Source organism: Cavia porcellus, unplaced genomic scaffold, assembly GCF_034190915.1.
Source record: "Cavia porcellus strain 051 isolate PalLab524CR breed Dunkin Hartley unplaced genomic scaffold, mCavPor4.1 scaffold_24, whole genome shotgun sequence".
Taxonomy (NCBI): Eukaryota; Metazoa; Chordata; class Mammalia; order Rodentia; family Caviidae; genus Cavia; species Cavia porcellus.
In genome coordinates, this window is record NW_026947507.1 from 54,369,424 (window position 1) to 54,441,512 (window position 72,089).

The window sequence follows — 72,089 nt, forward strand, 5'->3', positions numbered from 1 at the left end:
CTTCTGACAAGCATAGTCAGCTACATGCCAGGAAGCCTGCGTGAGGAGTTCATCCTGGAGACCAAGTGGCACATGTCTTCCTTTCCAGAGCCAGGAAGCAATGCTCGATGTGAGGACCAAAGCTTCTCCAGGAGAACCAGTGGCTCAAACCTAGGAGAACCCACAATGCCTCAATGCAACAACGCATTAATGCCTGCCTTCTCCTCCTGGCAACTTTCCTCAGGTGGAGCATCTATGCTCAGTGCCATGCTGATGTAATCCAGCTGGTATTAAGCTGACCACCAGTTCTTAATCCATAACAGATGCAGAAAAAGCTGCTGATAAAGTCCAACATTTATTCATGATAAAAACCCTACAGAAAATTGGAACAGTTGGTCTTTAGCAGGGGAGAAACAGACATTAGAATCACTAATAAAAGAGTGATAGCTGAAATCCTGCCAGAAATAAATGAATTCTTTTAGGGACAAAAAAGCTGAACGTTCATTTGAATGTTCACAGTCTTCCAATTTTGTTTAGAATACATATCTCCCTCAGTCTCTTGCTTTCTAATTTTTAATGACAACATAAATATTAAGAGGTATTTCTGTGCTCTAAGAAAGACAAACCAAGTATGTCCAGGAATAACTGAAGCTTAGCCCCAGGATACAAAGGAAACCAAAGTGAGTGGCTGGTATCCAGGAGAGGGCAGGTCCTGCTAAAGAGACACGGCACATAGCTCCGGCTACTACAGCTGCCTCTCACAAGGGGCAGACACCAGCCAGTGCAGCATGGCAAGGGAGGATGAGGGCAGACATGATATCTAGCAGAAATTCTTAAATATTGTTGATTTATTAAAAATATTATAAGGGCCCTGTCTTAGTTACTTTATACTCGTCGCTGAGACAAAATACCTGAAGCCCAAAGTTGGGAAAGGAAAGGTTTATTTCTTACAGTTTTTGGAGATTTCAGTCCACACTCAGTTGGCTCCAAGACAGGCAGGCATGGCTGGACCGCAGTTCATGGCAGCCGCAGACAGCAAGCTCGAACCAGCAAAGAGCAAGACACACCTTCTTCCTGCCATTACATCACATCCTGGCTCCACCCCTATGCGGGTGGAGCACTGACACCATCAATCCAAGCACTCTACAATGAACCATCACAAATGAACAATGCAAACTCATGAGGCCTGGGGGCCACAGACATAAACCATGACAGGCCCAAAATGATTAATATTTTCTATTACAGTTTTACATGGGTGGCCAGAGTTGGTCTGTGCAATTTCTGGTTTTCAATGTTTTTCTGCTATAGAGTAAGAACAGTAAAGAGAGAACTCTGAAAACATTTAAGGAAAGGATGAGCAGTTGAAGAGGAGAGAGTGGCTAGAGAAATCTAGGGAGGCAGGAGCCATAAATCCCAAGAGGAAGGAATATTTCACAAAGCATCTCAATGGCTATTTTAAGGCAATGATGCCTTCCCTTTCTGTTTCTCAAGAGTGAATAAAATGTTCACAAACTCACTCTGTGTGACCTGAATTAAAAACATATTCTGCTAAAGTACTGGTGTGTAAATATACCATTACAGCTTTTAAGGGTTAAGGACGTAATCTGCAAATGTTTGCATTACAAATTTCATTGGTTTCTATACCAGTGTATTTTATTTACTACAGTTATGCAAAACATTTGTCCTTTAGTGGTAAATACTAATATAATGACATCTTTAACAAAGTACAAAATAAATGAGGAAGTTTGTCCATAAAATAGTAAGTTTTATATATATATATATATGTATTTTTTTTGTCTTTTTCCTTTTTATCAGTACCGGGGATCGAACTCACAACTGTTTGCTTTCAAGGCAGGCGCTTATGCCGCTGAGCTAAATTCCCAGCCCCTTATGTTTTATATTTTTGAACAGTAGTTTAAACCCATACAGCACAACTTATCTAAGTCATTATTTAAGCAAAATCCCTACCAAAGATGCTAAAATTATGCTTTCAGAAAATTATTCAGAGAGACTGACAGCAACTTTCAAGGAATCTTAAATAAGAGAAAGGTTTTGATCTTTCCATAGCATTTCCCTCTTCTCCATATTTGTCAGTGTCAGAGTCCCCACTTCCTGTGGGAAACTGTCCATGCCCTCACGACAGCCTGCAGCTCTCAGGGCTCAAAGCCCCTCATTCCCCTGACCTAAGACGGCAGCCACCAGGATCTGTGTGGTCACAGGACACGGCTGAAGAAAGTGACCTGGACTGACACAGGACCTTGCTGGAGGAAGCTCCGTCAGCAGGAGCGGATGAATGAAAGAGAGTGAAAGTGATAGAAAAAGAAAAACTCCTGTTTTTCTTGTTATTTAATTCCCTAAATAGAAAATAAATGTCTTTCTTTATAGTCCGTGGAATAGAAATATTTAAATTAATTAATAACATCAAATATCAGTTAGCCCTGATAATGGTCCTATTTGGATAGATTTGCACATGTCCCATGAGCCTTTTCTCAGAAACAAATTTGATCTGTTCTGTGAGTTTTCGATCTTTCCAAGTATTCTGCATGAAAATGTAAACACCTCTGCCTCTTGCAGACTTGTGTCTCCCCAGAATTCACATGTTGCCCCTCACGTCTAGTGTGGTACCATGAGTGGTGCAGTCTTTGGGATCAGGGGATTAGGTGGACCCTTATTAGAGTCCTAAGAAAGACTGCTGCTGCTTTTTGCTACAGGAAGACACAGCAAGAAACCTGCTGTCTAGGAAAGAGGAAGCCAGCCGTCTCTTACCAGGCCCTCACTCTGCTGGTGCCTTGATTTTTGACTTCTCTATGCTCCAGAACTGCGAGAATAAATGTTATTTAAGTTATTTGATTTATAGTATTTGCTTAAAGCAGCCTGAGAAGACTAAGACATGACCTTTGCCCAACATCTTCAAAGAAATTACATAATTAGTGATGCAAAATTACTGAAAAGCTATCTCCAAGAAAACCAGAATCTACATAACTCATGAGCTGCCGAATTCATTTCCAAGAAATCTAAAATTTACTATACATTTCTTTTTTCTTTTTATTATAGTAATAGCAAATTAATTTATTTAGTATTTTTTCCATTCCGTATCATCAGGAGAATTGACTTCAATCCGACATCGCACCAGTTGGTACTTGAAACTTCCACCAGATCCCATAAATGACTTTTGCTCATGGCTCGTGTGACTTCATCAGGGCCATCTGGCTAGATCAGCTGAAGTGACTTGTTGAAAGCTGCATTTCCCTACAACTTGTCCTTCTTTGCTTCTTGGCTCTCACCATCCAATTTACCCCGCTTTCTTAGATAATGAGATGATGGTGGATCTAGATTCTTTACATCTGCTGTGAACTGTCTGGATGTCAGCACATTCCCTTGCCCCTCTAGTTTTTCCCATCTCACAGCCTCTGACTTTTTCATTTTAATTCTGGTATTATAGGATGAATCAGTCTCAGTTTCAAATTGTAATCCCCTTCCGAAGGAAATTTCACCACAGCAAATGACTCCTCTTCCAAAAATTCCACATTTCCCTCATTCTTCTGAACATTCTCGGTCACGAGTGTTATAATCACTTGTGATTCTGTTTGATACCTAATTCATGACCGAGTCTTCACCTGAGAGTCTCATCCATTCTGTGCTTCTTGACCTCTTTTAATCCAGACAATAAAATTAACATCTACACGATCTAATTCCTGTTCTTCTGTGAAAGTTTCCAGAGGAGCAGCGTAGTTTGTTTCCTGGTATTCACACGTCCCCTTTCTCAACACAGTAGTGGTATTAGTGGGGCTGAGTTTAACAGAAGTTTTGGCATCAGCATCCATCACAGTCCCAAGGAGAACGGGACAGTACACCCTCCAACAGTAATATCTGCATCATCTGGTTTCGTTCCAAACTTGGTCAGCTCCTCTAACACCGCCACCCAGGGGTCCTCATCAATCTGACTGTGAGAAGCTCTGGAGAAATCACAGGCTGTTGCAGATCCTGCTGCAGCCGCTGCTGTCCCTAAATTACCGTTGCAGCAGCTGAGACACCACCACCGAGATTACCAGCTCCACTGCCACCCCCAGACATTTCTTAAATAACAACCGATTTTGTTCCTAGACTAGGTCATTAAATAAACTAACTGGTCACTAAATGTGGAGTTGCATATAATATATGCATTATGGTATTCAGAACAAATGGTCAAAGGAAACCAATTTGATGAGTTGGCTTTTTTATTTTTGCACAACTCTAACATGCAGTATTGTAATGTATAACAGAACATAAAACTATAGGACTGCACTATACAGTATAATCAGCAAAAATTACAGTAATATATAAACAAGATATACTGTACAGAAAAAGGCACTGAGGCTCTATAAACAAGATGTACACACTGCACAAAAATAAAGATGTGTCTAAGTCCAAGCAGTTGTTAAAGAGGTAAGTTGTTAAATGAGGAATATCCGTACTCAATACATAAAGAAAATGTTTGGCAGATACCTCATATCAAAATGAATCTCTCCGTATCCAAGAACGTGTGTTACCTAATTATTTTACAGAAACAGGCCATATCCACCATCCTAAGTATCTCTTCCAGCCAGGAAGTCAAAGGCTATTGAGGATTTTTTTTTTATCATTCATGATATCTCACTGGATTGCCAGTGACTTCACACTGAACATCAGCAAACCGAGAATATTTTCTAGTGGGCCAATACGGGGATCATCATAATATATTTGAAGTAAAACTGATTCATTGTGGGAACACAGTTGAAGGACTTCCTGTGAGTGGTCTTGTTTCATCAGCACAAACCCATGCCTCTCTTACCCCACACAATTCACTCACTTCCATCACCATCACTCTGATGAAAATATTCAATCAATTTTGGAAATTGAGTTCAGAAGATACATGAATTCTCTGTACTTTTTGAAACTTTACTGTAAATCTAAAAGTACTCTAAGTGTTCTAAGAATTTTGTTTGTTGATCAACGCAGAGACATTGAATTTTTAGATGTGCATTTTCAAAAGATTTTGTTAGCAATTATCAACCAACCTTAAAAGAATCTAAGGACACAAAAAAGCATCAGAAAAGGCTAATAGTTATTTTCGATATTGCAGATTTCCCTCAGACATAAATAGAATGGAGATTTTTCTTAGAGGCAATTTTCTCCCCATTCTTTTTCCATACATGTTCCTGAACAACAGGAACCAAAATATTTTAAAGAAGCCCAGTACACTTAGCCATCATCTGCCAGCTTCCCAAGGGGGCACCAATGGCATTTCGGGTAACTCAGCTCTCTTGTGGTACAACCCAATGCATGTAGCCCATGCATTACACAATAACTGATACTTGGTGTCCTCCAATTTTTGTAACAAAGAGAGGACTCCCACATATTCCCAAACATCTGCTGGGAAGAAATACCACCTGCTACCAATGACCCAATTCTTTTTTTGAGGAAGGGCTGAATATTATCCCAAAGAAATTAAATAGCTTCTCTTTATCAGTATTTCAAATGTACATGAATTCATTTTAACACTACAGAATTTTTGGTGTTCAGGTTAACTGTGATTAACAAACCAATTTCTCTAACAAGAAAGTTCAAATCTTATGTGGATTTGATCAAATATAATGTTGAAATTTAGTAATTAATTTCACACTACTAATAGAATTTTAAAATTCCAGTCTCCATTAATATGAGCAGATATATCATGAATTTTAAGGTCAATTTAAGGAAATGATTAAAACTTTAAAGCCAGCAGTAAACCAAGCAGTGGGAATGGAAAAAGTTCCAAGTTCTTTCCAGCAGAACAACAGTAGGTAAATAAAGGCTGCGAGAATAAGTGTAGAGGGAATAGTGGTACTGGATCCAAAAAAAGGAGGATTTTCCCATCTAGCTGGGGTGGAGGGACAAAGGGAGGAAAGACTGATGGGGCCACTAGGGTATATTCCACCTGAGGCTTTGGGACCTGCCCCAGGACTGGCAGAGCACACTGCTGGGGTTGGGGTGAGTCATGGAGGTGTGACCATCGTCCTTTGGCCCTTTTGCTCTGGCTGGAAGATCTAAGCAGCTTAGCTTCCACCCTGTGCTTCTGCCTGAGGGCCCTTCTGTGGAACCCGCTGGCCGCGGCTGAGAGTGTAGCCTGTGGGCGTTGGGTCCTGTGTCTCAGCCATGAGCAAGCAGAGCAGGACACTAAAGTCAGTCAGCACCGCACTTGGCCAGGTCCTTTCTCATGGTAAGGAAATGTGTGGGTAAAGAATACATATTGAATGACAAGAGAAAGGAAACACAGCTCTGAAGACTCAGAGAAATACAAGACTGAACATTTTGCATACTAGCAAAGCAGAAAAACAGTTTAGAAGACTCAATTTCACTAAAGAAAACAAAATATAACCTCAGGCAATACATTCTGCTTATGAGGTACTATCCATGTCAGAACACAGGGCATTCATATGCTGAAAAGCACAGCATGGAAACATACAATCAAAGCAGCAGAAGCATGGAAAAATTTCAGGGAAAAACTCACAGTTTTTCAAAGAAGGCTTTAACCCTTCTTATGGGGCTCAGTCTGTTCATGCTGTGCAACAAAGTGCCACTGAATTGGTAGTTTATAAATAACACAAATTTATCTGAAAAAAAGCACACTTTGTGGGCTGGGGATTTAGCTCAGCAGCATAAGCACCTGCCTGGCATGTGCAAGGTCCTGAGTTCGATCACCAGTACCAAAAAACAAACAAACAAACAAACAAACAAACAACCCAAAACCACTTTCTGTTCATGAATGGTGCCTTTTGAGTCCTCCTACGATAAAAGGAATAAAGGAGCCAACTCAGACTTCTTTATAAGGGCCCTGGTCTCATTCGCAGGGTTCTATTGTATATAACAGAAACCATTGCAGCTATTTTAAAGAAATCCAGATACAGCCCGTGAAGACTAAAGGCAGTAGATGCTCCAGGGGAGGAAAGAGGCTGGGTGACTGCTCTTCCTACTTGGAATAAATGTGCCTCCAAATTAAATAGAAGTCAAAGAGACCAACTTGGAAAATAATCAGCTAAAACATTCTTGCTAAAAGAATGGGCTGTGATGGACCTCAGAGGTAGAGTGTTTGCCTGGCAAGCGCAACGCCTTGCGTTCAATCTCCTGTGTCACCCAAAAAACAGTACAAAACAAAACAAAACCATGATCTATGCTAAACTTATAAGAGGTTAAAGGGAACTTCTCTGGTGTGCACTATTGCCATGACTAGTGTCAGGCAAAGTTTTGTTGCTGCTCAGGGAAGACAAGCACCTACTCATGAGTTCCTGGGAGACACAGGCTACTTTTGGGGGGGGGGGTCTTTTTCCTTTTTATTGGTACCAGGGATTGAACTCACGACTGCCTGCTTGCAAGGCAGGCACTTTTGCTGCTGAGCTAAATCCCCAGCCTAATGATAGAAGATCTTGAAAACTCTAGGTCTTTTTTTTTTTTTTTTTTTTTTTTTTTTGTCTTTTTCCTTTTTATCGGTACCGGGGATCGAACTCACGACTGCCTGCTTTTAAGGCAGGTGCTTAAGGCACAGGCTACTTTGCAAGATGTGCGCTGTGTGTCCCCTCCACCCTCTGACACCATCAATACATTTATCAGGATTCTTGAACTTCCGGATCAGATAAAATAGTTAACTATGACTGTAAACAAATTATTTCTGGATAACACAAATCAAAGATATGAACTTAGTGGGAGGGATGAGAAGACAGGACAAGAAATGTGAATTAGCAGTGGTTATGTCACAGGTTCTAACTCAGGCAGCTGAGTTAGAAAGAAATATTATAGGCAGTCGGACCCGGCTGACCCTTGAAGGAGCCAGTGCAGAGGACCAAGTACTTTGGAACTGTTGGGAAGACAGACACCTCCTGCTCTGGGCCATCCCAAAACAAAGGACAAAACAAATAGAGCCACACCCTAAGGATAAACTTCAGGGTTTGATATTCTAAATAGGTATCATCCTGATGCCCTGGTCACCTGGAGGAAGCCACTAATCCAGCCTTGCCTCCACTTAATGACTCACCACCCTATTGGATGCCAATTTGATCAATCTTCCCTGAACCATTATGTGCATAATCTTATTGGTTGATCATAGTTCTGTCCCACCTCATGCCCACCTGTCTTGAGAATTCCCATTTTTTCCCACCTTAGATCCACCTCATGTCCTGGGTTTGCTCTATAAAAATTCATAGAAGAGTCAGGGTCCTCAGCAATCCACGGGGAACCCCTCTGTCTCTGAGACAGAGGTTTCTTTCTCTCAATAAATATATTCTGCTTTTGACCTCTGTTATTGCTAAAATTCATGCTTTGATTTTTAGACCGGATATCTGTTGGTTGGGATTTTCTTTCCCCTATATTAGCTAGACACTTAGTTTAAGGAAACTGAGGAAAACAAAATGTTTAGGAAGATAATATGTACAAAAGACAAATAAAAAGGATTCTGATAGCTTTTTCTTTGGAGCAGTAGAGAAGCAAGAGCAGGGAAAAAAAGAAAAAAGAAAAAAGTTCTCTATGGCCAGCACAGGAGGTCTACAGAAGAGTGCAAGAGTCCTCTGAGACAAAGAAAATCAAGGGCTTTTATTTAGTTTTGACAGGGGGTGGAGTTTGAAGGGGTGGGCAGAATGATGTATTGACAGCTGATTGGGGGAGTGTTGGTGCGAACGCAAGAAGTGGGGGAATTCAATTTTCAGGTTTGCCAGAACAAGATGGAAGTCAGAGTTGGAGGGAGGCGCTGTCCAGTGCCATGGAGGCCAGCGCCCTGCTGAGCCTGGCTGTACTTCACAAGGGCAGAACCCATCGGATCCAACATACACATAACTGGCATTTCTGAAACTGAAGATAATAATTATTTTTTGGTCTTTTTGGGACAGGGTCGTATTATGCAGTTCAGGCTGGCGTTGGCTCACTTTGTAGCCCAGGCTGGTCTTGAACTCTCAGTGATCCTCCTGCCTCAGCCTCCTGAGTGCTGGGAGGTGTGCGCCACTATGCCTGCTAAAGATGATAAATTAAAGATGTAAATCAAGGAGATAAACTTATTTCGATCCATGAAAAGACACCTTATTCTTCAAGAAAAATTTAGTCCATATCTTCGATACAAGATATATCTTAGAAAAGTGACCAGGTTTGAAATCAATAAAATAATGCTTTGGAGGTGGAGGTTTACAAAAAGTTGATTACTTATGAAGGCAGGAAAATCAGGCTACTGCAGACTCTTCTAGTAAAACACTCAATTAAAAAAGAATTAAAAATTCTTAAGAAAAGAAAGGCCGATACATTATTTTTATTTCTACTATTTTTTAAAAAAAGTCTTTAAAATGAAGAAGATGGCAAGGAAACTTGTCAAGAGTCCTATCTTTTCCCCCCTCTTTGGTTTGTTTTAGATGAGGTCTTGTGTAGTCCAGGCTGATAGGCTGAGCTTTAAAGTCGCTATGTAGCCCAGGTTGGGTTCGACCTCATCGTGGTGATCCTCTTGCCTCAGCCTCCTAAGTCCTGGGATTATAAGCATGTGCCACTTGGCTCATGAGTCCTTTCTTGAGAAATCTACAGAAACTTACCTCATCTAAGCAAAACATGGCTTATACACTCTAGCAAAATATAATACTGGAGGTTAATACTAACTATATCTTACCATATCACTAATACTAAAAAAGAAACAAATCGGAAAAGAATGTATATAAATGCTATATATTCTTAGACCTTAGAAATGGCAAAATAACAAAAATTGCAGCTGGAGGATGAGGAACACAGTTTGAAAATACTGATTTCATAATCAAAATAGCAGACAAGTGATACCTTTTGAACGAAGGCAAGAGAAGTCAGCAATAGTAATATAAATATCAGAGAAGATGGGTAATAACTTCTTCATTCTACACGTAGCAAACAAGAAAAAGAAGCAGTATAACAAAAGCAATAATTGAGATATTTAGTATAAATACAAACAAAATGCATCACAGAAATAGCAATAAGTAAAAGGTAAGTATAAGAAGTACAAGAAGAACAACTATTTGTAAAAGGAGAGTATGTAAACATTAACTAGTGATTTCTTACTGTTTATGTTTTCTCTGAACATATGTATTATTTCTACCCATTTTCTGGTTTTTTTAGTCTTTCTTTAAATAAAATTTTAAAAAAAGAAGTACACGAAGAACTTGGTTTTGGTAAGAGATTCAACAAGCCTCACTTTTAACTAGATTTATACAGTATACAAAATATAGGGGCACAGGAATTGAACAGACAGAACAGTAAAGCTGAACTAACAGATCTGTGATCCTCATATTCCTCCAATAGATAACATAATTTTTCCTTTTCACATCAGTGTAGCATTTAGAAAAAACAGATACTTGGCCACAAACTGATAAAATAAGAGATTATAGCATTTTACTAGTCATTATAATATTAGAAAATGCTTCACTTTTTTGTAATTAAGAACTGAAGGTGTAGCTCAGGGTAGAGTGGTTGCCTAGTATGCATGAGGTCCTAGGTGGACTCTCCAAAACAATGTGAAAACAAAATAGGATGGAAGGAAGGAAGGACAAGTAATACTCATGTCAAAAAAGAAGAACTTCAAGGATTTCATAATTTTAAAAATTATTCTTTTATGTACAGGTACAGATTCTCTGTGATGAATTTGATCATTATGTGTGTCTAAAATGTACCAATAAAATCTGATTGGAAAAAGATTATTTGCTTAACATATTTGTACATATTTATGGGGTGCAATGTGATGTCTCTGCAGTGCTGCAAGTTGAACCCAGGCCCCTGGGCTTACTAGGAGGGTGTCTACCTCTGCGCTACCTCTCCAGCCCTAACGTGATGTTTTGCTTCATCCATACATCAAATAGTGATCAAATCGGATAATCAGAGTATTATCCAGAAAACAATAAAAAGGAGAACTTATATCAACAGGAAGTGGAAAATACTATTTAGATAAAATTTATCACTTCAAATGTCTTTATTAAAACAGAATTATGAAAACAAAAAGCATGTATCACTATCAATAAGGTTCCAGGCTGGGTGTGCAGCTCACTGGGAGAGTATTTGCCTAGCGTGGGTGGAGTTCTGTGTTTGGTCCCTAGCACTGCCACAAAAAGAGAAAAAGAGAAAACAATGAGGGGAGAGAAAGCTAGGGGAGAGGAAGAGAGAGGAGGGGTAAAGAAACATGAGAGAAAAACACTGGGTGTAGGGGCACACACCCATCATCCCAGCACTCCAGAGGCTGAGGCAGGCAGATCACCATGGGTTCAAGGCCAGCCTGGGCTATAAAGTGAGACCCTGTCTCAAAAAAAAAAATAAATGAGCAAACAAACAGAACACCACAGAACATTCATGGGAAAAATGAATGATTGAAAAATGAAAAAAATGGGAAGAGAGGAAACTAGAGACACAGGCTACGAGGCACCTGACACGTTCGAGCCAGGGATGGAAAGTGGGTGCACAGTTAAGCCGGGGATGGAAATGCGACCATGATTTCGGGGAACATAAATGTGGAAGCAATGGCAACAGAGCATTTTTAGGCTGGAGCGGAGAGGAAATGTAGGTCTTATTAAAGATGTTGGATTCACTTTTTCCCTAACTTGTGTGTGGGCTGCCAGGTTGCAACAGCAGACAGTAAGTCTCCTGGTGATCCTCCACATACCCACCCTCCACTGTGCCGGACTTAGGGGCCGCCCAGCCATGGCTGGTTCAAAGGGCTGTGTACACGGGCTCCTCACCTAAAGAGGCAAGAAGTACATCAATGACATTTTTATTGACTGGGATGTTTTAAATGTGGTAAACACTAACTCTCATGTTGGAAACTTTCTATATTTCCCCCACCATGTTGTATGGATATATCTTGGAAGTAAATATATTTTTTAACAGGCTGACATATATCCTACTATTTCAATTTATGCAAGATAAATGTTTCCAGTAACTGAGCGTCTTTGGTATGACTGCTCTTGGAGTATTACACTATATTTAGCACTAGTTCCAAAAGACATGTCAGAAAATAGAGTTAACTTTGCCAATACTATTTCCAATAGGAAGGTAACTTCTCAAAATTAAAGGTGATTAGCTGCTTGAGTTCCACAATGTGATTTTGAATATCCTTTAACTGTGAAGTTTAGTAACTATTTATGTAGAAAGTGTAAAATTGGAGGAAGGGAGCTTTACCATTCTCAAACAAGTATTATTCCTAGAGAAGATGAGCAGCTGTTTTGTAACAACTTAATAAACCTAGTCACTCGAACTCCTGTCTGGTTTTGACTTAGATCCCCAAATTCCCATAGGAGTGTACTGACAAAGCTTAAATAAATGAGACAAGTGGTATGATTTTAGGGTTCCTGGAGGATCAAAACCCTTTTGCAGGGTTCTTGACTCTGCAGCTATCACGAGGGCTAAGACAGGGAGCTTTTCTCAGGTGCCCCTATTTATTAGGTCCAAACAAAGAGTGGGGATACTGAGGAAAGCATGGGAAATGAGCAGGACCTTGGGAGTCACCCCAAAGATTTCTACAGGTAGCAAATTATGCCAATTAAAGAGAACCATCTAATCTCCATGATTGCAGCTATGATAGGAGTGAGACTGCAGGAGTGAGATGGCCTGCAGCTGTAGTCTCTATCTTCTTAATTAGTGTTGGAGCCAAGGTGTCTTCAGCTGTGGCCTTTCTTGTCCTTTGAGGTATCGCTGGTCTCACAGGCCACCACAGGCCTCGGCCAGGTCCAGTGATTCATAGAGGTTCCCTTACCATGAATCAGGTCCCTTTGCCAGGTAAGGGGCTGAGGCCTAGAACAGACTCACAGATAAACATAGAAGGCCAATGAATTAAATTTAAATCCTGTTCAGAGCTGCTTCATAGTGATCTCCAACATCTAACAATTGTGACTAAAAATACAAACTTTCTTTGTGCTTTTTAGCATTTTGACTTGTGTGACTGACAGGGGGTCACTTTATTACACACTCTGTGACTGAGGAGTGGTATACTACGGTTCCCGGTTTGTTTCAGGAAGAGCAGCTCCCAGAGGGGAGGCAGCATGGTAAGCCTTGCAGTCAGGTGCAGGTGTGAGCACAGGCTCTGCCACGGGCCAGGTGAGAGGGTACGGGGTGGGGAGCTGTGATATCCCGCCTTCTCAGGGGGTGCAGAAGGATGGACACAGAACACAACTGCTGTGGCGGTGGGCTGGGCAGTACATTGGCTGGGTGGACCGGGAGCCGCTTCTGTGAGGGTTTTCCTTTCCGTGGAAAAACAATGTCGAATGAAAATACCCACTTTTCTTCATCTCCAAACAGCCCTGCTTCAGTTAGGCACCTCTCGCAGCGTAGGGTAGGCATTTTTTTTTTTAGACAGGGTCTCACTATGCAGTTCATGCTACCTTGAACTCACTCTGTAGCCCAGGCTGCCCTCAAACTTGCAAGGACCCTTCTGCCTCAGCCTCCCATGCGCTGGGATTACAGGTATGCACCACCATACCTGGCTTTCTGTACTTTCTTATGCACAGCCTTCAGAGACGGGATTTTGATGAGAATAAAAAAAGTTAAAGCATTCTCTTAACAATGGTGGAAGCTGTGCTTTGGTAAATTAACATGAATAAAAACAAAGGACTTGTCTTAGCTGGCTTGGTGGACTGAGAGTCCTAATCTTACTCCAACTTCAATTTTTTTCCCTTTGGGGAGCTATGCATTGAACCCAGGGCCTTCGCATTGAGCTACATCCTCAGATTTAAAATGTTTTTAATTTTAAATTTTGAGACAGTCTTACGAATTTGCTAAGTCCCAGACAAGGCTTGAACTTGCAATCTTCCTGCCTCAGCCTACAAACAACTGAATGCCTGACTTCACCTCCACTTTTGTCTAGCAGGAAACAAAGTGGAAGCGTCTGACTGTGCTGCTGGGCGACTGAGCCCAAGGTTTTTGCAGGTGATGCAGAATAATGGGAGCATGCAGGGTTGTGAGCACTGAGTATGAGGACCCACCAAGGAGATGTATGAAGAATCAGTATCTGACTGGTTATGGGTTGGGAGGGGTGACGCCCAGAAGATACCCACACCTTTATGTTAACTGTGTTTAAGTTCAAGCAAATCCTCAGCAGGGTAAAAACCGAGGACAGTACTCAGCTCAGTCCTCAGTACTGAAAAAAATAAGGTTTTCAATGACTCAGAAGAAAGCTTTATGTAAGGCCCTGCGGAAGTTTTAGATGACGTAATGGCAACAGGCAGTAGAGGGGGTGTACAGAGCTAGGAGAGGACCAATCTGCACTGCCCGTGGTCACCTGAGATCAGGCTCCTACACAGGTCAGGGCCTCTGGGGTCACCCTGTGTGACATTCAATTCTGGATGGGAGAAGCTAAGGCAGAGAAACTCAGAGGCATTTTTAAAAGACCAGATTAAATTGGCTAAAATAGCACAACTGAATATCTGGATTACTTAACAATAAAATCATATAAAAACACTATGATAGCCTGTCACAATATAAACACTTCTTAGAAACTGTAATTTGATTTTAATGCAAGAACAGTCAACTGAAATAAAACAGACTAGACACCTGAAGCAGACATACAGCTGTCAAATCAGAACAACTGAGTAATGTTTGCAAAGAGAAGAGCTTGCTTCTTGATGGGCTAAGTGACCACCTCACCGCTCCTTCAGCATTTACACTGGTGCTGCCTAACCCGGGGGTGACCGAGACTCTGCCACACCACTGGTCCAACCAGAGGTGTTGCCAAGTGTATACTCCAAATAAGATTTCAAATACTTAGTATTCAACAGCATAGTAATTAGCACTTTTATACTGTCAGGTTGAAATGATATTTTAGATACAGTGTGATACACTGTTAAAATTAATTTCACCTGTTCTCTTTGACTATGGCTACTGGAAATTTTAAGTTACAAATGTGACTTACATTTAATTTCCAGTGGAAATGCCTTAGTAACACACTCAATAGGAGTTCAAAAATTACTGGGGATGTAGCTCTGCGGCACAAGTGCCTGCCTAGGAAGTAAAGGTCCTGAGTTCAATTCCCAGTACAAATAAATAAATAAATATTTAAAAATTCAAAACTCTAGTGAATACCAAAAGAGTAGTAGTTGGTTCCTTTTTGTAACATAATAAATAGCATAATAAATTTTGATGAATATATTTTTTTATACTTTGACATCTTAATACATATATATAATGTACAATGTATAGATCAGGGTAACTGGTATATTTATGTCTTTAATAAATGTGTATTTTTTTATTTTTTGGTACCAAAGATTGAACTCATGACCTTGTGCTTGCCGGGCAGCTTATGCCGCTGAGCTAAATCCCCAGCCCTAAATGCATGCTTTTAAATAGACCTTCAACATATGTTTCCATTTTGTTTTTATATATTTCTTCACCTATGCGAGGTCAAGAAATCATAAACATATTTTAGCTGACTTTGACATGCACAGTGTTGTAGAAATGCCATTAGAATTTTTCAGCTAGTCACTTCTTTCTCAATGCTTACAAAATAGTGTAATAATGTTCTACATATTTACATGGCAAATATTCACTTCTTCCCTGAATTTATGTAAGGTCTTTCTGAAATAATCCTAATTTTGTAATATGTATGCCATTGGAATAAACATACCTGGCTGTTAAAGAGAATTACTGGTTTAGTTTTCAGCAAAAGAAGAAATTCTCGCTATAAGGAATGTTTTTCACTGCAGTTGGTATGTTAACATTGAAGAAATAAACAGCTGTTGTGCTTTTGATATTATACCTTTGCTTCTGAATTACATTTCTCAAAAATATCGAAGCATGTTCACAGCAAAAGCATGCCTCTAATCAGCAAAGCCGAGTTTCTACTGACCCCTACGGGTTATGTGTCTCAATGTCTGGGTTATTACAGAAAACTTGGTTAAATATTTAAACATGCCTATACTTAGCACTGTTTCTAGGATAAAAGTCATAAAATATTTATGTGTCCTTTTGATTTGAGGGTCCAAGATGTTTTAGTGTCTATGAATTCAATACAAGAGAACTATGCAATATAATTTCTAATTTCCTGAAAAATATGACACATTTTCTTCAGAATGTGTTCCATTCTCATTGTTTCACAAACACAGTCATTTGAAAATTGATACAGAGATTTGTACAAAGACAGGATGGATGACAGGACCAAGGTGAGTCCAAATCCAGCCACCTTGCTGGAGAGATACTGATTCTACATTAAGTTGCAGACTTTTAATATGATGGGCAAGATTCTACCATTTCCTTATGGATTTGAATGAGGAGCTACAGGAAGCAATAAAAGGTTAAAGACCTTCATTTTCCTTTTTGGTGAAGATACCTTTTTATTGCCAACTAGGTAAATTCTGAAATCAATATTGTTATTTTTGGAAGATATCCTTCCATTACTTAACTAATAGCCAAACCAGTCTATATTTCAGGGTAACTTACTTAAGTCATATAAATGCAAATTTTGTATCAAGGTTATCTTGGGAATTATATTAGCAAATATTAAGTTTTATGAATCCACTAAAGAAATTTTTACTATTACTGTACCAGGATAAGCTTAGTGACCTTTTTTTTTTAAAAGGAACTCAACACTAAAATTATGTCTATTGATGTACGTTTCAACAAATGTATACTATACCTACTGTTATATCAGACTTTGTATTTTTCTCAGGATAAAATGATCACATCCACATTAGAATGTAGATGTGGGAGTTTCAATTTTTTGCTTATTCACATGGGAGAAGGAATCCAGGATGTGTCTGTTGGGGACTCCTGCAGTGAGCCTCCAACTTCCTGCCAGGTGTTCAGTGCACAGCAAGAAACAAGCAAGTGACAAATGGTGCAGTAGGGATTCGGCTGACCAGTTGTCCACAAGGAACAAAAGGCCACAAGACAGCCAGAACTCATCATTGAGCGATGGAGCAGGGAATCACCAATGACTCAGAGCACAGAGGGGGTCTTATGCTAAGAAGGATCTTGCCCTGGAGTGTCTTTAGTTTTAGTCTTAGTGGTCTTAGGCTTACTGAGCGGGAGAAGACAACTCACCCTTAATGGAGTAATGGGAAATCTCAAAAGGATTATACCAGAAATCTCAAAGCTCTGTTCATCCCTTTGAGAAGTATATAAAACCAGCCAGCCGGAATCTTCAGTCCCCAACAGATGTCTTTAAGGCTCCTCCAGAATTCTCTCAACCCATTTCTGAGCATCTTTACTTTGACATATTTCTTGGTTTTACAGTTCAATTCCTTTGTAAGACTGTTATCTTCCCATTCCATTTATCTTAACATTAAAGTTTATATTTTGTCTTTAATTGGCAATGTAGAGCACCCCTCCCCCAAGGCTGATAAACAGTATGGCCTTGAGTTCCCTGATGTCACATGCGCTCTGGCTAAAAGCTGCTATTTAGAAGGAAGACTGTCAGATGTTATGCAGTCTGTACTTATCTCCATCACTGTTTCTTAAAATACAGGTATACATACATCAATAATACATTTTTATAGAAAAGAACAGAGGTTTTCCAAGGTTAAACCCTAGAAAATGTTAGAAGAGGAGGAATTCTTAGAGATACTTCAAAATGGTAATTAACAACATCAATTTGAAGAATAAAATATGTATTACCACTCAAAGTTAGGTGAAAACTTTTGGGGATAGCTCCCATGACAGGTCAAAAGAATATCCTACTTTTTAAATCACCCATCAGAGGCTTTCTAAGGTCAATTTCAGAATCACATCAGATCATAAAGGAACTAAGTAATAAGATAGCTGCTTACTTATATATTTAGTCTTTTTTGAGACAGGGTTTTACTATGCAGTTCAGGCTGGCTTGGAACTGGCAGCAATCTCCTGCCTCAGCCCCCACAGTGCTGGGATCACAGACCTACACCATCATGCTCAGCTTTAAAATAGCTTTTTAAAAACTCCTACTTTATTTACCTTTACTAATTTGAATTTTGGAATTATACATTTTTCTTGTGCTATAAGAAGTAACTTGGAGAAACTGTGCTTCCATTTAAGAGCTGGTATACACAAAAAAACATTCTTGGAGTTGTTTTTGGTTCATATCTACAAAATACATCATTAATATTTCTGATAGCTGGTAAGGAGAAAAATGAAATTGTTGTCTATCATTTTTTAATTAATAAAAGTCTCCATAACTTATACATTGTTGAGTTCCGAATTGTTATTTATGTAATAGTTTAAACAAATTTAATTCCAAAGCATATTGAATAGATTAAATGAACATAAAAAGCTTTATGTACACCACGGCTGCCTGTTCTATTCTGGAGAGATTTTTAAAAAATTGTATTCAGCGCTGATAAATACCAGAAAAAATTTCTTTAGGACTCTAAAGTTACATATAAATCTTTGGTACCTTACACATTTTAAGCGCTTGATATTATAATTAACATAGTATTTAAAAGTTCACTAGAGTTAAAAATATCAGGTTTGTAATTTTCATTTCCAACTTTTACAATGTATTATTTAATATGCTTCCTACAATTGATTGTAAACCACTGGAAAAACAAAAGTTCCTTGCAGCTTCCCATAATGACCAGACAATTCTGACAGTTAGTTCAAGAATACTAAGTTGCCTTGTAAAATATACTTTTACATAATAAAATATCATCCAACTAAAATAAAAATAAAATTCTTGCTGAGAAATCCAAGCCACAAAGAAACAAAAATTATGACATTCTAACATAAGAACAACCTTATTAGAGTTACTATCACTCAAATTGGGCAACGATTCTAAAATACTTATGAAAAATAAAGGACCCAGGAGAGCAGAACCAGTTTGAAGAAAAGAAAAAAAGGGAGAAAGTAGTAAAATGGGTAAGAAGAGCAGGTGGGGAAATGCGAAAGAGGAGGAGTTAGGAAGTGGAGCGAGGAGAAGGAGGTCGGAAGGGAGAGAGGAGGAGGAGGAGGTGGCACCGCAGCGACCCAGGAGGACCGCAGGGCTGCAAAGGCAGGAAGAGGAGCCTGCAAACATCCGCCAGCACCACCGCAGTGCGGTCCTACCACTGTTCAAATTCACTGGAGTTAAATAAAAATGGATGCTTCCCACATCCCTTCAGTTCTGGAAACTAGGATCACCCGAGTACTGCGGATAGCAGCCTTTATCTAAGGGGAACCGCCCTGCATAGCGGACTTGGGCGCGGTCCGACCCACAGAATACGCATATTGGTCTCCCGGCTCCAGCCCAACCCACCGACCCCACGGCGGAAGTGACGCACGGGGGAGGGCGGGACGGGCTCTGCGCCGGAAGTGGCTCGCAGGTAGTAAATAATCCCTGCAAGCGAGAGAGACGCTGTCTCCATTTTGTCGGCGCTCTCCCTGCGGACGCTGTCGCGATGGGGAGCGTGCTGGGGCTCTGCTCCGTGGCGAGCTGGGTAAGGGGGCCGTGTTCGGCCTCAGTGTGGGTATGCGGGGCGGAGGAAGGTGACCCGAGCAAGCTGGGTGTGGCCGGTGGGGAGCGAGGCCTTCGCCCGGCAGGGACCGCCGGGGTCCGGGTATTTCCCGTCGCCCAGCTAGCTTCAGCTCCGTCAGGGTCGAGAGGCGTGTGGGGGCGGGGAAGGCGCGGTCGGAGCGCTGCGGAGAGCCCACTCGCCGCTCGCCCTCTGCGGGCCCTTTCTGGTGGTTTCCTTTGTGTCCGCCGATGTCTGACAGAGCTTCCGGCCGGTTTCCCTGCAGGGCCGCCCCTATTTTCGTCCCCGCGGACTGCGGCAACGCGGGCCCGGCCTCTTTGTTCCGCCTGCAGAGTGGCCAGGGATGCTGCGCGTCCTAGCTCTGCCCGGGTGTGTGGGCCTGATGGCTTTGGGGTCGCTGTGCTTCCCCAGGAAGGATCCACTCGCACGGGAAGGCCTTGCAAATGTGGTTCAGTAGATTTTTGACAGGAAGCACGCGGGTGTCGTCCGGGCTATCAGCGGTGTGGGTGTGCTCTGGAATTTTATTAGACACGGAGCTGGAGGGGTGGAAGCATTTTCAGTGCAGCGTCATTTCTTATTCAGGTTGCCACAGTTAACCTCACTTTGCAGAGTAGTCGTTTCCTCCAAAAGACAATAGTGGCGATGCAGTTAATATGAAAGGCATCGTAGCTTATCGCGAGGTATTTGGATTCAAATGTATTTTTCTCGAAGTTGTGATTTCTAAATTCCAGTTTCTGAACAGTTGCTTGTCTGACTTCCCGCATTTATTATACATACATTAATCAACATGCTGATTTTTTTGTGTGTGTCTTTTTCCTTTTTATCGGTACCAGGGACCGAACTCACGACTGCCTGCTTGCAAGGCAGGTGCTTATGCAGCTGAACTAAATCTGCAGGTCCTGTGTGCATCCTTTTATCTGTGCATTTATCTGTGGATGTCTGTTTTTAAGGGCATCTCATATTTTCATGTTATATTGTGTTTATTTTCTTTGCATGTTAGTTTCTGTGTCTGTGTGTGTTAAGACACAGGGTCTTGCTGGGTAATTCACAGCATTGAACTCAGTATGTATCCCAGGATGGCCTCAAACTCATGGCAATCTTCCTGCTTCAGCCTTCCAAATGCTGGGAGGATTACAAGCATGCGCCACCACACCCAGCCATTTTTGTCACTTTTTAGAGAAACTATAATTTACATATAAAACATTCGTCTGAGAGTTTTGACAAATCCATGTAAGACATGTGGCCACTGTAGAACAGTTGTCACCCTGGGAAGTTCCACTGCCTCATCTAGGCGCACTTTCTGGCCTTTGGGTATCATCTTTACATAGCACATGTAGTTATTTATGAGTCTAGAGTCTTTTATTTAACATAATTCATTGGCTATTCACTTGCATTCCTGCATGTGTTAGTTTAACTTGTCATTGAGCAGCATTCCTTTATGTGGTTGTTCTGCAGATTATCTGTCCACCTATTGCTTGAGGAACATGTCTAGATTCCCATCTAAAGGATTTTTAAGTGACTCTTAAATTCTTATAGCTGAGGTTGGTGGCATTGGCACATTATTGTATGTTAGGTTGTGTTTGAGTTAGAAGTTAGACTGATTTTTAAAATTAGCTGTGCCATTTTTTTCATTTCTATCAGCAAAATATTGAGCTCTAGTTGCTCTGTGTTGTCAGTGGTTGATATTACTGTTTTTTGTTTATTGTTATTTTTTAATTTTAGCCATTCTAGTATGTATATTTCATGTCCTTAATTTCATGATCTTAATTTCATGATCTTAATTTTCCTAATAGCTAATTTTTATTGTTTATTTTGCTGAGCAGTTTTTTTTCACTTTGCCCCTGCATGTGTCTTTTCTGGTAAAGTATGTGTGTGCCTGCGCGTGCGCGCACGTGTGTGTGTGTGTGTGTGTGTGTGTTATGTATGTATGTATGTAATTTTTGAACCTCGATATGTACCGCAGGCTGGCCTCTTAACTCCATGATCTTCCTGCGTCAGCCTCCAGAGTGTTATGATTACAGTTGTGTACCACAATGTCTGGCTAAAGTACCTGTTTAAAATAAAGCTTAGCCTGTTTTTTAATTGATTTATTTTGTGTTCTTACTGAGTTACGAGTTTTTTTTTTTTTTTTTTGTATTTTGGATAGAAATGAGTTTGATACCTGATTTCCAAATATTTTCTTAAATCAAGCCTTAAAATTCTTACCTTTTCATTTCCTGTTTGCTGCTTTTTGTTGTTGTTGTTGTTTATGTTGTTGTTGTTATTGTTTTGTTTTATGACAGCGTCTCATCATATTCCAGGCTGGCCTAAAATTCACTGGGTAGTGCAGGGTGGCCTTGAACTTTCGATTTTATTGCCTCAGCCTCCCAGAGTGCTGGGATTACAAACATGTGGCACCGTGCTTGGTTAGTGTCATCATTTTTATGATGCAGTGTTTATCAGTTTTTCTTTTTTATTGATTTTGTTTTTATGTTATAACCAGTTCTGTCCTTTTGCCTATAGCACTCTGTTCTGATTACTGTAGCTGTAATGTTATAACCAGGTAGCATGAACTGTGTAACTTTATACATTTTTAAAAACAGTTTGGGCTATTCCGTTTCTTTGCCTTATAAATTTTTTAAAGCAGATAGTTTCTTTCTGTAAAACTGCTGGAATTATGATTTGGATGTGTTTGAAATTATAGATCAGTTTGGAAAGATTTGGCATCTTAAAATATTGAGTCTTCCCACCTAATACTTGTTGCTATTTATTAGGTGTGAGATTTCTGTAGTATTTTGTAGCTTTTATCATTTGGAATTTTACACACATTTTATTAGTAATACTCAAGTATTATTAATTTCATTTTCTACCTGTGACTGACATATTGCAGTGTTGAGCTTGCATCCTGTGACCCTATGTTTGTGTGTTAATTGTAGTGGTATTTTTGCTATTTTGTTAGTAGTAATTGTAGTTAGTGTGGATAGGGCAATTTTTATATCTTCTGTTCTGATGTCTTTTCTTTTTCTTGCCATATTGTATTGTCCAAGACCTTGTGAAGTTGAATTCAAGCCACAAGAGCAGATACGTTTGCAATGAACATTTTATGAAGAAAGCATTTATTCTTAAAAAGGTTAGATTTGAACTATGAAGTATAAATATGAGCTAAAGCTATTTTGTAAATGCCCTTTAAAATTGAGTTGAAGGTATTTTGTTTACTGAGTTTTTATCATAAGTAGGTCCTAAGATTTGTTGAGTGATTTTTTTTTTCTTCACATATGAGATGACTGTAGTGAGTTTTCTTTAGTCTATTAATAAGTGAATTTCATTGACTCATTTTTGTAAGTTGAACCAGTCTTGTTTTTTTCATAGACTCAGCCTCACTAGTCACAATGATTTTTGTTTTTTTATGCCCACGTACAGTGTGCACTTACCACGAGGTATAAGATACGTAATGAATGTTTAAAGAGTAAACATTTTCCACATCAACTGTTGCCTTACTAAATCTAGAAAATTTCTATGTGAACTACAATGACAATAAAAATGAAACTACTACAAAAATAATCTTTACTTGAATTATCATACCTAAGGCAGTTTTCACACAAGAACAGTACACAAGTCTTTTTTACACGGATAGCCTAACCCTAACCCTAGGATTTTGTTTTCCTGTCTAGTAGGACACACATGACACCTACCCTAGGGTTTTGTTTTCTGGTCTGGTAGGACACATGTGACATCTTGTGTTCTGTTTTCTCAAGAGGTTCTTGTGATGTTTCTCCTGTCTGTTCACCAGTCTACTCTGGAATTCTTTTGCACAGTTCTTTAGGCAGATACATATTATTCTTCCTATGTTGTAATAGACCCTTTATCAATTCCAGTCCCAATTCTCTAAGAAAACTTCTCCATGATGTTCTGTGCTTGTTACTGTCTTTGTAAACTATGAAACTGTGCCTGACATGTTTAGGATCCAGTGGAGCACAACCATCGGCCATTACTTTCTGTTTCAAGTGACATCGCAGTTGTTGTATAACTCATTAACATTATCTGCTCTGCCTTTCATTTTGTTGTAAATTGTGAGCATTTCTGGCTTGATATGTATTTAAGATTCAGTATTTTTTTTTTTTGTAATTTGGTTTTGAGATGGGGTCTCATGGAGTAGTCCAGCACTAGCTGACCTGTGACCTTCAACATACAGACCCCACTCATTACAGGTGTCTACCACCACACCCAGCTTTACTATTTACCTTATCATCATGGTATAACAGTGACAGTATCAATATTAACTTTTTTTTCAACGTTGTATAGTCCAGGCTAGCTTGGAACTCTTTATGTAGGCCAGGCTGACCTTGAACACACAGGATCTTCCTGCTTCACCCTCCTAAGTGCTGGGATTATAGGTGTGCAGCACATATAATACTGGCAGTATCAAAGGGTAGCGATAGATTTCTCTGTTGCGAACTTGGAACATTTTTTCAGGTCTCTACTGTGTTCTTATAAATAATTCCTGTACTAGCCAAGTGTTTTTTTTTTTTTTTTTTAAAGCAATGTAACATTAATACCTAGCTTGTGAACCAATTGTTGAAAGTGACATTTATTTTTTGAAATAGGTGCAAAAAGTATGTTTACAAAGCTATATGGTATAGCACTGTGCAAATAAAGGCCTACCTGAGTTTCAAGATAAATTTCCAAATTGCAGGTATAAGATGTCTTCACATCTACCAGGACATGTATTTTTATGCTGTACTTGCAAGGCGTATTTGGCATAGATCACCAAAACCTTTAGTGACTGTGAAATGATGCAAGTTGTTTGTGAATTGTCATATATTCAGATGATGTATAAATTGCTTGAAAGTTCAAAACAAAGCCTTCAAAAAATGAGCAAATAGCAGTCAAGTTGTTGGGTTTTCCCCTTTTTTTGTTGAGGGTCTTTTTGTCACTGAGACTAGGCAGTTTTGAAATTTCAAATTTGTTGAGTGTCATTCATTGCCACATCCATCACTTTTTCATAAACCCTTTAGATTCTGATTAACACAATTAGAATGAAAGTCTTTTAACTCAGAGTGTGAGATGTCATGATAAATGCATTTTTTTTTTTTTTTTGGTCTTTTTCCTTTTTATTGGTAGCGGGGATCGAACTCACGACTGCCTGCTTACAAGGCAGGCGCTTATGCCGCTCAGCTAAATCTCCAGCCCCGATAAATGCATTTTTGAATACTACTATTGATGTATAGAGAATATTTTACTTGAATTTTACTTGTATTTCAAAACATCTTGTGACATCATTCATTACAGTTTCCAACATTGAATTGTAGTGTTAGCATTCTGTCCAGTGGGCTTCACCCATGTCAAAGAATTTAACATCTTTTCACTTGGTTCTAATTTTGGGTTCTTTAGATATACATGATCACTTTGTAATATATTGACTAGTCAAATATTTATTTACAATACTGCTTTTGTCCTCATCTGAATCAGACTCTTCATTCTGTTGTATCTTGCTTTGATCGAAGTCATCGGTAGCTGAATCGCATGGTGCCTTACTTTCGTCCTTCTCCCAAGTTGTAAAAGAGGGTTTTTATTTGACAGTGTACTGAATTGGGCTAATTCTGTAAGAAAAAAAAAAAAGACAAAATACAATAAAATTATAAATACATCAAAATGTACTTATGGCGCATAACCTGGGTAAAACCCATTTATACTTCAACACATGTGCACGTATTTTGGGTGCACCATACCAAGTGGGTGGACACACAGATTGCATCCTGTGTTCCCCCAGCTGCTGAGACACACAGCCAGCTACTGTTATGCTAAAGTCCATATTTTCAATAGAAAAAAGATGGTCAGGGTGTTTTTTAATCCACCTTAATGCCTCTTGGATAGTGACCAATTATGTTTTCTACGGCTTTGTTGAATTTTGATCTGTGACCTTAGTTGTTTTCACTGCATTTGGGAGCAGTGAAATGGGAGTATTTTTGACAATTACTTCCTCAGAAGGAGTCTTTGTTTTTGTCCTTAAATTAATCTGCTTAACAGTACTCTGATACTTGGGTTATTTTTTTTAAATTTTATATCATTTCTATTGCTGTGTCTTCAGATTTATTCTATTCTATCTCATTGGTGGCACAGGGATTGAGGTTTTTTTTGTCTGTTAAAGTTGGAGATGCTTCTTTTATCTTTCTATTTCCTTGGCGTACTGTCTCATGTTTTCCTCTAAGCATGTGAAGTCGGTTAAGATTACAAGACTTGGAAATGAACCCTTGTTTGAGCTCAGTTGAGTTCAGGTTGGTTTGAGCTCAGTAATTCTTGCTGTGGATTGTATTTTCCTGCTTCTCATGCCTACCAATGTTTTGTTAGGTATCAGGTGCAAATTTTAATCTGCTGAGGGGTAGATATACTTACATAATTGAAGAGATATACTTGGACCCTGCTCTTGGACATAATTGAGTTACTTGATGAAAATCTGATACATTTTGATGTTCATGTTTAGGCTTTTTTAAAAGTGAAAGGAGATCTTTAATCTTATGACTACTTTCCTACAGTGCTATTTCACTATGCAGTGCTCCATATGTTACAAGTTTTCTATTCTGGGTGGTAGAATCCCAGATACTAGCTAGGAAGAAGGTCCCCTTGAGTAATTTTTTTCAAATGTATGGGCTGATACGTGCTTAGCTACATTTGCTATCTGGGTAGCTCTCTCCAAGATTCTGCCCTAGAAACTCTACATTGCTTCATTTCCCAAGTCCCAGCTCTGTGATGTCAAGTGAACTTCTGAACTCTACCTGCCATTGTGTGCTCCCCAGGCAGGAGGACAGGCCCTTGAGACTCACCCTAACCTCTCTCAGAAGTAACTGACTGAATTGCTTAGTTAGAAGAACCAGCTTCATTTATTTTTCTCAGTGGTTAAAGCAGAAGGTAAGTGTGGTCACTGCCACTTCATTTTAGGTAATTATACTAAGCAACTCTTACTCACTGTTAGTAATTTTCAGCTGTCATTTTTGAAATCTCTGTTTTCTTTTGCTCACTTTTTGTTATTTTTCTGTTGCTTAAAGCCCTGGTAGGAAATTTCTTTTTGTTACTGAGTTATTTTCATTTTAAATGTCTTTTCTTTTTTTTCTTTTGTCTTAAGGGAGTGTTTTTTATTTTTGCTGAAGTGTTATGCATAGATATTATGACATTTATTTCTGTCTTACTGAAGCTTAATGTAATGTGGTTTTGTTCTAACTTTTTATCTGTGATATGGTGTCTGTCTTCCATAATACTTCTAGAATCCAAGGCTTTCCCTTCATGCTATAGTTCTGGGATTGGAACAGCCACTCTTGGCCCCTCCAGCTTCCTGGAGTATGGCAGTGTGTTAAAGTTGTTCACCTCTTAGGGAAGGACATATGTAGACTTTGGCTTTCTGAGATACTTACTGTTAACTCCCTGTCCCAGTGTTCACCTCTCCTGGACAGGAGCATGCCCCATCCCCTCCTATAGAGTTAATCAGAGGACACTAGCCCCAGGTTTTCACTTACCCTTTTTACCTGACTGCAGTTGTCATTGTCATTGTTTTCACCACAACTAAAGTAGCAGAGGAAAAAAGATTGCTAGTTCACTATTTGTACCTTTCCTGGGATTGAGAATTCTCAAAATTGTGTGTACTTTTATTATTATATCTACAGGCTAAAAGGTGGGGATGGAGATGAGCTTAGCAGTTGTGCTATTGTGAATTTTCCATTTCTTAGCTAAACTTTGGTTGCTACTGGTGGTTTCTCTCCCTGTGTTGTTTATGTATTGCTTACTACAGAGAAGTGCTTTTTTGACTTCGCTTAATCTTTTCCCATAAGTACTAAGTATTCTGTAGTTTGTAGGTAGTATGTATGAGACTCTGTATTGACACCTTGGTAATTTAGTTTGCCTTTTTTTCCATTTCTTGAACAAGTCTCTGTTGTATCATCTGATGATATACTGATTGGAATCCCATTCTTTCCCAGATCCCATGTCTGTGTGGCAGTGCTCCCTGTCTGCTGTGCCGATGCTGCCCCAGTGGGAACAACTCCACAGTCACCAGGTTGATCTACGCACTCTTCTTGTTCATTGGAGTATGTGTTGCTTGTGTCATGTTGATACCAGGAATGGAAGAACAGCTGAATAAGGTTAATCGTTTTTTCTTTATTAACTGACACTGTAATATATGTAGAAGATTGATTTTTTTTTTTTGGAGTATTACAGTGAGAGTAAAGATATTATGCAATCCCAATTTAGCTCTTATTCATTTAGGAAACATAGACTACTAGGTAGCTTGTTACATGTAGTGATGGTGTAGTGACACGAGGAAAGAAATAATTTTAAACAGGGGACAGAATCTCAGTGTCCTGGAAAAGAGGGACTTTTTTCTCCTTGAAAGGACATTGGGAAAATAAGTAAAACATTTGAGTGTAGGTACTGAAAATTAAGCATAGTGATTATAGATTTTTGAGCAGAGTATCTGTGCTTTAGGAAGTTAATCTGGTATTAACAAAGGATAGAGATCAAACAATTAAGGAGGTTGTTAGAAAACCTGAGTTAGATTTTATAGTTTTTTAAAAATTAACTTTGACTGTCTTTTAAATATTGATGGAGTCATATTTTACAACTAGATTCAGAACCTAGAAAACTAGAAGGGAAGTATTGCTGTTACCTAGAAAAAAAATGTATATTTATATTTTGTTTTGTTTTAATTGTTTTCAGGAAATTAGGTTGTGGAAAGAGATGGGAAAATACATAATAAATTCAGTTTCTGATACTGAGTTGGGGTACTCCATTCAAAAATGTGTATATATGTCCTAGCTCAGGCTGCTGTGACAGAAATACCATAGACTATGTAGCTTAAATAGTATAAATGTATTTCTCATGATTCTGAGGGCTGGAAGTCTGAGGTCACAGTGCCAGCATGGCTGAGTTCCAGTGATAGATGTCTTATATTCTCACTTCCTAGAAAGAAGCATCTGTCTCCTGTCTCATCTGATAAGGGCACTGTTCAAGTAGATGCTATCCATATGATCTATCTACCTGCTTAGAGGTCCCATCTCATTCTACTATTCCATGATGGTTAGGATTTCAACAGGAAGTTTTGGTACATATATACACAGGTAGTCCATGATGATGTATGTATCCAGCAGAGAGTAGAAAATAGGGATTGTAGCTTTCAGTTGCTGGGAAAAGATAGCAGCCATATACCACTTAAAGGAGGAAAGCCTTTCTTACGTTGGCTTGTAGTTTAAACTGGCTTCAAGGCAGACACATCATGGTGGAAGGGTGTGTTAGAGGAAAAGTGCCGAACTCATGGCATGCTGGAGGTGGAGAGTAGGGGAGGAACCCAAGAGCAGGAGGACAGGGACCAGGTACAGTTCCCAATATTGTACTTCTCTTACTCACCCAGAAAGATTCTTAATTGATCTTATAGGTGTTTTTCCTCTCAAGTCAGTCAAGTTCACAGGGATATAGATGGAAGCTTGAACAGTGGCATCCCATGCTGAAGGAAGCTGTTCATAGAGAGCAGAACTAGCACTTTGCCAAAAGCTGCTTAAGATAGTAGTGAAAGGAGAATTTCTATAGGGGCAGTGATAAAGAACAGAGTTCAGGAAGAATTTCCAGGAGGACCTCAGCAGGCTGGTGAAAGTGGGTGAGCCTTCTCCCACCTCAGAGGACCTTCGTGGGCAGGTGAGATCATGGATGTGCCCTCTCTGGATTGGTGAGAGTGCAGGTGTGCTCTCCTCCAACAAAGAAGACCTCAGTGGGCCTGTGAGAGTGCAGGCAAGCCCTTCCTCCATCTAGAGAACCTTGACAGAACAGTGAGAACAAGGGTGAATCCTCCCCCTGCTCAGTGGACTTTTGTGGGCCAGCAAGAGCACAGGTGAGCCTTCCCTCAACCTGGAGCACCTTGGTGGCCAGTGATGGTGCCAGTGAGTCCTCCAAATCTGGGGTACCTCGGTGGGCCGACAAGGGCACAAGTGAACCCTTTATCCACCTAGAGGACTTCAGTAATTGCCAAAATGTGAGTGAGCCCTCCGTCCATCCAGAGGTCCACCTGGAAGGACCTTGGGTGGCTGTGCAAAGAACACCGGTGAACCCTCTCTATCTGGAGGACCACAGAGAGCCTGTACGAACCACAGTGATACAGTAGGGCCCTGGCTGGGGTGTATATCATACAGAGGTGGGTCTAAAGGCCTGGGAAAGTCTAGAGTAGCAATAATAATATGAACCAGTGATTGGGGTCACAGCAGTACTCCTAGTCTAATCTTCCCAGGAAGAATCCAGGACTCACCAGCTGGCCTCACAAGAGGAATTCAGGTGACTGGCTCCTCCCCTACACTGTGGGATCTGGCAACTGGGTGAATGCCAGCCCTACAGCAGGACCCTGACTAAGATGCACATGATACCCAGGTGAGACTAGCGAGATTGAAAAGACTAAAATATAAACCAAGAGGTGAAAATGACAAGATGAGAAAGCAAAATGCAATTTCAGATAATCTAACTGTTCCAAAACAAGTACAAGGAACATAGACATAGAATAAATTGGAAGGCACGCACGTGGAATTTCTGAAAAGATAACAAGAAAAGAAACAAATACATGATCCTATAGAAGAAATTAGATCAGAAATCTGTCAGGTAAAGAAAGAAATGATGTTAATTGAGGAATTCTTAGCATAGCTAGAGAAGACAGCTAAAAAACATAAAGGAGTGTAGGAAAATTATGGAAACCTTCAATGAACAGTTCAGAAAAGAAATAGAATGCATGAAATAGATTCAAAGAAATATTCAGGAAATTGAAACTTCCTTTAAAAGTTGGCAAAAAGGCTTGAAAGAAACTGAAGATAGTCTTTCAGACCTTGAAGGCAGGATCATGGCTAGCAATCATAAAATGAAAGATCTCTTAAAAATAACAAGGGAACATGAAATAACAACAGCTCCAAGATGATGCAAAGAAAAACGGTATAAAACTGATGCATGTCAATGAAAAGGCAGGAGTCAATATAAATGACTTAAAAAAACTATTAGTAAAAGTAATAGCAGAAAATTTCCCAGACAGGGGAACAATCTGACTTACAGATAACTGAGGCATATAGAACTCCAAACAGCCATAACCAAAATAAATCTACACATGAACACATAATAATCAAGATCCCAGAAATTCAGCACAAAAACAAGAAAACTTGTCAGCCACCAGGGATTTAATTCAGCAGCATAAGCCCCTCCTGGCAAGCACGAAGGTCATGAGGTTCATCCAAAAAAAAAAAAGCTGTCAGAGAAAAGAAACATCACTTATAAAGGAAAGCACATTAGAATCATGGCCAGCTTCTCAACACAAACCCCTCAACTCAGAAAGAGCTGGAGCGAAGTATTTCAAATGCTGAAAGAAAACAACTTCCAACCCAGATTGATCTACCTGCAAAATTATCTTTCAGAGTTAATGGAGAAATAAGATACTTCCATGACAAACAAGAACTGATGAAATTAATGACTACCAAACCAATCTTAGAAAGAGTGTCAAAAGATATTCTAGATAGAGATAAAAATGACCACAATTTCAAGACCGACACTAGAAACCACCAGGCAGGGCAAGCAATTAAACAAAGAGGGAAAGAAGGGAACCAAAAACAGGAAAACAACATGACAAAGGTAAGTCAGTACCTAATCAGTTATAACCATCAATGTAAACAGCCCTAACTGACCATTCAAAAGAAACAGATTTATAGTGGATCAGGCAAGAAGATTCAACAGTATACTGTGTGCAAGAAATACATTTAACTAAAAAACTCAGACAGAGAATCAAAGGATGAAAACAATACTTCAACAGGAACCCAGAAAAAAGCAGTGGTAGCTATTCTTTTTGCAGACAATGTGAACTTCAAACCAAAAATAATTCAAAAAGATAAGGTCAGGGAGGAAATTCAAGAGGAAGAGATCATAAATATATATGCAGCAAATATGGGAACACTCAACTATACATAAGCAATAACACAGTTTAACAGGGACCTTGATACTCCATTCTTACAAAGAGATAACTAGATAAAAGGTCAGCAAAGAAATAACAGAACTGAATCAGGCATGTGAACAAATGTACTTATTAGACATTTAAAGAGTGTTATACTCAACAACATGAGAACACACATTCTTAGCTGCACATGGGACATTTTCTAAAATAGACCGTAGTCCAGCCCATAGAACATGTTTAAGTAAATGCAGAGGAATTGAAATTATCCTATGCACGTTATCTGACCATAGTACAATGAAATTGGAAAATCAATGGCAAAAGAAACTGCAGAAACTCCATAGACACAAGAAAATTAAGTAACACCCTCCTGAACAACCAGTGAGTCACAGGTGAAATTAAAGAAAAAATTAAACAGTATCTACAGTCAAATGAAAATGCAAATACATATAAAATCTGTGGGATGTAATGAAAGTAGTCCTAAGGGAAATTTATAGCAGTGAATTCTCACATCAGGAAATATAGAATGAGCATAAATAACCTAATGCTGTACCTTAAGCTTCTAAAAAAAAGAGCAAGTCAAGCCTAAAACTCATAGGTGGGAAGAAATTATAAAGATCAGCAAGGAAATTAATGCATTTGATTAGATAACAGTAAAGAATTAATGAATCAGAGTTGGTTCTTTAAATGAATAAATAATAGATAAACCCCTAGCCAACCTTATCAAGAAATAGAAAAAACTCAAATTTATACAGTGAGGGATGAAAAGGGTGAAATTAGTACAGAGTCTGTGGAAATTCAGAAGATCCTCAATACCTACTTCAAAAATCTTTACACACGTAGGCTAGAAAACACAGGAAAAGGACAAATTCCTTGAGAGACATATCACCAAAACTGAATCAAAAACATTAAAAATTATGAATAACCCAATATCAGTTAATGAAATTGAAATTGTAATTAAAAACTTTGCCGAGGTCTTGATGGATTCACTACTGAATTCTGTAAGAAATTTAGGAGGTTTAACACCAGTACTCCTCAAACTGTTTAATGAAATTTAAAGAGAAGTAATTCTCCCAAATGTATTCCTGGGGGCAAGTATTACTCTTAATAACTCAAAGCAGAGAAACACTGAACCAAAAAGGAACTACAAGCCATATCTCTACTGAACAGAGATGCAGAAATACTCAATAAAATACAAGCAAACAGAATTCAGCAAATCATCAAGATTATATGCCATAATCAAGTGGAATTCTAAGTAAATATAGTACACCATATCAACAACCAAAAACAAAAGTCACATCATCATCTCTGTAGATGCAGAAAAAGCTTTTGATAAAATCCAACATTCATTCATGATTAAAAAAAAAAAACCTTGAGAAAACTAGAATAGATGGTCTTTACCTCCTCTGATGAACCAACAGCCAGCATCATAGTAGTAGGACAAAAACTGAAAGCTTTCATGCTAAAATCAAGAACAAGACAAGATGTCCTCTGTCTCCTTTCCTATTCAATATAGGTCTGCAAACATTAGCTAGAGCAATTAAGACAAATAAGGATAGGAAATGAAGAAATTAAATTGTTATTTGCAGATGACATGTTAATCTACATAGAAGACCCCAAAAACTCTACCACAAGACTAGAGTTAATAAGCAAATTCAGCATCATAATTGGATACAAACTCAGCACTCAAAAAGCTATGGTATTCTTGTATACAAACTCATTGAGAGAGAAATTAGGTAAAAAATTCCTTCACAATAGTATCCCCCAAAATGAAATACTTAGGAGTTTTAACAAAAGAAATATCTGTATATTGAAAATTAACAGTATTCTGAAAAGGAAATTGAAGGAGATATCAATAACCGTTGCTCATGGATGGGAAGAACCAGCAGTGAAAATAGCCATACTTCCAAAATTATAATACAGATTTAAGCGATCTAAATTGAAATACCCACTAGCATACCTCATAGAATTAGACAAAACATTCCTAAAATTTGAAAACTGAAGAGATCTAGAAGAGCACAAAATCCTTGGCAAAAAAGGCAGCGCAAGAAGCATCACAATCTGTGACTAAGCTACTGTGATAAAAATCAGTGTGGTAGTGGCAAAAAAACAAAACACTTGAGGATCAGTGAAACAGATTAGGAAATGCAGACACAACTACACACACTCTATCTACCTTATCATTGATGAAGGGGCCAGACTTGTTCATTGGAAGAAAGATAGCCTGTTTGTTTAATGGTGCTGGAAAAACTGATTCTCCGCATGCCAACAACTAAAACTAGACCCATGTCTATCACCGTGCACTAAAGTTAAAATGTATCAAAGACCTAAATTTTAAAACAAACAATCCACTGGAAGAGAAAGTAGGTGGAAAGCTTGAAGATATAGTAGGTAGTGAATATGTGAACAAAAAACCAAACTGCACGGCAAGTCAAAGAATCAGAAACTGGGCTTTTATCTTAAAAAGTTTTTGTGTATCAAATGAAATCACCAACAGAGTGAAAAGACAACCTAGAGAATGGGGAAAAAATTTTGGCCAACTGTCCCTCAGACAGCACAAAGAATTAAAATCAGGCCCCAACAATTCAAAGACCTAATCCAGAAGTGAGTATCGGAGGTGAATGCACACTTCTCAGATTAAGATATACAAATGGCAAATCTCTGAAAAAAAGTTCAAAATCATTGGTCATTTGAGAAATGCAAATTAAAACAACAGTGAGATTCCATCTCATTCTTCTAGAAAGAATGACTGTCATCAAGAAATCAACCAGTAACAAATGCTCGGTGGGCTGTGGGAGAAAGGAACCCTTCTCCACTGTTGGTGGGAGTGTAGACTGGTACAACCACTGTGGAAATCAGTGTGGAAATTCCTCAAAAAACTAGGACTAGAGGTTCTATTCCATCCAGTTGTTCTCCTTCTCGGTATCTTCCCAGCAGAATTAAAAACTTGGTACCACAGTGATATATGTGCGCTCATGATTATAGCAGCACAATTTATAATAGATAAATCTTGGAAATAACCCAGGTGCCCATCAGCTGCAGAATGGATAAAAAAAGATGTATCTTTATGCAATAGAGTATTGCTCTGCTATAAATAAGGATAAACTCAAGGCTTTTAGAGATAAATGGATGCAACTTGAGACCATACTCACAAGTGAAATAAATCAGACTCGTGTGAACATTATATTATGTCCCTAGTGTGAGAAACTGAAAGAGTAAATAAGATCCAGAGTGTACAATAGATATTGCAAAAGTGAAAGGGAAAGAAACTGCTGAAAAGGAAAGAGAAACTGGAATGGGGGAAAGGAGAAAAGAAAGAAGGTAAAAATATATTTACATACACACACACACAACTCTCTTCCCTTTGCTTGAAACAAACCTGCTCCACTGTTGTGGCCACTTTTTGAAGCAGTTGTCTTGTAAGTGTCCTTGATTGTACTGTGGCGGTGGCCTCAGTGTCCTGAACTGCTTTAAACTTTGATCTTTCATGGTCATTTTGGCTTTGGAAAGGAGTCAGAAGTCACACGGTGTCAGATTCAGTGGTAAAAGTGGATTATGATACATCACAATTTTTTCATTTGGTAGGAATTTCCGTAAGTGTTCAGAATGCATTTAGGGACTTGGGGCAGCCACGACAATCCCATCTGAAGTCCCTCAAGAAAGACGGCTTCCAGACCTGCTTCAGAATTTCTCTGAAACTATCAGTTTTGTGTGGTATTTGGAGGGGAGTTGGTGGCAATATGTGTCTTTTACTGTAATACTTTAAAATTCTTTGAGCATTTACCTTTAAGAAATAATTTCCATGCTGACAGGACTGTGTGTGTGTTAAGGAAGGAGAAGGCTATAAGCAGTCTTTGCACTGACAGCTTGTGCACACCTAGGGTACTGAAAAAGCAGGTGTTTTTCAGTTGTATTGGGCTGGGAGAGTGGGAAGAAAGTACTTGTTTTCACAGATCAGCATAAATATCTGTGGTTCTAAACAATACTCCTACTGTTTCAATTAAAAATTCCTTTTTACACTGATCACAACCCAGGGCCTTGTGCATATTAGGCAAACTCTCAGCCCCAGCCCCTTAGAGTTGACTTCTAAAGTGGTCATTTGTCTTTTTTGAGATTCTAAATTAAAATATAAAACTGCTGGTTTACTTACTGTTGAGTCAGATCCTTTCATGTGTAGAGTGAGTGCAAACTTGAAGTGGCATTGCCTTTGCAAATAGTATGCTAATCTCTTTAGTTCCTAGACACACCAGTTACTTTGTGGTTCTTTAGGCTCACACTGATGTTTATCCCTCGTATATGCAATTCAGTGTATCACATCTGAATGTAAGTTTTAAAGATACACAATAAATCTGCAACTCCAAAGAAGCCTCCACTTCAGAATTCAAGTTTGCTCACATGAGAGTTTTAACTACTTTCTTTTATCTCATTAAAGTATAGTTTATTTTGATTATATATTCATTGTAAACTATTAGGCAAACTTCAGTTTTTCAGGCTCTTGCCTAAAATTATTTACATAATTTGCCTTTTAGTGACAAAAATAGGATCACAAGCTTGCTTTGTTTCCCAGATCCCTGGATTCTGTGAGAATGAGAAAGGAGTTGTTCCCTGTAGTATTCTGGTGGGCTACAAAGCTGTGTATCGCTTGTGCTTTGGCTTGGCCATGTTCTACCTCCTCCTGTCTCTGCTCATGATCAAGGTGAAGAGCAGCAGCGACCCCAGAGCTGCCGTGCACAATGGGTAAGTGTTGCAGTAAGCCTCAGAATCCACCTGTGTCTTCTAAGCAGCTCTGAATCTAGCTTAGAAGCTGTAAAGCAAAATAAACAGAATTTATTTGCACAAGTTTATTCATGGAAAAGGTAAGAAAATTCTGTTTCAACTTGGGAACATCAGACTTAAGAATGTCACTGATAGCTTTGGATCATTGATGGGATGACCTCTGATTTACAGTGTTTGGTTCTTAAAAATGGCTCTGCGCACCTGTGACTTCTTGGACAAGTGGAGCCCTTCCTGTCTTTTAGTTTTGTTGGACTGGCCTCATCCATGGAACTCTGAGTTTTTTGGACATAAAATAGTACAGAGTTGGGGAACAATTCTGAACCTTGTATTGATTTTCTAAGTGATTGTTCTGGACAGCCAAGAAGGAAATATTAGTGTGCAGTTGTTTAATATAGAGCACCACATCCGTACTTGAAATGTTAGAATTGTATTTTTTGTATATATCTGCTGTTGCTCATCTGGTAGCATGTGCTGCCAAACATAGGAAGAAAAACAAAGGAGATATTAGTATTGATGCGGAATTGTGATGTGACAGATTTATTTTTATTGTTTTAGTATTTGATTGTTTAAAATTCTGTTTTGGATGGAGGCATTTGTCATGTATTAGTAAAACTGTTCCTTACACAGTGCATTTTAAACTTTTACATACTAGATAAAATAAACCTGTGAAGTGGAACCAGTATTCTCACTTGCATTAGTGATAAATAACAGCTTTCTCAAAACTATCTTCTGATTTTGAGGGGACCCTAAGAAAGAATAGTTGCAGAAAGTGTAGCCATTCTTCAAGGTGCTCTTGAAAATTTTCATATATAGAATTATTTGGCAAATGAATGTTTATTAATAGAAATTGCATTTGTTTTAGGTTTTGGTTCTTTAAATTTGCTGCAGCAATTGCAATTATTGTGGGGGCATTCTTCATTCCAGAAGGAACATTTACAACAGGTGAGAAACAATTGTGTGTTACGTTTTTTAAAAGAAACTGAGTGCTTTACCTGGAGTTGTAACTGTTTATTTTGTTTTGTTTGTGTTTTCTTTTGTCCCTGGTTAGAAATCGAGACATTTATGTAAAATGTTATTTCCCTTTTTGTTTACTGACAATTTGTGTGAAAGGTGAGTAATAAAAGTAACGAGCGCTCTCCCATGTGCCCTCAGTGTGGTTCTACGTGGGCATGGCTGGTGCCTTCTGCTTCATCCTCATTCAGCTGGTCCTGCTTATTGACTTTGCCCATTCCTGGAATGAGTCGTGGGTGGAAAAGATGGAGGAAGGGAACTCGAGATGCTGGTATGCAGGTGAGCCGATGGCGCAGAGCACTTCAGTATCGTGCACATCCTGTGGGGTTTTCAGGGTTTGATTTCCTCCAAGAGGTTTTCAGTTTGACGTGGTAACCTGTTTGTCTTACTTATCCACAGCTTGGTAAAGCTCTTTGGACAGTTACCTGGGAATATACCCCAAACTAGAAGAGAGTCTAAAAGAACTCGAGTAGCTAACTTAAATATTTCAAAGCCTGTTCTGGAACCTTGTGCATTTAATAGCACAGTGTCTTAGGGAAACTGGGGAAAAGACTGCTAGAAATAAGTATACAATGTCACAGTTAACATAGAAAGAGAAGGCACAGTATAGAGCTTAGAAGCCATTGTAAATCCTGTCTAGTATATCAGGAACACCTGTGGTGGTGTACTTAACATTTACTTGTTTACACTGGTGAGTGTGTGCCCTGTGTTCTACTTAGAAACCTGGATTGAAGTTCAGATGTGGCTGGGACTGAGTGGACAACAGGAGAGAGAGCAGGGGCGGAGGTGCTAGTGCTGCCAGCCCTTGTGCAGACGTGAGGACTCCAAAACGGAGAGTGTGATCCTTATTGCTCAGGGCAGCTGAACTCATTATCGTTTGATTTTTTTTTCTTCAAAAGTAACTATAAATTTGTATTTTTGTATAAAATAATCTGGATTTCAGCTAACAGTAACATAATAATTGAAACAAGAGATGCCAAATTGATTGAATCTTCAGCCTGACACTCAAAATTAGCTTGTGATGACTGGTAAGTTTGGTGCTCAAAGAAATAATCTTTAGTCATTTGGAAATTATTTATATAGCCTCATTTATAGGAAAAGGTCTAATATGAGGTTTCTGTCTTTTATTCTATGCTGTATTCCCAGGCCTGAAATACAGTGTAGGCATTCAATAAATAGTTGGGGGATCCCATCAATAAGGCAATGTACAGAAATCCTCCCATACCACACACGTTAGCACAAAGATTCAGCAGGTTACATATGTTGAAGTTTACATAGAAGACTCAGGTTTTCTTAGTAAATAATGAAGTGACCCTTGCATAGTGCATATTTTTGTAACATTGCATTTGGTGAGGAGAAACATTCTCAATATCCTGTCTGTTATTTACCACTCAATGATTATGGTTCTTTAAAAACCTCAAGTAAGGGCGGCCGGGGATTTAGCATGTGGTCAAGAGTTCTATCCTGGTACCCCCCCCCCCAAATTTTTTTTTAAAAACCTCAAGTAATAATCCTGTCCTGTTTTATTTTTAAAGTAATACCTAATATATATGAATGTGATTTGTTAACTATAAGATAAATATCCCTGCTGATAAAAATCATGTAGCATGTTCCTGACTTCCTGCCTTGCAAACATACAGTAGTGAGCTCTGTGTAACATTCTTCAGTGAAAGAATTCAAAATTAATTTTCCCCTGCTTTTGTGGCCTACCTAATGCTATTGCTTAAATTATGTTTAGCTACAGTGACAGATTTTTCTTTTAATAAAGCCACATGCCTCATCCCTAGTATTTGTAATAAGGTCTCGTCACGTTCTTTTCGCAGCCTTGTTGTCGGCCACAGCTCTGAATTACCTGCTATCTCTGGTCGCCATCGTCTTGTTCTTTGTCTACTACACTCACCCAGCCGGTTGCTCAGAAAATAAGGCCTTCATCACCGTCAACATGCTGCTCTGCGTCGGGGCCTCTGTGATGTCCATACTGCCACGGATCCAGGTACGCATGGCGTCGCCTGCTCAGCTCTCACACCTCGTCAGCAGTGCTGCTGTATTGATTTGTGTTGCTTCCTGTTTTGCTTGTAGGAGTCACAGCCGAGATCTGGTTTGTTACAGTCTTCAGTAATCACAGTCTATACGATGTACCTGACATGGTCTGCGATGACCAATGAGCCAGGTGTGTTCTAAGCCCTCTGTGTTTCCTTTTATTCAGAGAGTCATTTGGGGGCACGAAGCCACCCAAAAGTCAGATTTCTAGAAGAACAGGGTGTGGAAATACTGTTAACAAAATTCTAAGCAGTTTATTTAAAATAATATAAAAATTAGAAGAAATATACCTACCTATACCTTTCAGTGCTTTTAAGTTTTATGCATAGGAAGACATAAAATCTAAAAATCATTTTGATTGTATTATATTGTAATTTTTCATAGTAAGTTACCTTTTTTGTCTGACTACCTTGCAATGGAATATTTGAATCGCAGGATAGGTCAGTTACATTGCATTCTATGGGAACAGAAATCGGCACAATGTGTTATTTGAGGAAAGAGAAATCTGTATTTTTAAAGGAAAAAATACAGTGTTCTTTTATTAGTAATTTACTTTAAAAATTAACCTTTTTAGTTTTCTAATTTTTTATTAGGTGGAGATTGACAGATCTGCCTTTGTGGGAAGAATATTCATGACATTTTGTCAGTACTTTATCAGTCCTCCTTTAATTCTTGCAAAAGAGTGAAGATCACATAAACATCAATAGTTGTTAGGCCTTCGTGGTCATTTTCACAAAGCATTTGCTGTTGGTTTGATGTATAAATGTTCAGGTTGTAACAGTGCACTTAGACAAACTGATAAACTTTGTGAGGTCTGTGTTGTGATCTCACAGTATGTGCTAGAAAGCCAGTGCATTATAGTTTACAACAAGCGTCATTTTATTTTTGACTTTTTTATAATTTTAGTAATTCAGAGAGGTCACCTGAATTCTGTTCTTTTGATTGACAGATTTCATGCATCTCTGTTCTTATAGATAGCTGAAAGTTAAACGATTGAGCTTTTCTGACACTTCCATATTTGCAGCATAAAACTTAAAATTGTTCTTAAGTATTTTGTTTTTGTACTTATGCCTTTTTCTGAAAAACTTTTGAATTTCTAGTGGTACGAGTTAAAGAGAACTCTGTGTTCTATAATATAAAATTTTTTGTTACCCTAACATCGTAAGTTGACTTTTAAATTTATTTCACAGAAACAAATTGTAACCCAAGTCTTCTGAGCATCATTGGCTTCAACACCACGAGCTCCAGCCCAAAGGAGGGGCAGCCTGTCCAGTGGTGGCATGCCCAAGGGGTCATAGGACTCATCCTCTTCCTGTTGTGTGTGTTTTATTCAAGGTAATATAAACTGCACAAAAATGCTAAGTGGGGAGCCAGGTGCTGATTCAGGAATGCTTTTTCATCCATATAGTTCTGTGTTTCTGCTTCTTGTGCAGCATCCGCACCTCTAACAACAGTCAGGTTAATAAGCTGACTCTCACAAGTGACGAGTCAACACTGATAGAGGACAGTGGAGCCCGCAGTGAGGGGTCACTGGAGGACGGCGACAGCGCTCACCGAGCTGTGGATAACGAGCGGGATGGTGTCACGTACAGCTACTCCTTCTTCCACTTCATGCTCTTCCTGGCTTCACTGTACATCATGATGACCCTGACCAACTGGTACAGGTACTCGCACTGCAAGGCAGCTCTGCGCAGGAGGGTTCCGATGGGGTTTTGCGGTTCTGTTGTAACCCTGCTGTGCTTTGCTGTGCTGTGCTGTGCTTCCAGGCCGAAGGACTGTGCTGTTTCTAGCTTACCTACGTGAATGGTGAGACCAGGGGGAGAAATGCAGACTTCTTGCATTACCAGCAACACAAACATTGGAGCAGTTCTGAATGTTGAAGAGATTAACAGAAAACTATAAAACCAATATTTCTTTATAGAAGTGCATGTTGATAATTGATCTAATAATGGATGTTATTTTTTTCTGGGAAGAGAAAGCAGTTTATAATTTCCTTTTTTAAAACTGGTTCTGTCTGAATGATTATAGAACAGTTCTGTTTAAGATTCAGATTGAAGTGTATGTTTCGGTAGTATGATTTTAAATAATTCTAAGTGCATGATGCCTTTGAATGGTATGTGAAATTACTTTCAATACTAACAAAAGAGGAAAATTATCTTTGCTGTTTACCTTGAGAACAACTTTGATGATTATTATTGAAAAGAATACAGTTTATTAGATTTTTTTCACTAGATCATGCTAATAAGCTTAGAAGAATCCAGATAGTAATTCAGAGCATTGGTTATCAGATATTAGAAGGTAAGACTTTTTTTTTGTCTTTTTGAGTCAGGGTCTCACTGTGCAGTTCAGGCTGGCCTTGAAACTCACTTTGTAGCCCAGGCTGGTCTTGAACTCTCAATGATCTGCCTCCGCCTCCCAAGTGCTGGGGTTATAGTCATGCACCAGCATACCCAGCATAAAGTGTAAGTTTTAGATCAAAAACGTTTAACATAAAAGTCTGCTGTATTTCCTAGGCAGTCTTTTAATTCTCAGAAGGCAAAGGAAATGGGTTGGTGATTAACAGTTACTTGGGTTGGGGAGTTCACAGATAAGACAGCCTCATCCATCCAGAGGTCACGTTCCATTTCTGTGCAGAATGCCCAGGTCTTGTATGAAAGAACCAGTTGGATCCTATGCTTTGCACTGCGGTAAAGGACCTGGCTGAATTTTGCCTTGGCCCCCGCAGCTGCATCCATGTGCAGTGGGGGGCAGTGGCCAGGCTCTGTCGGGTGCTGCTGGCACCGAGCTATGCTGATTCTCATACTGATCGCCCCTCCCTGCTGTCTTTCCCTCGTGTTCTCCCTGACCCTCAGGTACGAGCCCTCACGGGAGATGAAGAGCCAGTGGACCGCCGTGTGGGTGAAGATCTCCTCCAGCTGGATCGGCATCGTGCTCTACGTGTGGACACTGGTGGCGCCACTCGTTCTCACAAATCGTGACTTTGACTGAGGCTTCTGGCCTGGAGGTTCTGCTCGTCATCACCCATTGGAAATCAGCAGTATTACCAACTTTTGTACAGTTGTGTGTGCGTGTGTGTGTGTGCTTCCCGTGTAACTTCTCCAGTGTTGTTCCGGCATGATTAGGTTTGCTGCTTGCTGCCGTTGTACTCATTGTTCTCTTGCCAGGTGCATTACTCGTGTGCCGTGTGTCAGGTAGAGCGTCGTGTGACTGATGAGTGCTGGTGAGCAGGAGAAGTGGGCGGTGTGTGCGTAGCCTCTGCTCTGCGCATGCCAACTGTGAAGCACACATGAATCAAGTGAATTCACAGTAAACAAAGAACTGCTTGACACTGGGCTTTAAATTTGTTAGACACAGACTCTCTCAGAAAGCATAAAAGTACATGTATGGCTGCCTTTTGAAATACTGCCTTATGGAAACCTGCCCAGAACCTAATATGGTTTTACTAACACTAAAAAACAGGTCCCCTAGGTGCAGTTCTGGCAAATTGCAAGTCCCGTAGGTCCATCATGACTGTCCCTTGGTAGGAAGGCAAGGCACCTATGTCGGTAGTGTGCTTGCTCTGCAGACAGCAGTGTGGTGGAAGTGTAGGCACAGCCTGCAGAGCAGCTCAGCTTGCTGATAGTGGGCATTAATAGGTTGACTCTTCGATGAGATCCTGGTCTTCCTTGGGTAGACTAATGACTTTTCCCAACTACATGGCTCTTGTTTTGTGGTCACTGTAAACCCATGCAACAAGTGTAGGGTAATGGAGATAGATTAGGAACTCTGAACTCTGAAGGATTTAGGCATTGCTTTAACAGAACAATTATAGGTTAAAAAAGTTAAAACTTTGAAAGTTAATTTAAAGTTAAAAGTTAATTTTGAAACTCAAAAGGTGGTAAAATTTTGACAAGGCAGGAAAAAACTATAAAACACTAGGCTTCAGTAGGTCCTTAAATAAAATTTAGTGCAGTTCTTTCATTTAAAAGTGAAGTGAAACTAAAGCAGAGACTTGAGAGGCTAATTCGAGGCAAAGCTAGCAAATCCTAAGATGACCAACAGTAGCATTAATCTCTAGACATTAAGAAAGGATTTCTGTTCTGTGTAACATGGATAATCGGTTTTCCCTTCATTAGCAGTAGGTACTATGGGCCCTGTCTCACTGCAGTGAGGCTGCCTTGTGCCTGTACCGGCCTGGGAGGATGTTGGACTGGGAGGATGTTGGACTGGGAGGATGTCGGGCTAGCGTAGAGTAAATGTTTACAGAGCACTACACAAGTCAAACAATGTGTAAATGCTTTTGTGTTTGCTGCCATGTAATTGAAATAGATAGGTTCTCATAATCCTTTCAGCCTAGAAATCAAGCAGTAAGAAAATTAATTTAGATAGATACTTAGTTGTCTGTATATGTAATTAGTGCCTGATTCAGCCTTTAAAATTTACATTTGCTTCTTTAAAAATATTTATAAGTGGAATATAACAATTCACTGTATTCTTCAGCCTTCCTGTGCATTGCTTTCCACGGTTCTGAATGACTGTGTTGGATCTCTGAATAAATGAATTCAGACAAAAGTGCACGGTGTGTGTTCTTCTCCAGTGTAGAGTTCCTGGGCTCTAATAAGTAATAATAAAAAGGGAGCATTTAGCTCCCTTTCCTTTGTGAACGGGAACCTGGCTCTGGACGGGGCTGGGTGTTTTGCATCAGCACCTGACCCTCAGAGCACCTTGGATTGTGGACGCAAGTGTGGGCCCCTACGTGGGCAGCCGGGTGTGGGGAGCATAAAGATCTCCCACATGGTGTTGGCTCCGAATGTTTCCTCCAGCGCCCAGGTCAGGGGTGCCTCTGAAGAGGAAGCCCCCCACACGTGCCTGTGGAGGGGACAGTGATGGCCCGAGCTACCTGATGCAGCGTCTGAGGACTTCGAGCCCAGTCCTGTCAGCATAGCGGTTTGGTGAGATCCCCTGGCTGGGAACCCGAGGGCCCGATGGAGCTTTGTACAGAGGTCCTCGTGTCAGTCTCCAGTACCAAAACTCAGATTACTGGTGAGCAAGCTTCCGTCCATTTTACTCAGTAATTCTGTTGCCGTGATCCTGAGTCCTGAGAATTTAAAAAATTGTAAAGTGACCTGAGTTTTACACCTAAATGTTCATGACTTTATCTGTAGGAGCCAGAATTAGAAATAACCCACGTGGCCTTGGGGGAGAGGGGTTTGATACCGGCGCATGTATGCCGTGGAATACTAGTTAAGAGCCAGTCCCAAAGATCAGGTGTCATTCCGCTTAAACAGTATTCCTGTCACTACAGGAGAGACGGATGAGAGGTCACCTGGGATCGGGAATCCCGGGGTCGGCATGCTTTACTCTCCCTCCTTCCTGCCCCAAAACACTTTGAGTAATTCAGGATTGCAGCCAGATTGAATTATTTCCCGGATTTATGTTTCTCTTTTTAACGTCCCTCATGTCAATTTACGAGTGTACTTTGATGAATTGTTCTCATCCAAGAGTCTGAAGTTTCCATACAAGTCCCTGTTGGTGGTATATGAGGACGTCTGTCTCCCTAACATACAGAACGCTTTCGCTGCCCGAGTCCTGCGCCGCGCGTGCACCCTTCCTCCTGCTGGCTTGGCAGCAACTCCTGGCCTTTGGCCTTCCTCCTGTCACCTGTGTCACAATGCCCGTATGTGACTGGATCACACAGTAGGCAGCCTTTTCAGACTGGCTGGCTTCATTGCTGATAAACACCCAATTTCCTGTCTGCATGGCTCATTCCATTTTAGATGATGACTCCTGCCTTGCCTGAACAGACCATCTGTCCACTCACCGTCACGTGGACAGCCGAGGAAACTGCTGGAAACGCGCATGCGCAGGCTTCCGCATGGGCTGTCTGCACCCTCTCTGGGTAATCGTAAGACAGTTGCTAGATGAGTGGTCGAGTGTATTTGTAAGAAACTGCCAGGCTTTCAAAAAGTCCGCACCATTTCCCTTGAACACCAACGAGAGAAGCCATTTCACTACAACCTCGCTGCACTGTTCAGTGTTCTAGATCTGAGCCATTCTAATAGAAACATGTTTGGATCTCACTGATTTAATTTGCATTTCCTTGGTGACACGATGTAGGTATTTTCTTACGTGTTTGCCATATGTACATGATTGCTGATGTGTCTGTGAAGGCCTTTGCCCATTTGAAATCGGATCACTTGTTGAGTTTTGAATTTTTTCTGTATACTCCGGATAACATGCTTTAGTACTTCTTTTTGCATTTAACTTTTGATTTTGCCTTTTCTCTAGACTGTCCAGCTTACCTGTTCTCATAAATGGTATATTTGGTGTTACATTTTAGGAAGTAATTATCCAATTCAGGGGCATGCAGATTTTCTTGTTTTGCTCAAGGAGTTTTACAACTTGCCTATTACTTAGGTCTGTGATCATTTTGAGTTAATTTTTTAAAGTGTGTAGACTATGCTAGATTTGTGTTTTTCATGCCAGTTCCCTGTGGGTCCAGCACCATTTGCTGAAAGACCATCTTTGCTCCATTGTATTGTCTTTGTTGTCAGAGATTGTTGACGTGGGTCAATTTCTGGGATTTTTGTTGCACGGTCTACTCTTTTGCTAGTTAACAGTCTTGACTGTAGTAGCTGCCTAGTGAGTAACGGATGGATGGCAGTGGGCTTCAGGAGTGTTTTTTTCAGAATTGTTCGCTGTTCTGGGTAGTTTCCCTCTTCTATGAACTTTATTTTTCAGTGTCCACAAAGTCTTCTAGGATTTTAAGGAGAATTGTATTTATCAAGCTGGGAAGAACTCTCACTTGCCACTGTGAAATTTTCTGTTTACCTGGGGACATGGATTCACCATTTGTTATGCTCTTTCTTTGATTTATCAGTTTTATACTTTTCCACGTACATCTATGTTTCATTTTGGAGTTGTTAATATTGATGATACTGGTTTAAGTTTCAAGTCCCAGTTGTTCACTGCTGTCAGGGGAAGAAATTTGCTTCTGCATATTAACAATGTATCCTATCACCTTTCTCTAATTTAATGAGTATCATCAGCTAATCACTTTACTTCTTCCAATCAGTGTATCTCCTTTTTTCTTTTAATTGGTAGTGGGGATCAAACTCATGACCAAGCACTTGCAAGACAGGCACTTACACCGCTGAGCTAAATCCCACATCACTGCATTAGCTGTGACTTCTGTGGTGATGTTGCAAAGGGACAGTGTGAAGAGTGTCTTTCACCTTGCTGTTGATCTTGGTGGAAAAGCTAATTGCTCATTAGTAAATATTTAGCTGTAGGCTGGTTGTCCTCATTTTTTGTAGATAACTGAGAAATTTAAGCTGAGAAAGTTCCCCCCATTGCTAAAAAACCCTCTCCTACATGTATTGGTATGTGGGCTCTACTGTTCTTTAGTCTCCTGACGTGATAGTGATTTTCAAATACTGAACTAGCCTGACATACCTGCAACAAACCTGTCCTGTGTAGATTTTCATGTATTTTTGGATTCCATTTAATGTTTAGTTGACAATTTTCTACATCTATGCTTCTGAGGTAGTTGTCATGTGGGATATTTGTATGACTCTGATATTAGGGTGAAGATGACCTCACTGAATTAGGAACATCACAAAAGGACCAGAGAACTAACAGATTCTTAAATGTTTGCTAGAATCTGTATGTGAAGTCACATGGGAACTGATATTTAAAAGTCAATACTGGTTCAGCTTTCAAAATACGATACAGGCCTGTCTAGTTCACAAAGAACTTGGTTTCTTTCATCAGGGGGAACACATTTGTTCATGATTTGCCGTTTTTACTCCTGTAAACTCCCACAAGATCTGAAGCCATGTCCTCTCGGGTATCACTAATTGTGTCATTTTCTCTTAGCTGTCAAGAGGGTTCAACTTTGCTTTCAAAGATCAGTTTTTAGTTTGACTTCTGCTGTTTCTTTTGTTTTGGGTTTCATTTCCTTTTCCTAGACTTGTACCATTCAGATGTGCACTCAGTGCTACAAACACACAATACTGTGTGACTTGCTTTCACTATACCCCCACTAATTTTAATCAATCTATTTCATTTACTTAAAAATAACTTTCAAAATTTTGGTGATATTTTCTTCAGATTATTGAGAAATGTGTATCTTTAAGATTTTAACATTTCAGTCTTCTAAGACATTTTAATAACCCATGGCTAAGGTGAATGTCTGTGTGGCCTTGAACATGTGTCCTATTATCAGATGAAGCTTTGTCTTTAGGTATGCATGTGTTAGGCCTATTCAATCAATGTCCTCAAGGATTTCGTCTGCAGGATGCCTCCACTTCTGTAGGGGAATGAAGTCTCCAACTAGAATACTAGATTCATCTACTGCTCCCTGAGTTCCTTAGTTTCTGCCTCAGGTGATGATACTCTTTTCTTACATACCTTTGGATTAGGATGGTTATGTAGTACCTGATGGAAATCCTGGGTCTGTAGTCCGCTGTCCCAGAAAATAATAAGGCAACTCCTCCTTTAATTGGTTGCCAGAGTATTTGTCTCCCTCCACTGAAAGTGGGTTTCCTGTAAACATAAATAGCTGGGTCTTGTTTTTCAATCCACTCTGACAAACTCTTAATTGGTGCATTTAGCTCACTGACATTCAAAGTTGTTACTGATAATACGTACAACACTACTACTGTTTACATGTAGCTCTTGTTCTATTTTTGTCTTCCGTTATTTTTCTTTTTATCAATTTAATTGGGCCTTTTCTTTCTTTGACAGGCTCTTGGTATAGTTCAGGCTGACTTTCAACTGTTGATGTAGCCTAGCCTGGCCTCAAAGCACTGTGATTTTCCTGCCTCAGCCTCCTCAGTGCTGGGATTATAGGCATGTTCCATGATGCCCAGGCTTAATGAGCCATTTTACACGATTCCACTTTCCTTCCTTTTTGAACTTAATGGTTGTCCAACTAATTAAACCCCATTCTCAGACGGTACATACTTCACAAGTAAATGAGTACCATATACTAGTGTAATGACCTTAAGTTTCCTCTGTCCTTGCACCATTTTTGCATTTATTTCACTTATATGTAAACATACATGAGCATAGGTGCATTGCTATTACCATATTAATTTCACATGGACACACCAGTGGAACTTACTGGGGAAACTACCTTTAGAATTTTCACTATTGGTAAGATTTAGCATAGCAGTTACAGGACTGCGTGTTTTTATTAAGCAAAATAACGTGCCTCACTTTGAAATGTATTTTTCACAATATCTAATAAACTTCAACAAAACTCATTTTTTCATTCTAGTTGTTTGTATTCTCTTTGTCTTGCTTGCTCTTAGCGGATTTTCAGTACTTTCCTCTGATAAACTGCATTTTTAGAAGAATTTCACTATATATTAAAATCTCATTTTCATCTGTCCTCATGTGCACCGGGAGCTAATTTGCTTGACAAGAATTTCAATACAAAGTCTCATCCTTTTAACAGTGACTCCTTCCACTTCGAGACAAGGGTGCACACACTTCCTGCCCGCTCTAGATCTTAGCAAGCTTTTGAAAAAACTCCGTTCCCAGTAGGTGAATATTTAAAATTACTGTGGAGGAACAAACTGACGCTGGGGTTTTTTTTTTTTTTTTTTTAAATCTGTTTTCAACAAACAACTGATCTGATTGCATTACCTGCTGGTAACAGCATAAAAATAATCTTTTTGTTGTTATTTTTGGTAACAGGGATCGATCTCTGAACCTTGTGCTTGCCAGGCAGGTACTTATACTGCTGAGCTAAACCCCCAGCCATAAAAATAATCTTACAGTGAAATTCCAAGAACTGAGTAGCACTTCTGTAACAAAATGCCCTACCTTCTCATCAACTTCTATTAATGATGACATTTCTTAGGAATAAATTGATGCTCCATACCTACCTTTATAATGAAAACCAAAGAACTGTTGATTTAATAAAGTTGTATTTCTGATAAATTCTTACTCTTTAGACTATGGGTATCAGTGAACACTAAACACTATAACAGATCAACCTCCGGTAACTTAGAGGCAGCACATGAGTGTCTCCCCGCTGCCTGTGTCCGCGCCTCCCTGACTCAAGAAGCCAAGTCTGTCTCAAGTGCATCCTTAGGAGCTACCATTCATTTCAACGAACAAGACTGTAATTGCTATATTCCTGCATCTTGCTGCCTGGTGGCTCGGACTGGAACTTGTTGGTTCTGGCCCGCTTGAACCGCTCGCTGGTGGTTATGTGCAGGCCTGCCCCACTGCATGACTCACACCAGGTCTCAAGGGGCCTTTGCCTACAATAATGCAAAAGTATTGATCCGGCAGACCTTGTCATCATATTACAGTTCCTTAGGGAAAACCTTAAAACTTACAAAATGACAAACACTTGTGATACAGCTAAATTTGTGGTACAGCTGTAAAGGCATTTTCTACATACCATCAGTGGGTATTTGTAAAATTTCCATGTTAAAATTTACAGAATTATTGACAAAGTATTCATGAATGTAAGTTTTTTAATTTTAATTGGTATGAATGATACTCATTTTTATACCTGGGAAGCAATTCCAATTCATATAACTAACTTGGTCCGTTCATGGACTTTTTCTTAATTTTATTAATAAAAAGGTTCACTTATATTTGGCAGCCTGTACCACTGGTCATATTAAGCCAGTGCAGGATGTGTGTGTGTGTTATATTCATACTGATGATCATGTGTATTTAAAATATAGGTGGGTTTTAAACCTAGAAATCTCATTTAGCCTCAGGACTATGACAATATCATTAATATATAACTTACAATGAAAGTGGGATGATTCTTTGGGGGAAATCGAATTATGATACAAATTATCAGTATTTTGATTTTTAGATATATTTTTTAAAAGCATACAACTACTGTATTTTAAAGTAGCAGCAGTTTTTCCAATTTTCTAGAGTGTTTCAGAGCTCCAAAATGTCCTCAAAGAAAATAAAACTGATTATATTCCACAGTGAGAAAGGGGAGGGAAAGACGAAAGCTATCTTCCATTTCCTCTCTTGTTCTGAGCTTTCTCATTGTAACAACCTTTAGGAAAGTGACCTCTTAAGCGTGTGCTGAAATCCAGGGTCCCGGTCACTCAGATCTCTCTTTTCCTAGGTCAGGATCTAAAATACTTGGCCTCTGTGCTGAGCCTTGAACCCACAGCCTTGTCAGACTAGCTCTTCTTTTGAATCTTAACATCACAGAGGGAAAATTCCAAGACCTTGAGAGAGATCCCAGATGGCCAACCCAAAGGCCATCCTGGCCTCTCCCCCTCAGTAGCTCTGCAGCAGGGCTCCAGCGGACTGAAGAGGGGACTCTCCCCTGACAGCGCCGTAGCCCTAAGGCTCTATAGTTCTTGGGGTCAGCTGCTCCAAAGCTGGGAGACAACTTCATCGATTCTCTCACGTCATTGTTTCTTACACCCTTGTTCAGGGTAAAAGCTATGGGCTCTGGTGGCATCCAGTGACAACGTTCTTACTTGCAACAATGAGAGGCATCGTTCTCTCAGGTCTTTATTATAAACACCAAAAACCAGTATAGTCTTTAAATAAAGCACCACTTTGAAACACATGCCATTTAGACACATTTCTCCCACTGCTGTGGTATGCAGCCTGTTTCTTCAGATAATGCACAAAGACCTTGTGCAACTCACACTGAGACAGCAATGGATAACAGAGAGCTGAAAGCCACTTTCTTCTAAGAAAAACTGATTTGTGTGGTACCACCTCCAAAAAAGACATGTCACAAACAGTAGTACTCAACGTCCGTTATATTTATTTTACTAAATAGTGTGGTTCAAAAAAACACAAACCAGAAACTTCACTGAACACAAGCCGCCTCTGCGGCTGGGGTGGCTCCACCGGCCGGGCCCACGCTGGCTCCCAAGGAGCTGGGCGAGGCTGCCAGGGAGGGCGCTGTGCAGACCGCCCTACCTGCAGCCATGGATGAGCTTCTCTGAACATAAATGAACTTCTCTGGATTGAAACAAATCAAAGTTTTACAAGATACAGGCACTTTATGTTTCCAGTTTTTAAAATAAGCCAAGGGGCAATATTTAATGAAGGTAAAAGAGAGAGCTCGATTAGTTTAGTGACTTACACTTGAACACAGACAGCATGGAACAAGTAAAGCAACCAAAGTTTAACTGGGCTAATGGTCACATTGGTAAAAAATAAATCCAAATTACTGCAACTGGAAAAAAACTGGAATTTGAACAACTGAAAAATACACCAAGAGTGTGCATGAAACTATACCTGGGCAGCTGAGTAACACCTGAAAGCTCGCAAAAATGTGCGGTGAGAAAAGCAAAAGGTGCTTTTATTCCACAGTATTTGATTAGAACAAAACAAAGCAACTTACAAAAAAAGTACCAAATGATACTTTAAAATAAATAGTTCATCATTTTGATGAATATATACACACTGAGTCCGAGTCCTGGGGATTTAACTATCTAGGAGGGGCATGTCACTATCCAGCGGCGCCGGAGCCAGTTCACATAAATAGAACAGGGTGGCCTCGCTGGCTTCCGCCTCAGTCAATGGCTCCAAGCGCACGAGCTTACTCTGGGTTGGTTCCTGGTCCAGGCTGCTCTCCAAGAGCTCATCCACTTCTATGGGTTTATCTGCAGAGGACACAGCCTCTGCCGGGCCTGTCATGCTCCCCTGCTCCACGGCGGATGCGGGGTTCCCATCGAGGAAGGCCAGCAGGGGGAATGCCGTGTACTGGATGAGCTGCTTGTCTGCAAAGACAGCACACAGTCAGGCGGCTGGATGGGGTCGCGCTCCCTCCTAGCAGGACTTGACCACACACACACACACACACACACACACACACACACACACACACACGAGGCAGACACACAGCTTCTACTCCGCGATTAACAAGGGTGGTTCTTTCAGAACACCTAAGTCACAAAGGAAAAACATGACTTCGAAACCACCTTACTCATTCAATTTTCCTCTGATAGAAGCTGGGCACTCTAAGCACAGAGATGAAGCCAGGGTACTCTGTGATCAACTGTTAAGGCACAAGGCTTTCTTTGGTGGGCCTTAGTTTCTACACAGGAGATCTGGAACAACCTACTGAATTCGTAGTACCTCTATATCTACCTGGTTTGGTCTTCGATTTTCTTCCTTCTTCAGAAACTGGCTGAACAACATTATTCTTGGTAGCTTCCAGTACTTTATTCTCAGACTGGAAAAAAAAAAAAAACCAAAAAAACATAAAACTACTTGTTTCATGTATTATGGCTCAGAAAAGTACTGGAAAGTTAAAACTGACACAGTACGTAAACACTGACATGCTACCTAAAACCCGTGGGAGGGAAACAGTAGGAAAAGCGGATGAGAGGGAGCCGAGGACAGGTACCGCAGGTACGAGACGGGTTCAGAGGACTGTGTGCTGGCAAAAGAGTTAAGAACGTGAACTGGAAGGACAGGAGCTGGGCGAGAGGGGGGCGCAGAAACAAACAAGATTTGTCAAGGGGAGACTCAGGAAAGGATCAAAGACAAATGGCTTCAAATGCTGACAGATCATTAGCTCTTAAAGCAATTAAAAGTCATTTTAAATTGCTCGGATTAAAAGTGGGCCACACTTTTCTCTTCCCTCATCAGCACTTGGAGCAGCTCAGCACGACACCCTGAGGCCAGCCTGCTGACACAGAAGACTTTTCTTTCTCTGTGGCTTTTTGAATTTTCTTGTCACTTAAATGAGTTCTTTAACCACTGTCTTCTCTTTCATCTGACTGTGATAAGGAAATTAAATCTTTAATGTTAAATTCCTCAGTGATCTTTTCAGGGATCTTCAAATTCTGAGGTGCTGAGGTTTGTAACTTTTTCTGAATAACTAAGTGCTAGATTTCTGCAGGCCGGTGAAGCATAAATGGTGAAACATCTACGTAAGTCCTAAAAGTCTTGTAATATTCATTATAAAATGAAACAGTTTAAGTTCCCAGGATTCAGAAAGAAGCTCCAAGATAAAGAGAAATACTTAATCTTCCCGAAGTTTAATTACAGAATTTCATCATCTAGCATTCACAATAAATATATGAACAGTCATAATATAATACATTTACATACCCCTTAGAATAGGCATTTTCTAAGAAAAACACTTGTTTTTCTAAAACATGAAACCAGCATGACAAACGGGTTTCATTTCCAATGAAAACTCTTTCATGGTGGCCACTCAGCCAGCTGCGCTGTGGAGGAGGAAGACCCTGAGGACGCTCTACTCTATTGCCCTTGGCATAAGCAATGTGGTGGGACAGAAGATCCAATCACTGGAAAGCAATCTAAACTCAGAGCTACAATAAATGGCACTACTTTAATTTTTTCATAGTAACATAGAATATGCAATTTGCTACTTAACCGCTATTTCTGAAAATTGTATTCAAACTACTGATTTTTATAAGAAAGACAATCCAGAAACAATGACCCAATGTCTAGCAATAGGTAAATAATAAGCACATTTACTAAAGTAACACACAATCTAGGTCTATTCAATTTAAGGTCTATGACTTAGCAACACTCCAGTATAATAATATTTATCAGAACACAACAGCTGAACTTATCAACAGAATCTTACAACATAAACAAGCAAGTGATGCTCTTACATCCCAAAGTCAGTGTACTTCCTGTTTTATGAGAACAGAGCTACAAATTAATGTATGTATTTTATTTTTTGTGATCGGAGCCAGGGCTTCTGAGTAAGCAGCAGCTCCAGCCTTTTGTTTCTGCTTTGAGACAGGGTCTCACCAAGTCCCTCACTGCCCAGGCTGGGCTCTAACTTTGACGGTCTTGCTTCAGCCTCCCAGAGTGCTGGGATTATGGTGTTTGCCACCACACACCCGCTGTAGTCTTTCCTGAATTGTTGTAAGTGCCTTTAGATTACAACTGAGTGTATTGAGTACCCAGGACAAAGGACATACAGCCCACAAAACCAGAAAAACGTACTCCTTGACCCAAGCACGCCAACCTGATATAAATCACTCAAGTACTGAAAGCATGAACCACCTCCAGATTCCTAGATGCCTCAGGCTCTAAGTCAGCCAGGCTGTCACCGTGGGAATGTAGAAAACCTAGTCAGGCCTCCTCACAAATAACAATAAAAAATTTAATCCATCACTGTAATTATTCATGTTTGTTTGAAATGTGCTCATTCTCAGATTATACAGAACAAGAATCAAATAAAATTCTGATTTCACATTCGGAAACTCAGACTTATCTCTGAGTTCCATAAAAAATAAGGGTTCCTAAAACTCCTAGGAGAGGGGAGTCTGTCCCTAGCCCAGGCGACAAGCCGTATGAACCAGAGCACAGCTCCTCAGCTCCTGCTGACTCCCCGCTCTCTCTTGCCCGACTACTTCTCACAACCCCAAGAGGAGCCCTTTGTCAACACCTGTTAAGCCCAACTACACGTTTAATAAAACAGTCTTTTCAACTTAAGACAGAAGTCTATCATCTATACTTCAGTTTTTAAATTTGCCTGACTTGCAGTTAGTATAAATTCTTAGGTTCTTAATGTATGCTAATACAATGATGAAACTTATAGAATGTATCAATAAACTTTTAATTAAAAAAAGCTAAAAAGTCTAGAGAATGAATAAGAACATGAAATGCAGCACTTAAAACATGAAGAAATCCTGTTTTCATCACTGATTTCAAGGGCATCTCTCAACAAGGCACAATCTGGCGGTTGCCACTTTCACACAGTTCACCTCACACATGCCAAGCAGAGCTTGGCAATGATCTGCCCTGCAAGCGAGCTCAGCCTCTCACCTGGAATTTACTGTCTTGAGCGTTAATATGGGTAACGGAGATACTTTCGTAACTGGGAGGACACTGCTTGCTACTTACTAGAAGCTTTTTCAGATTGGTATAGCTATGGGTCCTGACAGCAACATGAATTTAAACTTACTTTTGTATTATTGATGTAATCTGTGGGATTCATCTGCACAGAACTAGTGAAAAGCTGAAAGACCAAACAAGAAAGATGATAAGTTTAAAAAATATTTTAAAAGACTTGTGTGTTCAAACTTTTTATATAACCATGTTGAGTGAAGAGCTCTAACTCCTGTACTAGAATTTTCTACACAAGTAAACAGGTTCAGAAGAGAAACGCGGGGAAGAAAACAGACACAAAAGCAGCGCTAGGCAGCTGCACATCAGACGGACTCACACACCAAGTTTCTCTTTAAACCGTTGGCAAACCACGGGGGCGGGGTGTCCTAAATTCCTTCTCCTGCAGTGGCCTTTCCTGGTCTTCTCTCCCTAGATGCCTCCAGCTTCCTATAGCACTGAGGCCTGAGCACCACGTCCTACACTAAGCGTTCACTGCATACCTGCTCACTGGTGACCCATACACAGAAACTGCTCGGGGACAGGTGCCTGTGCTTCCCGCCAAGCAGCCCTCCAAAGGCACGACAAACCTGTGGCTATGTTTACCCACACCTACCAAGGGCAGTCCTAGGGGTTAAGACCAGTGCTCGCTGCATGCTGGCTTTCAGGAAGCTTTCGTTTCAGCCAGGGCGTCACATCAGCCATTCCCTGGGGATTCCCTGAGGCTGAGAACTGACTGACAAGGTGATGAAACACCACTCTTGCTCTCCGGGAGCACTTTCAGTCTGCAAGACGAGATGAGCCCAATGCCGAGGGCTGACACATACTCAGATACAACCCAAGGGTACAGAAGCTTGGTGGGGCTCAATGGGACCAGGCACACCGAATGAGAAGGAAAGCACACAGACACACCCGTGACAGAAGCCAAGGGGGCTTGAGAAGGTCACTCTGTTCTTCATCTCGGTCACTTGAGAACGGTTAGGGCCTGGAGGCGACCATGAAGCGCAAGCAACCACGAACAAGGCACAGCTTGCTCTAGAGATGAGCATGACCAGCCCAGGGCCACGGAGTCCTGAGCTGAGCAGCAGTTACACACAGGCGCTCAAGCAGAGCAGGGCAGCAGCGCGCACTGCAATGAGACACGGAAACGAAACACTGGGGCAAGGTGCGGAGGCCACGGCGCCCCTTCCTCCCTTCTCTCCCAGTGCTGGCGCCTCTCCTCCAAGTTCCACACAGCTCACGCGAAGGTGGTCTCAGAGACATCGCTGGCTTCTCTTTCCTCTCTCACTCCCTCCCTTTCCAGCTACTACCCACTGACCCTTAGTGGACAGTGAGCCCAGGCCCTGGAGAGCAGACAGCACAGCGGTCACTCACCTCTGGGCCCTCGCCTGTCAGGACCTTAGAGGCCGGACCGCACACTGCTCTCTTCAAAGGATCCCCTAGAAGGCCAGAACCTGCACAGCATCCTCTTCTGCCTTCCTCGCCAAGACAAGACACCCCGCAGGCATCCCAACAGATGCCTGGCAAAGTGCGAGGCAAAGTGAGAAGGCAGGAGAGGGACACACACAGCTGCTGGAACCCAAGCCCAGGCCCCTGCTGTCTGCACGTGGGTCACCCAACACCGGGCTCTCCAGAGCAGCCACACACCACTAATGTACTTATCCTATCCCTGACATCTCAGGGCCTTTTGTGTATGAAAACACAGTGTGATTCAAGGAGGAAATAGCAAGGGTCCTGGACGAGAAAGCAACAGTGAAAGTCAGCAGGGCCTGAATGGATTGTGAAACTACTCGGGGCTTACGGGGTGATGAAGGGGAAATCAAAATATTCCAGGGCACCACCCTGAATCATACAAAGAAATCTGGTGCCACTACAGACAGCCAGAAAGCTGTAAGGAGTTAGCACACAGGGAGTAAGGAAGTCTGGCACTGAATGTCACAGGAGGCAAGACCAACCAATGATCCCAAAGGCATGGAATCAGAATTGAAGCCAAGTTTACTTTAAAAAATGTGACAAACTGGAGTTAACCGCGTCACAACAATCCTAAAAGCCAAAATCTCTTCACAAAGGAAGAGCGGAAAGAGAGGTAGAAAAGAAAAAGAGGATAAAATCTTGGGTGCCTGGAGAAAGCAAAGCTCCCGAGAAGAAACAGCACGATTAGTGAGACTGGAAGTACAGAGATCCATTACTTCTAAAATCAGCAAAAAATTCCATGGTAGAATATTCAACAATGCTATGGTACAGTTAACCCTAGTATTAATTGTTACTACTTCTTGTAACAGCTCTTCATATTAGGGTACACTGAACAGATGGAGAAACTGAGAATGGTTAGCTTTTCCAAGGTTAATAACATAGCTACTGAGTAACATAAGCCAGTAACAGACCCAGACCGGATTTCAAAACGAACTTCCTCTACTCTTCTATTACAACGGCTCAGTAGTTTAGGAAAACAAAAGAGGCAGTTTTCTCAGCCTACTTATGAGAAACTTAGGTAGCAGCACAGGGTTACACAGAAGACAAGGTTTCAGAAGGCAGTGAGTAAAAACCACGTAAGAAATCCAGCCACTCATTTCTAAAGTTTTAGTGATGGATAAGAGAAGCATAAAGGTTAATAGAATAAAGAGTTGAAATACTTGTTTGTAAGACAGGAAGATCTGTGCCTATTGAGGATTGATCAAAGATCGAAGATGAAAAAATAGGCAAGAGGACAAGCATACACATGGCTGGAGGAAGTACTTCCTCTAAGAAGAAAAGGAATGAGACCAAGCACAGAGAAACGGCTCAGGGGACCAGAGCCTAGTAACTGCGTCTCTGTGAGCAGGACAGAGGACAAACTCGAATGAACGGGGCTCAGGCTGAGCTCAGGGATGCCAAGACTGCAGCGGTCAGAATGAGGGGTGCTCCCTGCCCCCTTGTGACGTGGGAATGGCTGCTGTGACAGCCCTGGGTTTTGAATGGAAACACAGCAGACAGAATCAGCAAAGGCTGGCAAGGATGAACATGAGAAGTGGGCATCACGCAGAAGTTCAATTCACTCAGGTGGGGACTCCGGCTGGCACAGGAATCCAAGCTCCAAAGGAAGCGGCACTCATTTGAGTGGTGTTGCCGACAGGGGAGGCTGAGGCCATGGGAAACCAGAGAGAGTGAGAGCCTGGCAAGTGTCTTCTGAAGAGACAGAAGACCCAGAAAAGGCAGGAACCACACCCTCACAAAAGAGCAAAAAGCTTCTCAGAAAAAAGAAAAACAGATGTTCACACACAAAAAAAATGGAAACAGATGATAACAAAGTTCGCTTGAGTGGCACAAGACCATGTAGAAAGCTGTGATAGAGGAGAGCAGAGCGGGGTAAGAAGAGAAGAAGATGGGAGAGAATTGCAGTCAGTGCCAGCAAGAGCAGAGGAGGATTCACACCCAGACCACACTAAGGCAGGTGCACACAGATTGGTGGGGGGGGAGTGATTCGCACCCACACCAAACTACACTGGGGCCAGGAGCACAGTGACGGGGGAGGGGGTCACTGCCACATCACACTGGGGCCAAAAGCAGAGACAAGAGGACTCACACCCACATACCAGGGCCACATGCACAAGACAGAGGATTCACACCCAGAGCATATCATAACCTCGTGTGGAGAAGGGGATTCACAGCCAGATCACACCAGGGCCAGGAGTATAAAGACGGGAGGAAGATTCACACTCAGACCACATCCCAAACAGGTGCACAAAAGGGAGCATTCACACTCACACGACACCAGGGCCTGGTATAGGGAGCACTCAGGACTCAAGGCACATGACATAAAAACCCAGCAAATGTACTAGTTCCTGAGTATTAAGAGGCATCTTCATGCCAAGTCCTGGCTAGGTACTTCTATCACTCCCACAGATGTCTACTCAAGACGACCTAAGAGTCCAGCACAGCACAGCAACAGGTCCAGACAAGTTCTGTCCAACACTACCAAGACAACCCAGATCCTGTTAAGGGGAGGAACTGAGCTCCCCTCACTCATCCCAGACACTCCAGCCCTATCTGTTTATCCTTTATGACAAAAAGAAAATGCAAACAAAACGAAAGGGGGAAAAACTCCATATGCACTGCTTTCTAAATAATCCACCTAAACAGACACATGACCAGCACAACGAAGCTTCAGTGGTACCTACATCAACGAGGAGGTCCGGGTCGATGCTAAACTGTCTGCCCGACAGCATGGCTTGGAAGTCTTCCAGGCTGCAGTCGATACTGTCGAGGTAGTCCAGCAGCTCGACCCTGAGAAGAGCAGGTTTAAAAGGAAACGTTAGGGCTCCTCCATCTGACACTTCAATCACCACTGCAACCTGCCTCGACAAAAGACTCCAGCAACTGCTGGGTCCTTAGCAGCTTTTACCCTAAGAGGCTCTCTACTCACAACTCAGGATCCTAAAAACAGGGCGGAGCACTCACAGGCTTCACACAAAACTTCACTATTTACGGAAAATAAGGCTCCACAACACCACAGTCTGGCTTATCTTTTTCTCTTTATTACTAGTAATTAGATTAATTCATAGTCCTGGTATAAACACATTACAATCACACAGACACTCAAAGCAAGTACTGCATTACAGAAATTTGAGGAACGTCCCAGGAAAAGTTTAAAACTACTCTTGGAACCACTAAGTCTCTCTCATTAAGAGCCCAGCCCTACCCAACAAAAAAGCAGACCAGTGAGTCCATCCTCTAGACAGACTATGTGACGAACGGAGACAGCAGGTGAGTCAGATTGCCACCCAGTGAGCACTCACTTTCCCAGAAGGTTAATGTTGTCATTGAGAATGGAGTCCATCATGGTCACAGGGTCTTCCGTGGTCAGACTGGAGGACCCATTTAGCTGGACAGCACTGGACATGAGAGGGCTGCTGCCATCACCGCCTGGACTCGGGGACTCTCTGGTCGAGTCTGTCGGCTCGCTGCTCTGAATGACAGGTGCGTATTCATCCTCATTGTCGTCCTCAACAATGACAATGTCAGGGTACTGGCTGCAGCTGGATCGGTGCAAAAGAAGAACCCATGACCTTCTCAGACTGGCTCAGCATACTGAGTCTACCCACTGACTCTCCTGGAAACACCCCAAACAGAAGGGTTTATGCAGTCTCCGTTCCTGAGTAAGCTGCTTAGTCACATGTACTGAGACACTTCACTGGGTACAAGACCATGGAGAAACAATTATTTTAAAACTCCAAAATAAAAACCAATTTGTACTACTTCTTTGCTGGGGTGTGGGGCACTTTATCTAGTTGAAGGTCATCAGAGGAAAAAATGGTCTCATAACATTTAAATATTTTCATAAATTATATCCACAAACTCCTTACTTGGAGGGATCAGATATAACATCCTCATTTGTTTCCGGAATAACTGGGATATTTTCCTCATCTGCATTATCATCAGTGACGTCATAAATGATGATGTCATCTGAAACCCGCTCCCTTTGCTTTAAACCTTCAGTCCTACTATGTGGGACCTAAAATAGAAGGGAAAACAAAACAGATTGAAAGTGCTGACATCATACAGACAACCAAACTGGACAGCACTCATAGAAGAAGACCCCTGTACTGTTTCTAAATGCTGGAAACACAACGGTAAGCAAAGCAGCCATCCCTTCTGTCCTTATGGACATACACTAATGATATTGGCACTACTCTTCCCAGAGGTCTGGGTACTCGATCTGCTCCTCTTAGTTATTGTTTTTACTGTGAAGGCAGTGCACAAGAAACCCAAGAATGTCTGAATTGAAAGCTCTTCAAGTTCTAATGCATTTACACCTAAAAAATACAAAGTCTGGGAACGTCAGACATCTGAAGCATGATCAGGTGGCCACTGTACTGACAGGGACTATCATTCAGCCCAAGCAGCTTCATTTGACAACTCTTTCCTACAGAACAGCTTTACTAAAACAAAGACAGCACTTCAGCTCTTTCTGGCTTTTTAAGCTACAGATACTTCAGGACATAGTTATCCTACAAACACGATAGTTAAGTAGGCTTGATTATTTAGAAATAACAGTTGGAAGACAAATCAGATTTGAAGTTAATTCTGATTGGGGGGGTCTTGATAGTTTAATAAACCTGAAGCAGTATCTCTAAAACAAGGTTAGCTCGATAGTAGAATGCTTAGCATGGAGATGTGACCCTAGCACCTTAAACAAACAAACAAACAAACAAACAAACAGGACTTATCTACAACTGAATGTAACTCTAACAAATTATCCACAGAGACTTTGGCAAAAATTAAGGTAAAGAAAACTATTTTGAAACTGCTAGAGGAGAAAAGAGTGTTGATGAACATACATAACAGCAGGTGGAAATAGAAACAACAGAAAAATGCATTACCTTATTACATTACAATTATATTACCATAATGTTCAATTTATACAGTACTTGGACTACATGTTTTATAAATTTTAAGAGTAACTGCAACTAAAAAAAGACATACTATAAAGTCACAGGTACAGAATGATCACATTTTTATGAAGTTTACATATATATAAAACAACATAGAATACTGCTCCTAGATGCACATATATAAAACAGCCATTGGAAGAAGAAATACGATCTAAAGAGGAAAAAACAAGTTTACTTCTAAACAAGTTTAGAAGTAGGCAACTGGGACAACTATATCTGTAATGATTTGCTTCTTGAAAAAAAATCTAAAATAAGTAATGAAAAATGTCATTTCACAGAAGTAGGGAATGAGTCCCTGTACTCACTGAGCTCTGCATTCAATGCTGCCACGGTAAAATTTATACTCTGGTAGAATAAATAAAAAATACACAGGAAAAAATTACTTTGTGGTGGTGATTATCAGCTGGTTCTTTGACGATATGTTGAAACAGATTCTTCTTTTGGGCTCCATTAGTGTTTAGAAGTAGAGGCCTGGGAAAGCAGAAGAATATTCATGTGCTTCCATGCAGCAAAAATACAAAGAATTTAATTTTTTTCTAGTAATGTACTGGTTCCCAAGTACATTTTCATATCAGGTAAAAGACTGGTACAAACACCTAAGGAGCAGGGACGCGGCTCAGGGCTACAAGATTTGCCTAGTGCATGCAGGTCCTAGGTGGGATTTCCACGTCCACAAAATCAACCCAACACAGCAACAAAAGCCAGGAGCCCTCCAACACGACACAGCTGCGGGACAGACGCCTGGAGATGAGAACTGCCTAGGACTCTTAGCTCTGCTCTTCCCTACTATTTGGTGGGGTAAATACAGTAAATTTCAGACAAACTTCACTGCCCACTAAGTCAAACAGATCTTTACAGACTATTCTTACTCTTGCATGGTTAAAAAGAAATACACAGCATCTTAAGAACCAGTTAGTGAAAGCAGAGGTGAACTCGCACAGCTGTCATGAATTAAACCCTGGCCTGAATCTTAGCCTTACAGATACAACCATTCCTTCTGTCTGTCTGTCATCTGGTTCAGCCGTGATGCCAGCAGCCACTGACATTTAGAGATATCACAACCCATGGTTAAGGCAGAATTTTAAAAAAAACTATGAGGGGATTAAAGGTTAAGAGAGAGAATATTAGGGGCCAGGGGTTTAGCTCAGCGGTGTAAGGTGCCTGCTTGGCAAATGCAAGGTCATGAGTTCGATCCCTGGTACCAAAAGAAAAAAATAAAAAAATAGAGAAAGAAAACAAAATCTACCCTTTTTCAACAAATGATCTCTTCCTGGAATTTTTCTGACATGGGCCTCCTAACTTTAAACTGCTAATGTAAATGAAAAAAAGATTCTTTATTAACCACATGTCTGTATAAAGTGACCATGTGAGCTATTTTTGTCTCTCAAAAACAAGGGAAGGCTGACAGTAGAAGGAAGCACAGGTTGAGCATCCCTAGTCCAAAAATATAAAAGCTAAAATGCCTCAAAATCAGAAAATTTCTGAACACCAGTATGACACTACAAATGAAAAACCCCACACCTGACCTAATGTGATGGGCCAGATTTGGCACAAAACCGTTTGTCAGACCCTTCGACCCTTTCAGGCACTTGACATGTACTATTTCAGGCATAAATATTAAAAATCCTGCCTGAGACTGCCATTAGGCTATGCGCGTAAGGTATGTATAAAACATGTCATTTCTCATTCAAGTTAGAGTCCATCCCAAAGATGCCTCATAGATGTAAATATCCCCAAACCCAAAATATCTGAAATCTGAAAACATTTCTGATCTCAAAAATGTTGGATAAGGAACATGAAACCTGTAAGCTCACTCTGGGGATGTGAATATATTTCAACAAGTGAGGACTATTCTTTTGGTACATCAGGAATGTAGGCCAAATGTAGCTAAATAACTAAAATGTTTATGTACAAGTCAAAACATTTTATCATAAAGACTTACCTCTTACGTTTTAAGCTCACAAGCTGGTTATTCTGAACCAGTGTAACAATAAACTGGACAATCTGAAAGGAAAATACACGTTACAGTTCTTCCACTATAGATTCTTTAATGCTTTATATTCACAAGTCCTATCAAATAAGTCTTATTTGACTTATTATATGCCCTTATTTTAATTCACATGCTAATATTTAAAATCTGAATACATTTTATAACTAGGTATAGTCACATCAGCTACACAACTCTTTGTTTTGATGACAGTACCTAACTTTACATGAAAGAAATCCCAACTTTTTATTTAAAATGTTTTCAAGATGACTATTAAAATGCAAATAGTTCGTATTTCATAGGCATCATTTTTCTTACACTAAGTAATGTAACTACAGGCAAAAGGAATGGCTAATTCTTTCAAAATAGATCATAACACTTTGAGTTAGAAAACGTTTTCTTGTCTGATGCTATAGATTACTGTTGAGGTACATCCATCAAAAAAGCTTCTTATTCACAATCAAGGACAATGACTGAATTTTGATTATCTGATTAAATGTGGAGGGAAAAACAACTGGACAATGTGAACAAAACTTCATATTTTATAGTAGTATTTCTTAAAGTGTAGTCCTTAGCCAGGCAACATTGGCCTAGACTTGCTACAGACGAAGAATCTCAGAAATTCCTGAATAGTAACTGAAGTCTGAGCACCTGACCTTCAATAAGCCCTCCACGTGACATTAACGTATGTGAACCACTGGTGTAGGGCACAGCTAAGTTGGTGATTATAAATCCTCCCTACCTAATGTGCAAAAAAAGTGGAGACCATAGGTAAACTATGAAAAATATACAAATGATGGACAGAGGCTGTGAGCAGAGGACCACTGAGACTGTGCAGAAGACTGATTTGAAATTACCATGTAATTACATGATTAAAAGATTATCAATTAAGAATACCTATTATTTAGCACATTTCTCTCCAAAAGGGGCTTCCTGAACTATAACTGTTCTATAGCCAGTATCAAATATTCAAAGGACAAAAATGCAGACATTTTAACTGAAGACTTAAGACAGAATCAGGAAAATTCTAGAAACACCAGTGGTTAGCTTCATGAGAACATGAGTCACTGGCTAAATTTATTATCCAACTCAGCTCCCTCTACACACACCGGTATCCTATTGTGCGAGCGAGGCTTTTTCTGAGGAAAAGACTGCAGTTACAACGTGTAGCTTCTGTGCCTGGAGAGGTCTTTAGTATCTCACACGTAGCACTCACAAGCACAAATTTGAAATTTAGGCAGTGAGGAACAAATTCCAGGGTCAGATTAAAGACTATTAGTTGTCAACAAGTGTTATGTGCTGGGGATTTAGCTCAGTGGCATGAGCGCCTGCCTTGCAAGCTCGAGGTTGTGAGTTCGATCCCCGGGACAAAAACAAAAAAACCTCAGTTACATAACTCTACTCACCAAAACAGATCAAACTCAAATTTGACTATACACTAATTTTCATGAAAACTTGAAATGCAAACAACTACTTTACCTGTGCTTTTAGAAAAAATATCTACATGTTGTAGAAATGTAAATTAACATTTAAGCAGAACATTATCTTTCTGAAATACTAACAGATTTCCTCTATAAAGTTCAGATGAAAACACGCGTAGCATTTTAAATTAGATATTCTTCATTGGGTTAGGCCTTATAGTCATCTCTAGAAGTTTTTAAACCACACACACTTCATGTACTGACTCTACCACCCAAGGACAGGCACACTGCATGTGGCAAACAGGCACCAGTGAGGGAAAATTCAGAAAAGCTGCATCTTCAGGGGAACACTATGATGGCTGCTACATCCAGGCCTCATCTGTACTCTAATTCTAAGCAATGGTCCACACTATGCCGGGGTGTGCCCGGCGTAACTGCTGCCCATCCTCGATGGCTCCACAGCCCAGGTCCCCTCAGCAGAGCTGTTTCTAGTCCCAGTGCCTCTGCACAGGAACACGTGGGAAGGGCCCCGCCTTCCCTTCCAGACAATCTGCTGCTTATGGTCCCATATACTCACGCAAAAAACAGCTGCCAAGCAGACCTTCCTGCTTTACCTCTGGTTAACAAAGGCAGCTGGTACGTGAAGCTGGACTCAGACACTACCTGCCAGGCAGGAGCTCCAACCTCGCTTGCGTGTTTTCAGCACAGCTGTGCAAATGCAGGGACTGGTTTCCAAACACTGACGGTTCCTCTGCACGTGCAGGCCACCCACGCTACCCACTCACACAGCATCTTTCAACTCATAATTTAGATGACTTGAAAATTAACTACATCTATTGCTGAAAATACACCTAAAACACCCAAACACAGAAAGCCTGTTTTACAATGTTAAAAATTCAGTTAAAAAGGTAGCGTATCAAGCTGCTTCAAGTACATCAAAAGGCCATTCTCCACTGAGTGTGCTGAGATACTATCTAGAAGTATGTGATGGTCATCATTAGCAAAGTGTTTTTGTCATTGCTAAAACGGAGACAGAACAGTTGGCCTAAGCTGCTTAGACTTCATACTTATAGTTCTGTGTATCCAAAACTAAGATAAACTACCAGCTACCCAGTAAATTCTGGGGTCCTGACTCGGAAAGGATCGGTTCAGCAAAGAGTGGGGCGTCCTACCTTTCGGATGACCTGCTGCTGCTGCGCATGCTTCGCTCTTAGTTCTGATACCTCCTTCCAGAGGGACTCGTTCTCACTACAGTTTATGAAAAAATAAAACCAACAAAGAATTCAGTCAGAAAACCAAACCTCAGTATCTTGAAGAACACCAGAAAACACTTCGTAACCACCTGTTTTTAGAAGACTGGCAACAGCTTTGATTACAAAGGAATAGTAAGGATTTTGGCAAGTATCTGCTCCCCAAGTTTTATATGTAAAACTTAAGACACACCTACATCCACATAATAGTAGGCAATTACTCCTTTTGATGGTTTGTTTCATTACTTTATATTTAAAAATAAGCTAACCTTTATTTAACTCATAGTTAGCAACTCAACTCTGACCTTTTGACTCATTTTAGGAAAGAAAGGTCAAACTAAATTACATTTCACACACTAAAACTATTATAAGAGCCAGCTCAAACACAAGCATATACAAACCATTAATATATGCTTTACTTTTTTTAAAAAAAGGATGATATAATAAACCAATATTAAGTTTCTGTTCCTTCGTTTATCATTTTCTGACTGAAACTTCAATTACATATTAACTATTAGCTGGACTGATATACTGAGATGTGAAAGATAATCCAAATACTAAAAGTTTTTAGTTTTCAGTATTTTGAAAACCTGCTAAAAGCCATTATTATCTTTAACTTGGGTTATTATAAAAGTGACTGTAGATTTATATATATATAGGTGGCGATTTTGCTAATACTTAAATAACTGCTATATTTTTTGGACTCATATTTAAAGTTATCTGCTTACGAGCACAGAGTGATAGGAACCTGCAAGGATAATTTGAGATTCCATTTCCTGAAGAGCAAACCTGAGATGCAAAGAACTGGATCAAAGGAAAGCATGCAGGCAAAAAAGAAATAAACAGCACTAATATATGTAAAATATGAAAAATTGGAAAGCATAATATTCACTGAAGACATTTCAAATTTGAAGGTTATCTTAATGATAATGGGTCAGGAATAACTAATGTCCCACATTTTAAAAGGTAGAAATAATACATGAATAAACCATGCTCAAGATCTTGTCAGTTACTAAGTAAAATACAAGTTAGAACCATGGCAATTTAGGCAAATGCTACCAAGTAAAGTAGTGAAACAAAATAAAGCAACTTTGGGACGATCAGAGCCTGTGTGAAGTAGGGCAAGGCTGGCGCATCCTTTCTTTCCTACTCCTTATGTTCCACTTCTCCTAAGAGTGGCCACAGAACCATTTTAAGAAACATTCACAGACGAAAGACCGGGTAATGTGCAGGATTTTTTTTTTTAGGTGCCAGGGATCGAACTCATGATCTTGTGCTTACCAAGCAGGCGCTTAAGCCACTGAGCTAAATCTCCAGCCTCTATGCAGGATTTTTTAAAATGTGTGCCCTCATTTGTGAGAAAGCTGATCTAAGTACAATTGTATTTCTCACACTGACTTCACAATCTGCTACTATTTCATCGGCAAACTTACATATCAAGTTATTTTGATGTACTTATTTTTCTATATCCTTTTGATTACTACAATTAAAAGGGAACCAATACTTGCAGAAAAACGACCTTTGATTTGGCTTCAACAGAGCTAAAATATCATACAACCTTCAACTCCCAACATATACTTTATATTTGGAAATACTTTACCTTTTTAGTTCTGAAAGCCTGGACTCAATAGTTTCTTGCTTTATCTGAACCTTCTGAGCACTACTTATAATTTTTGTTAAATCTTCCTGACGAATTTTATTATCTTCTGGTTTTGAAGATGAAACCTTCCAAAAGGCAAATGTAGAAAACTACACATAAACAGCCAGAATTACAATTCAAAACTACCTTACTTGAAGACATTTTTATAGCTTATTCAGAAGCGAGATCTAGTTCCAAAAAGCCCAGGACAGAATTGTAGGGAGAGAGCAACTTCACAGCTCAATGAGTGAAAGCAAGGAATAGCCATTCTAAAAGTAACTGAAATTCTCACAAACAGGGACATCTTAGGGTCTCTTTGGTTTCCCCACTCTGCCAAACTTCCCATAATCCCCCCAAGTTTCATTAACTCAGTCACATTTAGTTCATTAAAAAATACGCGATGGCACGCTCACTATGGGCAAGGGACTCATTCTAGGCACACAGGATGTAATACTGAACCACACAGGAAAAGTCCTCCGTGGAGCTGATATTCCACCAAAAGCTTAGTTTTTCAGTTGACTTGGGTGGCATGATCCACCCAATTACAAGGTGTGACTCTCCCCTCAATCACAATGCTGTGAACCATTCTCTTTTTTCTAGATGTGATCCTGGGGCTCCCTGGCATAGCTGAGTATGGGGTAAGGCCAAGAGTGCAAGGTGGGATCGGGGGTGGAACAGGTTCCTGAGTCTAATTCATCCCAGCAAGAACACCTGTGTACACCAGTGGGCAGGTCAATCTTCCAGTTAATTCACATAACAATAGCTCACCTTCCTTTTAATGTTCTCCAACAAGTCATCCTGGCCTTGTTTGAAGTAAGGGTGCTGAAATTCAACGGGACCATCTCTTTCCTGCTTTACAATTCCAGAGTCGATGTGCACTACTTTACGGAAACCATCTGGAAGAGATTCAAAAGTCACACGACTAACATGAGACTGAAGTTACACAAGAAGGATGCTTGTATTGCTAGAATTCCCCTCTATCATCTGAACAAGGAGGTTTCATCAAGCACCACACACAAGGGGCTGCCCATACTCACACATGTTCAGCTGCCTCACAAAGCTTGCCATGTTATTGTGCTTGAAGTACTTGGGAAGAATTTCTTTTGCAAATCTCTGTTCATCCAAGACCAAAAAACTCTGACCATTCTGAAGAGAAACCAGAAAAGGTCAGTTAGTAGAGGTGCTTTGACGTACAGTCAGCAGGAGTTCAAACTGGTTCTGCGAAAGCTTCACACCAACTCTATTCCTGATGGCAGCAACAAAACTGAAGTGCCAAATTGCAGTGAAGTTTTCTGATGTTAATCACTAACTGCAAGAAGCACTGCATTCTGTGGTATTAGATAAAAAAAAAAAGAGAGCGAGTACTCAGCACTCAGGAGGCTGAGGGAGGTTTGCTGCCAGTTCCAGACCAGCCGAGGCTCCATGGCAGGTCCCTTATCTTGGAAACCACATACCACATCAAAATAAAAAAATAAAAAAAACTGGAAACTTACTACAAAAATACAGTAATCAAAACAGTATGGAACTGACATAGACATGCAGACGAATGGGAAAAACAGAGCCCAGAACTAAAGCCCACAAGGGTTTTAACAAGAGTGACACAATGATTATGAAATGAAAGCAGTCTCTTCAATACACGGTGCTTATTCATGTGCAAAAGAATAAAGTCAGGCCTGTACCTGACACCATCTATAAAGACTAACTCTGAAGGATTAAAAGAGTTACACAAGAGCTAAGATGATAAATTTTAAAGGAAAATCTTCAAAACACTGGATTTGGCACTGCTTTCTTGACATGATACCAAACTGCAGGCAATGAAAGCAAACAGACAGATAGGACTGTATCGCATTTTAAAACTTGGGGACAAAAAGCACTAGCAAATCACTAGTGTGAAAAGGCAAAATTTATAAATGGCATCTGATATGTACCTGATGTACCTGGCATCTGATATCTGATACAAAAACTACAATTCAAAAACAAAAACAAAAATCCAATTCAAAATACAAACGTTTAAAATGCAAAATAAAAGAGAAGTGGAAATGGAGGGACAGAAAGGTGGGGTGGGAAGGGGAAGGAAGATGATTAAGATAAGATATGGGTATACACCAAATCTCCAAAGTGAATGCAATTATTATGTATCACAAACATATACTAACCAAAATTACATCAAGCCATAAAAAAGGCAAATTATTTCCAGTATTCTACAAGGCTGAGGTAGGAGGACTGCAGGTTTGAGCATTCTGAGCATCTTAGTGACCTAGGGAGATCTTGTCCCAAAATTAAAAAATAAAAAGGACTCGAGATGTAGCTCAAGAGAAAACGCCCTGGGTTCAATCCCCAGTACAATCATGAAAAGTAAAAGAAAATAAAAAATGACCTGAATAGACAATTACCCAATAAAGATATGAAAAGATAACCAATTGCACTAATCATCAGGGAAATGAAAATCAGAACCATGATAAGAGGCTACTTCTCAACCATTAGGATGTTTATCAGCAAAAGTAGCAGAAAACAAGAATTTGCGAAATGTGGACAAACACGAGCCCCTGTGAACCGCTCCTAAGACATAAAATGTGGCTGCTGCGGAATACAGCGTACTGCTTCCTCAGGGACAAACATGGATTTACAACATGATTCACCAACCGCCACTCTAGATGCATTTGGAGGTGTTTTTTTTTTTTTTTTTTTCTTTTGAGACAGGGTCTTGCTGTGTAGTCTAGGCTGGCCTTAAACTCGCTACGTAGCCCAGGGTGGCCTCAAACTTGTGACAATCCTGCCTCAACCAGCCTCCTGAATGCTGGGAAGACAACCACGCCCAGCATTTTTTGGTAGCTCTGTAATTTTTAAAAAGCCAGAATTTGAACAGATGTTTGTATCTCCTGTTCACAGTAAAATTATTCACAACAGCTAAAAGAAGGAATCAACCTCCTTTGTCTATGAACAGAAGAATAAAAGGTCATATAAACTTTAAGTGAAATATTAGCTTTCTAAGGAGGAAAAAAATTACGACACATGACAAATGCTGATAAATCTAGAGATCCTGCTAAGAGATTCAGTTGCAAAAGGATAAGCATGGCATGACTCTACTTCTACGAACTATCCAGAAAAGCTGATTTCCTACAGGCAGAAAGGTGATAACAGGCTCTGACAGGAGTACCAGGAAGGGACTATTGCATTCCAACTAGTTTAAGTCTGGAGAGAGGAGAAACTCCCACAGACAGATGGTGGCAAAGGTTGTGCAATAACACAAACGCACTAATGCCAATGAAGGCACACTTAAAAAGGGCCTAAAATGATTAGTTTTCTTATGTATATCTTACCGCCATTTAAAAAAAAAATCACAAAAATGGCCATATTCGCACTTGGAAAGGGATGACTGAACAATTGAAACAGCACTGGCCAACCAAACGTATGGGAAACAAGGAAACTGAATCATCAAACCACCCACAAAAATCAGTTTCACATGGATCAGGAGATACATAAAATGCACACTTTTCTTTCAATGCAAAGAAAGCCATCCTCTCTCCTTAGGGTACAAAGGAGAAAACATCTTGAAACTACAATGGAGTAAATGATGCCAATCACAGAACAATGGTAGATATCAAAAATAAATTGTGGGGGGCTGCGGATTTAGCTCAGCGGCGTAAGCACCTTGCCTTGCAAGTGTGTGGTTGTGAGTTCCATCCCCAGTACCAATAAAAAAGAAAAGGACAAACATAAATAAATAAATAGTGAAACATTATAGGACCTTCAAGAAAATATCAAAAGAGGCAATAAGGAAATGTAACGTTGTAAAGCTGTTAATTCCTCCTGAAATCAAGTGATACTATACAGTATAAGGAATTCCCACAAATAAATAGGATAAAAAAGTAGATAAACATTCCACAGAACAGAAAAGAAATGGGTGTATGTGTGTACACACACACACACACACACACACACACGTTTTACAGCTCATTAGCAATCAGGGAAGCATCAACTCTCACTGAGGTAACATTGCATATCCACTCGATTAGTAACTATTAGGAATGATTAACAATCCAGTTTGAGGACCTGGGTCAATGGCAAATCTCTCTGTTTGGCTAACGTGAGAGTTGGAGGACTGTTTTCTCAGAGGAAAACACCATGTGCTCTCTGGAGATTAAAATAGCTCCAGCCTGTACTCCAGTAATCGCACTCAGCCGTCGAGGTCTTTGGTACAGTTCAGTAACAGCACTGACCAACCTTGAGAAACGCCAGAGGTACACAGAAACATTCATAAAAGCATCTTCCATAGTTGACTGGCTGTTTTCTGAACCACTCTTTCATTCACTTCTATGAATGACTCCCTTGATTTTCTTCTTGGTCTCTTTTTCTGGCTTTTCCTTGTCTTTACAACCTTTAAATTCTGAATACCCATCTTTCAGCTCCTTTGTCTTCATCTGTCCT

At 40.2% G+C, this 72,089-nt stretch overlaps 2 protein-coding genes, 1 long non-coding RNA gene and 1 pseudogene across 6 annotated transcripts in view; 2 read left to right on the forward strand and 2 right to left on the reverse strand.

The window, feature by feature from the left end:
• Nucleotides 1-3,052: 3,052 nt before the first annotated feature.
• Nucleotides 3,053-19,256, reverse strand: LOC100730877 (protein SGT1 homolog; annotated as a pseudogene).
• Nucleotides 19,165-43,668, forward strand: Serinc1 (serine incorporator 1). Its single transcript, XM_003479407.5, has 10 exons — nucleotides 19,165-19,328; nucleotides 27,311-27,472; nucleotides 35,858-36,027; nucleotides 36,929-37,008; nucleotides 37,219-37,356; nucleotides 38,901-39,070; nucleotides 39,157-39,247; nucleotides 40,308-40,452; nucleotides 40,551-40,781; nucleotides 41,970-43,668. Exons 1-10 carry the CDS (start codon nucleotides 19,290-19,292, stop codon nucleotides 42,103-42,105), a joined length of 1,362 nt encoding a protein of 453 aa, XP_003479455.1. The 5' UTR covers nucleotides 19,165-19,289; the 3' UTR covers nucleotides 42,106-43,668.
• Nucleotides 19,336-26,297, forward strand: LOC111754426 (uncharacterized). Its single transcript, XR_010042745.1, has 2 exons — nucleotides 19,336-20,044; nucleotides 22,391-26,297. It is a non-coding gene; the product is annotated as an uncharacterized LOC111754426 (long non-coding RNA).
• Nucleotides 43,669-50,852: 7,184 nt separating the features above from the next.
• The window catches only part of Hsf2 (heat shock transcription factor 2), a 26,963-nt gene continuing 5,726 nt past the window's right edge, over nucleotides 50,853-72,089 (reverse strand). Inside the window, exons 2-13 of one of the 4 annotated variants that reach the window (XM_003479409.5) lie at nucleotides 68,699-68,807; nucleotides 68,430-68,557; nucleotides 67,623-67,747; nucleotides 65,945-66,020; nucleotides 63,307-63,368; nucleotides 61,748-61,835; nucleotides 60,276-60,424; nucleotides 59,709-59,948; nucleotides 59,091-59,196; nucleotides 55,013-55,066; nucleotides 52,207-52,291; nucleotides 50,853-51,836 (exon numbers count right to left, since the gene is read on the reverse strand). In XM_003479409.5, the coding sequence (XP_003479457.2) occupies nucleotides 51,541-51,836; nucleotides 52,207-52,291; nucleotides 55,013-55,066; nucleotides 59,091-59,196; nucleotides 59,709-59,948; nucleotides 60,276-60,424; nucleotides 61,748-61,835; nucleotides 63,307-63,368; nucleotides 65,945-66,020; nucleotides 67,623-67,747; nucleotides 68,430-68,557; nucleotides 68,699-68,807 (1,518 nt within the window). In that variant the 3' untranslated portion in view covers nucleotides 50,853-51,540. Of the gene's footprint in view, nucleotides 51,837-52,194; nucleotides 52,292-55,012; nucleotides 55,067-59,090; nucleotides 59,197-59,708; nucleotides 59,949-60,275; nucleotides 60,425-61,747; nucleotides 61,836-63,306; nucleotides 63,369-65,944; nucleotides 66,021-67,622; nucleotides 67,748-68,429; nucleotides 68,558-68,698; nucleotides 68,808-72,089 lie in introns of all 4 variants that reach the window. The other 3 variants (XM_013143495.3, XM_005008144.4, XM_013143496.3) reach the window with 3 other exon arrangements.

What these genes read in the sequence shown, in the direction of transcription:
- Serinc1 (XM_003479407.5), top strand. Translation starts at nt 19,290, where the DNA reads ATGGGGAGCGTGCTGGGGCTCTGCTCCGTGGCGAGCTGG. An exon ending in TCTGCTCCGTGGCGAGCTGG is followed by an intron (nt 19,329 to 27,310) that starts GTAAGGGGGCCG and finishes ATTCTTTCCCAG; the next exon opens with ATCCCATGTCTGTGTGGCAG. An exon ending in AGAAGGAACATTTACAACAG is followed by an intron (nt 37,009 to 37,218) that starts GTGAGAAACAAT and finishes ATGTGCCCTCAG; the next exon opens with TGTGGTTCTACGTGGGCATG.